Genomic DNA, 72,089 nt, shown 5'->3' with positions numbered 1-72,089 from the left:
CTCTGCTGTGAAATCCACTGCAGTTGATGAGATTATGCATCTGGTCAGCTCTGAATCAAGGCCTGAGACTCTTCGTTAGACAGACATGTACTTGCCACTACTGCTCACAATAGAGCTCTTGCTTAGGCACTAGCCTTAGCACTGGCAGGTTTACTTCATATTTCCATCAGATTTTAAAAAATATTGCTGAAGTGCAAGTGCCAAAGTAGCTATTATAGTGATGGATTACCATGTCTGACATGGTAAATTTGTTTTTACTAAAGCCACACATATGCTTTGCATCTGTATCAGCAAAACATATAGACTAAGCTTTACAGAGCAGAAGGTATGATTCTTCTCTTTTAATAAAGCAGTTTATTCCTACTGTGTGTTATTCAGTTGAGCAAACAGTGCGCACAGCACTGAACCTGTTGTTGAGCCTGATGGGCTTAAAGGTCCAAACAGTGTGCATTTATAGGAAAACCACCTTAAAACATTGAGAACACAGCTATGCTTGCAGCTTCTTGTGCACAGAATCACTTAATGAAAAATTGCCATTTTACATTGTCATTGTTATCATGAGCTACGTGGAGCAGAGGTAACTCAGTTGCATCTGTCACGTACATTTATGTTTGTGCCAAGACCAGTTTCCTTACAGACCATTGCACAAAGAGGCCTTCCACCATAGTAAAACTTAGTTAAAGACAACTGTTAGGGAAAACTTATCCTCACAGCAATGGAGACATTCTGTATTCAATCCCCCTGGAAATACCTTTGGACAGTGTTCAAAGACTGTTCCTGAATAGAAGAAGTCTCTTACGCTCTTTCCTTACACAGCTAAGCATGCTCTCTGGTGTAGTCAGATAGTGACACCTTCGCTTACATATTACAAGTTCATTCATGAACCTGTGCTGGCAGTCCCATCCCTTCTGACTGTTTAGGAATGCACACAAGGTCAAAGAGCTGGATAGCAAGTGGGTGTTCAGACAAGTGCAATACTGCTAGCAAGAAACATGCATGCTTTTAAAGCAAGGGATGTTATTTCTTACTATCAATGAGATAGTAAGATGAAAAATCTCTCTTGGTAGTCATGTTTCTACCTGTAGCTTGTTTGTGTAATCCCTACCCTCAGCTGGAAAAGCTTTGCTTTGGATGATGCTTACAATGAGGAGTAAGACAGAACAGGAGCAGTGTGCTTTTCGTGGGAGACTCTCTCTTGTGGGGGCAGCTATGTTGGGGGAAGGTTACTACCACAGTAGCTGAAAGGACCTCCTGACCTTTATGCTATCTGGAAAATAACTTTTTTTTCTTTTATAACAAATAACAAATTTTTGTGGATAGTATACAGATGAAAGCAAGTAGAATAAAATCCAAATAAATTTAACTGGCTATTAGCTCTTTATTATTTGCTCAGGAGTACCATGTTTGTAGAGCATTCAGCTGTCTGCCACCTGATTACTCCCAAGTCACTTGTCCACAATTTCTAACCTTTTTCTTGTGGCAACTGGCACAACATGTGATTGCACCCTGAGCCCACTGGGTAGCAATAGCTTCTATAGCTGCTGAAGAAAAGAGAAAATCACTTGGAAATTTCATGAGAGATAACCCAGAAATAATAGTGACTTGATGATTCATGTCTTCAAACATAGGGAAATGTAGAAAACCAGCAGAGAGCCTCAAGAAATGTTGAGAATTCCTGTTCCAAAAAACAATAAGGTTGTGTGATAATCATCTCAATACATCAGCAGAAACAGCTCTCCATGTCCATAAAATAAATTAGTCTGAGACAATGCAAACAAAATATTAATGAAGGCTGCATTTGAGATGCTTCATTCAGTCCCCAGCATCTCACTTTATCTGACCCATCTAAATCTTTTCAGGGATCCTTTTTCTCTCCTCTTTCTTTCTAATTACCCGCTCCATCTTTTCCCCTCCTGATTCTCAGCCTAGTCAGCTCCTTCTATGTGGACACTTTCCCTCATAGCTGCCTGACTGCCAGTGTCCAGGAAGGATCTGCTCCCCTTTGTGCTGTGACACCACAGTCCTTTCCCTGCCCGACTTACAACTTCCCTGGCACATCAGGGGCATTTCAGTCGCATCACATCTCCTGAAAACCTGAGGAGATCTTACAGTTTTTAGAACAGACATGGTGTCTTTTTTTTGATTTTTTTTAACCAATCAGCTGACTATCTAATGCTGCTTGGGAGGAAAGGTAAGGTGAATAGGTTGAAATTTTCTTCAAAGAAATATAAGTATGTATTGAAGGAAAACCAGGTACTCGTGTAAGAACAATGTTTGAGATGAATGTCTGTCCAGTCCTATATCCATCCCCATGATATGCACATCTGCTGGCCACACTTTGGCCCTTTCAGTACAGAAGCATCTCCAGTCACTCTGGTCCACCATACTGACATTAAACTAACAAGGAACTGCAGGATATTTTTTCTTGGTAAGAAAGCAAAATCAGATGAATTTGTATCACATGGGAGGAACAATGATGGGACCATGGTTCCATGGAATCAAAATTACCTGGCAGAGAGTGGTAAACCCCTTTGTTTTACCTGAATTAAATAAAACACGTGCTTTTTTTGCATGAGCATTTGCCTCATCACCATGTGTCAGTGTACTTGGGAGGAATTTTATAATAGATGACCTGAGCTTTGGACAGCTGTGGCAGATTACATTTAACTCAGATTGTGGTAAGGTAAACAGATCTAGGTATAGAAAAACTTGTTTATCCCTACTGATAGGATCATCTGAGGCCAGTAACTTGGAAGATATCACAAACTGCTCAGTAAAGAGGCTTGCCTCATGCAGAGCATCGGGTTCAAGAACAGGAGAGTCTATATCCCTAGTGGGCTTCTCATGGATCCCTGAGCTTATACCCTGACATCCATAGGCATCCTCTGCCTTCCTGTGTGAGAGACACATGGAGCAGACTGCTGTGGTTCCCAAATCATTCCCTGATTTGCAGTCCTGGGCAGGAACCTCCCAGGTGACAACAGATCAGCAGTTTGGTGCCCTGAGGAAAGCATGAGATCACTAACTGAAAGAAAAATATTTTGAAGTAGAACATAACCTGAAAACATTAAAAAGCTGTCAAAAAATAACATTTGCAAGATATACTTTTCCCCTCCACTGAGAGGTCCCTTTTCTCTCTTGTTCTATTAATGTCTTCTTTAGACAGCTTTGGTCAGTCCACTTTCACTATTCCATCTCTTTTCTCACAGAGTTTAACTTGCTGTTTCCCCTCACTTGACAGTCATAAACTGATGAAATACGCTTGAAATTTCTTTGGGGACATATCTTTACACCTGATGATTTTACCAATTGCTTCTAGTCTGGGAGCTGTTGCATCACTTCTTTGTTCTTCTCTCTCCAGCTCCAACAGAATCTTACTGAATAACCTCCTGCCCTGGTGTTGCCCCCGCCTAAAACCATTGCATCACCATATTCATAAGGCTGTTACAGATCAGCTGCATTCCCATCACACTGTGGCTCTGCTGCATTGCTCACTGTGATGAGCTGCCACTGTGAGTAACAGCAGAGCCATACATTCCTGTCTATGACAGGGGTCACAGAAATACAAATTGCTATTGATTTCTTCCTCTCTCTACTGCAAAACACAGAGGAGTTGTCTCTTACCAGCACAAGGATAGTGCTGGCACACTGGGTCTTCTGGCTTAACTCAGATTGCTCAGAGCTCAGCCTCTGAGACCTGCTCTCCTGCATGTGTTCCTCAGGCAGCTGTTTTCATTTCTTGTGGTCAGGAGCCAGTGGGTAAAGTCCTACACCACAGCAGGCAAGAGAAAACTATCAACTCACTTTAGCACCTCTCTAACTGGATTTTTATTATATCAAAACCTCTAAGAACTCTTTTAAGAGTGAATATACAAAATAAAGCAGTGACAAACAGCTGCATATAGCACTTTTGAGCAGAATGATAGTTTAGCCAGACTGGATCACAGCAAATACACTGATACTTTTACAGTGATTGTAGAATTCACTTCCTGAATAATTGCACAATGTATGATGGTAACTGAACTTGTTCATACTACAAGCCTTATTGATCCCAACAGGCAACCAAAACACACAAGCAATGTTCTTTTACTTTGGGAACTGTTACTCAGGTTATCAAATCTTATGATGACGAGAGCTATACAAGTACTGGGACATGCATAAAGCACAAGCACAAGCATTCTCCTTGTGCAATTAGTCCAGGCACATGTAGCATCAAAGGCTGCTGCAAATTCTCTCAAAACAGAAAAAGATGCCAAAGCTGCCATTTCTTAAGTGAGAGTGAATTGTAGCATTAAACCTGCATTATATGGGAAAACTGTGGTTTAAACAGGTTTTAAAATGGCTTTTGGTGGTGTCTTTGCAAACACATGCTTCTTCTTCCCAGCACCCCCCATGTTATCTATGCAGGAATGTCCTGGGAAGGTGTCCTGAGCCCTTCCTGTGATTGGGTGTTCCTGTAAACCCCTTGAGACTTCTAATTGGTTACTCTGTGAATCCTCCTAAACCCTATAAATGTAACATCCCCAACAATAAACGCTCTCTTGCCTCCTCTCCACGCCCGTGTTCTGTGACCTGTCTCCCTGCCGGCCATGGGGCCACGTGCTGGGGGGGAGGGGGGAGCACCTCTCCCCTCCAGGCTCAGGGCCTGAAAAAACCCCTGAGATACCCCTGGAGTTTCCTTTCCCCATCCCTCAAAGCGTCGCAATGGTTCTTCAGATGGAAACGGAACTAGAACTGGGCCAGCCCTACGCCGTGGATGGGGAAGGGATCCAGAGTGAATTTATTTGGATCATCTCCCAGGACACATAAATGTTGATATCTCCCTGAAAATAGGATTGTCATCTTTGTTTCAGTACATACCATTGCTCCCAGAACACATATACTGGATATTGTCTATCTGAGAGCATGAAGGTCCCACCAAGATGCAATCAGAATGCTCCTGCTTTCAAACACTGATTGAAACAAGAGGAAGAGGTATTGTGTCTCTCAGAGGGAAAATTTGGGGACATTGGCTACAGAATTGTTGGAGATTTGGTCTTTTTCTCTCCCCACATTGTTTCCTCTACCAGATTTTATGGAAGCTCACCAATGAAGTCTCTTTCTGAGACAGACAAATCTCTGTGAATCCCAAAGATGGCCTTAAGCTATGCATATCTACTCTTCCTGCTCTTTAAACTGTCTAGGCACAAGATGGCCTGATGTGGAGACCATGTAGCTGCACTAGGGTGATACATTTGCTGAGCTACTAAACCCTGGAGAGATTGGAATGGATTAACAGGAGCACAGGGAATTGCTTTAAGACTTCAGCCAACTTTAAGGCTCTGAAGAGGTGGCACAAATACAGAGCTGGGGCCAGCAGTGCCAGCCACAACTGCATCTAGCAAGCATAAATTGCTCCTGCTGCTTTGCTGCTGCAGTCAAGGCTTTTCTCAGTATTTACAAGTCTTGTTGATTTTAGAAAAATAGGACATGTATCATAAGGCTAAAAACTAAGCCAAAGTCCTGACACACAGTGTGTACCTACAGTGACAAGAATGACTAAGCTTTTGGTGGAGTCTCTCTCTACATGCTCACATATTCAAGTCAGCTGCAGCCTAAATGGGGGACTATAACATCCATGGCTGTATCAGCAATGGGAACATGTGCTGGTGTCAATGTTGAAGCATTTTCAGTCCATCCAGTAGATGTATATTTCTGCACATGTGTGCAGACACATGCCTGCACACACCCCCAGGCACACCAATCAAGCCAGTAAGGAATGCAGCCACTACCCAAGTGTTTCTTGGCAGGGCTCTACGCATTGTGCCAGCCAAGAAAAAAATTCACATTTATAGGAAAACTAACTGCTGTTCTCACCCTGTTACACAGCAAACAAGAGTGTTGCACAACAAATGTTGACACAGCAACTCTCAGAGGAATTTCACAGACAAAATAACCATGAATTCACAAATGCGAATGCAATAACCTGGGATTTCACATGTATTTATTAAGAAATTATTCTCTAGGGGATGAAACCAAGGATATGAGGCGATTATCATAAATTATCTAATATGATCAGGTACTGTACTGTGCAAGTTTAACTTAAAATAACTCGAAGGAACATATAGAGTTTTGCTTGAGGTTTTGTTCAATACTAAAAAGAGATCTTGGTTTCTTAAAATTTCCCAACCCCATTTAGAGATCTCAGATGACTGAAACACTATGGTCAAGTTTCATTTATACTTCAAAAATTGGAACATTTCTGTGGCCTTGAACACTGCCCCTTTGGACTGTTGCCTGTCCCTAATGGACTGTTGACTGTCCCTAATGCATGTTAGAGAATTTCAAAACAGATATGGGCATGTGAATAAAGTAAATCAAGTCTAAGAATTCCTGGGAAAGAGCAAATAATCAGTAAATAAAACTGGACAGGCCTTATTTTACAGTCCCAGAGGCAAAAGGATGTAGCTCAGTTAATTTCCAGTACCATCCCCCCCAAAAAACTGTTGTTGTGCTGGTAACAGTCCATGGCCCATGTGAGTAGTTCAGCTGTGCCCAAATGCTCTTTTAGGGAAGGCCTAGCTAGCACAGACCAAAAGCACATAAAACAATTCAACAGGAAAGATAGTCATGTGCCCCTTTCTAAAGCCCACAGCTTGGTCCTCTTTCATTTTAGCAGCACAGATACCACCAGGCTGCTGGACAGAGCACAGAAATGGTGACCTGTTGGATTCCAAATTTTAGATATCAGAAAAGAAACTGCTCAGCTTAAATAGAAAGCCTTGAGTCAAAGAAGCTGAGGAAAACACCTTTTTAGTAAGTTCATCACTGTAGATTCTTCCTGCCTCCTCAAGCACAATGGAAGAGATTCCTTGCATGATGTTATCAAATGCCCTGCCCAAGCCAAAGAGATCATACGCTGATTTGATCAACACATAGGAAGACTCATTGTGTTTTATCTCTCCTTTTGTGTTACCCATCCCCCCTGTAAAATCATTGCCCAAGTTAAAGTGGTTTTTTCCCATGAGGTAATTCCTAAGACCCCAAAAATGTTAACCTGGGTTTTTTCCCTTACCTCATCCTTGTGAAATCCCCCAATTTTAATACCATAAATATGCAGAACCCCCTGTTGAATATGCAAACTGTGACTCTTTAAATATGAAGTTGTATGTCCAGTAAAGGATTCCAGTTCCTTGCCTCCCCTGAGATCGTGATAGGTCATTGACCTCCACAGTGACCCTCCCTCTGCTCCTTCTGGGGACAAAGAATGTAAATCACTCCTCTCAAAAAATATCCTGAACTTACACAAGAAATTAAATCTTAAAAGGAATTGCTTTATAAAGGAACAGTTCTGAAATAATTCCAGAAAATTAGCCCATTGCTAAAGTCCAACTCTGAAGTGCTATTTATTTGCAAAATGATTTTTTTTCAAGAATGATCACTGGTAATAACAGTAGATCCCAAAATGATTTCTTGAGAGGTACTGGCTTGCCAGGCTTATTTCTACCTTTCAAACTTTTGCAAATGAAATCAGTAGGTCCTTACATGCAGTATAAAGCTTTGTAACCAGAAGTCACAGAACTTTTGTGAATCCAAGGACTGACCATCAAATTTAGCACTGAAAATGTGAGACATAAATCAAGGCATTTGAAGAATGCATTTCCCAGTGGTAGCAGGTCTCCTTCCAATATTCACTAAGATTTTATCTTTTCAGTAGCCAGATTCATGTCAATGTCACAATTACAGGGACCAAGACACAGAAAGAGGGGTTACTAGACATTGAGACATTTTCAATCAAGTGCTGGAAATTTGGTTTCATTCTCTTCTATTCTGCAGCTTTGACAAGGACACAAATATCTCCAGAGATGTCACTATCAAAGGAGAAAAAACTTAAACAGAAAAGATCCTTACTCCCCAGATTTGATAAAAGGCCAGTTTATTTTTGCCTTCTGAAATCTGAAGCATGCTTGTCAAATCCAGCAGCCTGGCTGGTGTGCGTCATGGTTCTTTGTCCATGCAGTTCTTAGACAAGTTGTTTTTTCACAACATCATTCCAAGATGACCACCTTAATGCAATTTAGCTGTGCTAGGGAAGCACTGATAGGCTTCAGTGCAGTCAGGGGTCAGTCCTGCACCCCTCAAAGAGGCTGGTGGCATGTTCAGTGAGTCGTTTTTGGAAAGAGGCTGTGGCAGTGGAACCTATGCCATCTTCTTGATATAACCTGCATCACCTTGGTTAGGTGTGTATTATAAACACCAGGTGTGTATTATAAACAAAATATTAAGTGCTTTAAACCAGTCATGGTTTATTCTGCTATAAGTTTAAGTTGTCTCTAGCTGAGCTGATTTCCAGGAACAGATCTTATTTCTTCTCTGCTGTTTATTGCAGCTCTCTCTTGGGACTAGTAATATGAAGCTATAGATAGGCTGCTTTACAGTGCTGTGTCAGAAAACCTTCCTCAGACACGTAAACAGCCAGCGAGCTGAGGAAACAGCAGATAATCAGCTTTATTTTCTCCCCGAGTGGGTTTTAATACATGGGTCACATTGACCAGAACCTGCAGTGTTTGAGACAGCATTTGACAAGACCTGCTTGTTCAGTAGGGACCTGAAATTCCCACTTGGTGCACAGTTACCTACAGTCACTCAAGTGTGATAGATTTTGTAGTTGATTTGTCTGAAAAATAAGATATCATCACACAAAAGCTAATGCTCTCCTATCAGCTGCACAATTACACTATGCTCACAGAAGAATCTAATAAAAGAAGACGACTGATTTTATTATTTAGCTAGGTCTCAGCAGCAGAGAACAGTAGAGGGAGAAAGTCTCGGTAACCAGGTTATATGCCCAGTAAAGAAAATATTGTTAGAAGTTTGCACTTTCTGACATGTTTTTAATTTCCAGATAAATATGAACTTCACCTCCTTGTCAGGGTGCCACAAGGGCTTTGGTCTCCCTAGGGACCCTCAGAGCAGCAGGCAGCACTTGGCAGTTCAAACCTATCATGGAATCATAGAATGCTTTGGGTTGGAAGGGACTTTAAAGATCTCCTAATCCAACCTGCATGCCATGGGCAGGGACACCTTCCACTATACTAGATTACTCAAAGCCCCATCCAATCTGGGCTGTCCACAACTTCTCTGGACAAGCTGTTCCAGTGCCTCACCACTGTAACACTAAACAATTTATTCCTAATATCTAATATAAAACTACCCTCTTTCAGTTCAAAGCCATTTCCCCTTGTCCTATCACTACACGTTCTTGTAAGACACCCCTCTCTAGCTTACTTGGGGGCCCATATTGGGTACTGGAAGGTGATACAAGGTCTCCCAGCAGCCTTTTCTTCTCCAGGCTGAATGGCCCCAACTCTCTCAGTCTTTCCCCTTAGGAGAGGTGTTCCAGCTCTCTGGTCATATTCATGGTGCTCCTCTGGACTCATTCCAACAGATCCTCTTCCTACTCTATCCCCAGAGAGCCAGGCAACTCTAGCCCTGTGCACCTTCCTGGAAATGGGGACAGGCCAAGGCCAGCAGGGGATATTGTTTCATAAGCAGGGATCCCAACCAATGAGGTCCATGGCCAGGAAGGGCAGGGCCTGATGGCCTTGAGGGGCTGAAATGGATAGGGTAGGGAATTCCATGGGAAGATGGTCTGGGCCGTACATGTGCATATGACCCTCATGCCCTGATGCTTGACATTCTGTATGTGCTCCAGGTAGATGATTTCTCCAGGTAAGGATGATGCTGGATGAAAGACTCTGTTACCCTGCAAGTTATGGAAGTAACAGCTTCCAAAGAGAAAATGGGGATTTTAGCAATCAGTCTTTATCTAAAAGGCAACAATCAGTTCAGCTAAAATAAAGTCTTGTCTGCTCTGGGTTTGGTTATTGCAGGTCCTGGAACAACTGGGCTCACTGGGTCATGAGCAAGGCAGAACCCTGTTTTGTTGGTGGCTGGCTGTGTCTCATACAAATACCACTGTTTCTTCCACCCACATGTGAACAACTCTGGATGGTTTCTAGCTGACAGAGCATGCAGTGGGAAGGAGGCACAGGCACCTCATTTGGTCCTTAACACCCCTCTGGGAGCCAGTCTCTAACCATGAGTTATCACAGTGCTAAATCCCACAGCAGCTTTGGTCCCTTGTGGGTGGAGCCAGTTATTCCCTGAAAAAAGCGGCAATACAAACAACGCTGATCTGGAAGACAATCTGATGCTGGAAATCATATGTTAGGAGTAGATACACTTATCTATTTCAAATACATATATATATTAATTTTTAAAAAATAAAAGAAGTAGGATTAGTGTAATCCAATTTTAGATATCCATAGCGTAAGCATGCGTATTTTTCCTAGTTCCACACTCCCCCCCCCCCCCCCCCCCCGGCTCCCCCCGGCTCCCTTCACAGTCAACAGAGGAAGACAGGCACCTTAAGGGCATGACTCACCCAAACTGTTTTGAGACGTCTACCTAACAAGACAGAAATTCTGTCCTCCAAGGGACAGTTTCTCTCCTCAACTGATTAAAAGGACAGTGAAACATGCTTACCTTGGGTGCAGCCATACACCTTTAGGGGCAATCTCACTCCCAGTAATCAAGGAAGAAAGATTATATTGCCAAAATCCTTCTGCATAGGAAATCTTCACACCTACTCACATATGAATACACAGCCTTGGGAGCCTGTCGAAAGACCCCTTACAGTAATTGAGATCTCTGAACAGGAGGGTTATTATTTTGGTTAAGTTTTGGTTTATAAACCATGTTTCTTGTGGCATCTCTATCCCATAACCCTTCATCAGTGAAGTTAATTCGCTTCTGTTACAGATACAGCTGAAGCACCCCTTTTCTGAAGAAAATAGTCAAAGCCTACTGATCAAGGACTTCTGCGTGACAAGAAACATGATGGACTTCTTCCCCTGAATACACATCTGAATGCACTGAGCTTGAGCTGTCATGAATGCCACAACTTATACTGCTGCTGCAGATGCATTCCTGCCCTGCCTGGAGTGTAAACCCAAGAATACATCAGAGAGCAATGAGCTCTGCAGGAACCCAGTGGGAAAAACCTGGATGATGATCTCTTTTATCACTCACTGGTGAATTGTTACTAGCAAATGCACTGGTACCTATTTTCTACTGTGCTTACTGCATCTAGCAATTTTGCATTTAATAGTCATAGTCTCGTTTTACATCAAAATCTTAAATCAATAGACAATTACCACTCACAGCATTTTAAATAAAGATATCGGGACTCAAACATTGAATACAAGATGTTTTCATAGCTGTAACAAGAAACAGTAATTACTATACCTAAGCAGTGGCTCATCAGCAAAAGTTTGGCTGTTGATATTTAAACCTGTGTATGAGACTTTACTTCAAACTCATGGTGAAAACTCTAGATTACTTACTCCTTTCTGAGGCTGCAGAAGGATAATCACTATAACAGACACTACAGATATATATGCTCAATTCTCTATTTGCTCAAATTTTACATTCTACATTACAATAACTATTTATACAAAAGCCATGCTGAGAAACTCACAAGAGTAGCTGCTGATTGTCCAGCCATTGAGTCATGCCTCAGCTGTCTCAATGTGGAAAGTGTATTCTATACACATTTCACATAGTCTTGTGCCAGTGAAAAATTAGATATGCTGGACTGTTGTATGGATGTTTACATCAATGGAAAGGCTCATGATATTTGTTTTGGATAATGCCTCCTCTCTAATGACAAGAACAAATAGATGGGGGTTTTTTTCTGTGCTGTAGTGAAGCTGCATTACCAAGAAAGCTGTCCCTTGAGAACTGGTAAGGTCTCTGTGACCTTGCTTATCCTGACAGATTCCTTCAGGTTTGCTTTATCTTTCCCAATTATAATTTATCACCCAAGGCAATGATCCATCAAGCCAGGTAGTTGCTTGGAGCTTACAATGGCAAAGGAGGGATGGCATTCCTTGCCCACAGTGAACAAGAAAACTATTATTACCTAATATAAATTATCATATCTAATGAAAAGATAGTTGTTGCAGGAAATATTACAGAACTGCAGTCTTTGATGTGAGGGTTGGGGACCCCTGTGATAGAGCACAGGAGCAAACCCAAAGTCCTTGCAAGTGCAGTCCAAACACTACTGAAGCCAATAGTAAAACTCCCACTAATTTCAGCATGTTGAAGATCTCCTCTGGATTCAGTTTATGACATAATCACAACCTTTTCAGTGAGTGGCAGATGATGTCTCCATTCTGTGCCATAATGCTCAACTGTAAAACAGAAAACTACAGGAGTTACCCCCACCAGCAAGAGAGAACAATGGAAGTTAATGCCAGTGCTAGCACAGCACACAACCACTCTGAAACTGGAGGTGCTGGAGAAATGGGGACAGTCAGAGAGCACTTGGCTGCCTTCTGTTTACCAGGAAGTAACTTTATCTGGCAATTTAGTATGGTGAGAAGTGTCAAGAGAAAAAAATTCCTTTTAGCAGAAACACTGCTAGGCAGTCACACTGGAATCAGAGTCTGGAATGAAAAGCTAGTATTAAGGTTAGAGGGTTGGGAGCAAGAAAACTTCATTGTTTTTCGCTGGAGCAGAAAAGCATACACAACCATTCTGAGTGATTCTTCCCCCACAGAATGCAGCCAGGAAGAAGAAATAAGGGCACTAAAAAAAGAGAAAACAAAACTAAAGACAAACAAATTTACAACCCCCTCCTAGACCACCACTAGCATATTATTATAGATCTTCAGTTGGAGGAGAGAGCTATAGAACTACAAAGGAAAATGTATGCAGGTTTTGGTAAAAATTTTTACTATACATTTTAAACAAGAAAGCATAATGCTTTATTGTATTTAGTTGCAGGATTAATTTCTTCTTTTTCTTGAGCTCCACCCAGTTGAGACTAGCTGCTGTTCTGGGGAGCTTGATAACATTCCAAATGTGTTTCTTTGGACAGAAAAATAACCATTTGACATCCAGCTCGCTACCAGCTCCCAGGTGACTCTGCCCAGCCTCTGACAAGGTGCGACACTTACACATGTGGGGCAGGTTGTTCACCAGTGGACATTTCTCATGCATCATGACATGGGTGAGCAAACAACTGATGCATCAGGCATAAAGGGTTATAATGAATGGGGTCACATCAGGCTGGAAACCTGTCACTAGTAGGGTTCTGCAGGGCTCCGTCTTAGGCCCTGTGCTCTTCAATATCTTCATAAATGACTTGGATGCAGGACTCAAACGGATACTAAATTTGCAGATGATACAGAACCGGGAGGAGCTTTTGATTCCCTCAAAAACAGAGAGACTCTGCAGAGAGACCTTGACAGATCAAAGCACCAGGCAGTCACCAACTGTATGAAGTTTAACTAGGGCAAATGCTGGATTCTACACTGAAGACAGGGCAGCCCTGGATGTGTGTATAAATTAGGGAATGAGATGCTGGGAGAGCAGCACTGTGGAAAGGGTCCTGGGAGTCCTGGTCAACGGCAAGTTGAACATGAGTCAGCAGTGCCCTGGCAGCCAGGAGGGCCAACCGTGTCCTGGGAGGCATCAGGCAAAGCATCACCAGCTGGGCTAGGAAGGGGATTGTCCCACTCTGCTCTGCACTACGGTAGCCCCACCTCAAGTCCTGTATGCAGTTTGGGGCACAACAATATAAGAAAGATATTAAGATATTAGAGAATATCCAAAGGGGGGCAATGAAGATGGTGAAGGGGCTTGAGGGGAAGCTGTATGAGGAGCAGCTGAGGGCACTTCGTCAGTTCAGCCTGGAGGAGACTGAGGGGAGACTTCATTGTGGTCTACAATTTTGTCTCAAAGGGCAGAGGAGGGGCAGGTACTAATCTCTTCTCAGTGGTGACAAGTGACAGGACCACAGGAACAGCATGAAGCTGTGTCAGGGGAGGTTTAGATATCAGGAAAAGGTTCTTCACCCAGAGGATGGTTGGGTGTTGGAACAGGCTCCCCAGGGAATTTGTCACAGCACCAAGCCTGACAGAGTTCAAGAAGCATTTGTACAGTGTTCTCAGGCATATAGTATGATTCTTGGGGTGTTCTGTACAGGACCAGGAGTTGGACTGCAATGATCCTTGTGGGTCCCTTCCAACTCAGGAAATTCTATAATTCTCTGATTCGATTTTATGCTCTTTTTGCCTGATTTTCATTATTTCGATGACTGCTGATGAAAAAAAGAAAGCGACTTCCTGGTTTCTCCTTTTCAGAAAGCAAGTTTACATTCCTTAGCTTTGTAAAATTGCTAGTGTGGAAGGGAAAATTCTGATTGTAACTGCTCAGCAGTTATGATCTGTGATCAAGGAACGATGGGGGAATGGACCTACGGTTGAGCTGAGGTGCTCCATACAGGTGCTCTCAGGACTGGTGCTGGTGCAAGTGTATACAGGGAACCTGCTTGAGATGCATCTTTGCAGACTCCAAGTAGAACCCCTTCAAGTAGAACCTAGTATTGCAGTGCATCTGCCCAATGCATTGTTCATTAAATGCTTCTTTTATATTTAAGTACAAACACATGCTTAATTCACCTCAAAGGATACCATAAAAATTCCCCAGTAGTGTCTAAAGCTCAAACCCATTAAACAAGCACAAAAAGCAAACACCCCTTCCCTTCAATTAAAAATCACATAGTTTTGAAGACTTCACTCAGTTATTGCATAATTGTGTTTTTTTAGTATTTTGTATTTCTCCTTGAGTTTGTACCATGAGTGCCTGTACAGGTAGCCTCCTGCTACCCCCTCCTCATTTGGCATCAGAAGGAATGTGCACTGGTGCTGAAATGCCTGGTCTGCCTGCCTGGATGGTACAGCAGGTACTCAGCCACTGAGACAGCCAGAATGCACAGCAGTCACAAGCACAAGGACAAAGAAACAAACAGCTGAGGAAAGGAAACGTTTCACACTGGACTAAGGGAGACTAGAGGCAATGTTTCTTTTTCTCCCTTCCCATCTGGTCCCCTCCCTCCCTCTGCACATCCGCAGAATTGCCAGCAGTGGCAGCAGTCCCTATATCCCGCACCCTAGATCGTTTTCAGATAGGAAAAAGCCCACTGCCACCCTTCAACCAAAAATCTGATAAAGTGAGCTCTATTTTTTTTCTCATCCTTTGTTTTTATCTCCTTGTTGCTTCATATTTGGTTTTTTCCCTTGGCTCAACCTGTGCTTGACATGGTGATCATGGTGTCTTGCAGAGAGTCGAAAAGTCATGCCAGGCAGTTCCTATGTTCTAGCACCTTCAGTTTGACGCCTGCACATTTCATGGCTGCCAGCACGCAATGACTGACTGTCCTCCTCCTTCCTGTCGACTCCATTTGGATGCAATGAGGGTGGCTGTCTTCTTTGGGGCACTGGTAAGGTATCAGGCAGGAGCACTGGGTCTGTGTCTCTGGGAATGAATGTGTGGAAATTTAGCAAAAACTGTGATGACTAAAATCAAATTTTATAGTTTGATGACATTTCAAAGTCCAACAGGGAAAAACATCATTGGATGTTTGTGGTATATTAGTCACAAAAAGCCTGTACTGCATACACTAGATGGTAGGATATTAAGAATAATCAGCTTTAAATAGCAGGTTTTGCAGTAATGGCCCATACAGAAGCAGAATTGATCTAACTATTTTTTTCCATTGGCTTTCCCTTACCTTTCTTCCAAACAAAAAGATATTAAGTTGACTTTCTGTTCCCAATTATCCTTGAACACAGTCTTGCTATGAAATGGAGTCTTAAGGTCCATATTGTGTCAGTTCCTATTTCATTAAAGCTCTTTATGAATGCTAAGCTACTTGCTGCTGGCCTGTGGTAAAGCTCTGTCCTGGCAGTTATTTCATTACCCATTTCTGATCTAATCAGGTTCTGACTCTTTATATTCTTTCCCAGAAATTCCCTAGACAGGAAACTAAGTTTCTGCCTTCACTTTCTTAAAACATGAGAAATGTGTCCTTTCCTCCATTTAGCTGTTTTCAAGGCACTGCAGTATCTTCTGCCTCTGTGTTGATACCTACTACTCACTCTCAGGAAAACCGGAACTTTCATTTCCTAAACATTTGTGCATATTCGTGAAAAGTAGACTTCTGTGGAGATGGTGAGAAGTCCAATTCAAATCTCTTGAGTATTACAATGAACACTAATTTTATTTAATGTATTTTTCTCCCCTCTTATTTTTTTTTTTTTTTTGTACAGGGCTCCTCTGTAGGCTTTTGAGAGAAAAATACTGAAGTGCTGGCACAGGATCTAGCCTTAAGACACTGGCACAGTGGGAGCACAGCTAGTCTTCTTACACAGCCTGGAATAAATAAGCCCAATGTTTTCTTAAAATTATAACCACTTTCCCAGGAGCAAAAGGTGCCTAGAGACTCCACCAGAGCATGTCTCCCAACAGACACACCTGGTCATGCCCTCTGCTCAAGCACTGCACGGAACAACATCTCATGCAGTAATTTTACAGCCTCCTGCTTCAAATCCTATGATGCAGAAATCTTTCATCTTTAAACCAGGGTTTTAGGATTGCTGCATGCTGCTGTTGCTTTATTTGTCGTTAAGGAGACTGGTGTGATAAGGATCATGGTTGTCTCTGGAAGCAAGTGCAGGAGTGAGGGTGTTTGCCACTCAGCCTTTTCCTAACAAGCGCTTGATGTGCAGAGCCAGCCAGCACCTCAGACATTTACAGGAAAACCTACTGCTCTTATCATCTGGTTACAAGGTAAATAGACAAATTGCACAGCAGTGTTTATAAAATAATCCTCTTAGGGATTTGACCTGCTTAGCTAGTTCATTAAAACTCTTAAGCAGTGTTTTCACATATGGGTATTTGCAAATTTTACCATTAAAATCCCATTAAGCCTGGTGGCCCCAGTCTTGCTTTTGAAGTAGTATCATGATCTAATTTCACAATTTAATTATATGCTATAGAGGGTGTGGCCCAAATTAATTCCTGAAGAACAAACTAGTGGTTAGTGTCTCACAGGGAATGGGTGATAATATTACCAACTACATTCTTGTGATTAAAGGTTCAACTGTTAATTCTCCTGGAAAAGTTCCCTTAATATCCAAGTTCCTCTTATGCCTTTCTCATGGGAAGTAAAAACGATAGAGTAGTTGTGGGTGAAGGGAAAAAGCACATATTTAAGTGTAACACTTGATAAGAGGGACTCAGGACTTACTGCATTTCCACACTCCTTGTGCCCAAAGGGACCACAACATCTATAAATACCATTCTTGGAGCAGTGAAAGAGTCAGCACATTTCACTTTCAGATCCAAAGGGCTGGATAAATCTCACCATTCAGAAGTCATACCTGGACAATCCTCCCAGTCATAGCAGGTGTCATAGCCACAGGGCACTTTCTTCAAGCTATTTGTAGAGAGCTTTGCCCTTTCAATAGCCCAGTCTAGGTTGGAATCACCATGACAAGGGCCAGCATGCATGAAATGAAATGACTGCTCTCCAAGGCACATTTCAGCTGAATACTGACAGCTGGGCTTGGTTACATTCTGTTCAGAAACAGCATGTAGCACACAGATCTCTTCTGAGTAGTAGCTGCCCAAAGGAAGTAAAGAAAAATTATTTTAGCAGTCTGTGGAACAAGTCCGTGGTTCCAAGTTCTCCACCAGCATCGGATGAAACACAGCAAAGCCATGGCCAGGCCGGATACTGGTCTAAAGACCTAAGGCTGTCCCAGCTGCTGCAGGACTTGGACCTGTAGTGGTTTGAATCAGGTTTTTCCCCTGCAGTTGAAAATGGTAAAACCCCAGGGGGTGGTGGCCCTGGAAGTTTTGAAGTTTTCTCCAATGAGTGATTCTGCAAAATATAAGCATATCACAACTAAATGGAAGAGTTGTAGTTTTGGGTTGAAGAAGAAGTAGCCATGTTCTGAAGCCATGAGCTGAAGGGGAAAGAGCCCCTCTGGGGGGCCACGGCCCCCCCAGCCCCTGGCTGGGGTCATAGAAACTCAGAAACAGTGTTAAGCTGGACTATGTATCTGTAGCTATGAAGGCTGGGAGTTTTCTCTCCACCGTGGGCAGCGGCAGGAGTAGCGGTAGCCGGCACTGACTGGAGAAATGGTGGCACAGAGCCAGAAGAGATAAGACGAAGCAGCAAAGGCATTACAGCCAAGCAGGAGAGAACTACTGGAAGGAAAGCCGAGAGAAAGTCAGCAGCTGAGAGACAGAGTTTTGGGGGTAAGAACTGAACCAGACCCCCCAAAAACCCTTGGAGACCCCTCCTAGAGAGAGGAGGAGGAGATGGACTCCTATTTGAGAGGAGTCTTGGAGTATAGCAGTACCTGAGAGAGAGGAGCTAAGAAGCTCAAAGACGTCCCGGAGCTGGACCGGGACGGCCGGATGGAATGCAGAGGGGGGTGACCTTGCTCCCCCCGCTGCTGCTGCCACGTTGGCAGTTGAGACAGAGCACAGGAGCTCTGGTGGAACGCTTGAGGCAAAGACTTTCAACTGAAAGCTGCCCAAGATGTTCTGACTCAGGGGTGAATCCCCTGAGGAAGGGACTTTCATGAAGATGCCCCTGCATTTCGTGATATGCCTGTGGTGAAGCGAGTTTTGTCCCTGCTGGCAGTCCACAGGTGAGGCCTTCGCTTGGAGTTGAAGGAGAGCGGAGGGGCTTGGAAACCCCCTTGTGTGTATTGAAAAGAGATCCAGCTACAACAATCCAGTTGCAACTGCTGCATGGAAGACAGAAGAGGAGCTGCTGCCCTAAATGTGGAAGGGATCTGTCCTTCTTCCCTCCTGGACTTTTATTTGGAGGGGAGAAGAGATCTGATCCATTGTAAATACTTATGTCATCTAGAGATAGTTGAGATTGTGTGTATAATGTATTATAATATTTATTTGTACAGTCATTGTAATATATTCCCTTTTCCCCATTTTGAGTCTGGTGTTTTGTCTAGAGAAAATCATCCAACATTAGGTTGAGATGTGGGAGGGGGGATGGAGCTAGGGAATTAGATTTTGGGAATCTCAAACCATGACAGGACCTGATACAAGTACTGTGAGATGAGGAAGCTGTGGTCCCATCCAACAGATAGGAGGTAAAGGACATGTGCCTGTAGAAGAAAAAGGATGTGAAATTTCCGCAGGCTCTGGTATGGCTTTTCTGAGTTAATGTGTTCCTGCAAGTCTGCCTCTAATGCACAGTTATCTTGGGGCCAAAAGCAGGCAAAACCAGTCGAACTACTTGTAATTTCTTTCTTTACATATTGCTCTTGGTTACTGAGTGGATTCATTCCTAGAAAGTGCATGCACTTCCAAGCAACATAATTTTGTGGAGCTTAGTCTCTTCCCAAAGAGAGAATCATAAAATCATAGAATGGCTTGGGTTGGAAGGGACCTTAGAGGTCATCTAGTTTCACCCTTGCATGCTCTTTGTGCAAAATGATGACAGTGTGAATTTAGAAATTGGAGAAATGAAGAAAATAAAAGAAAGAGTTGCGAACTTCAGTAGCAGATGGCAATGTAGATTGAAAGGATGGGTTATGGTGTGTTGTTTCCTTAATGTAATTAGGTACATTAAGTATGCATTAGGAACAGCATTGCCAGTAGGTCATGGGACATGATCCTGCCCCTCTACTGAGACCTGGTGAGGGCACATCAGGAGTGCTGTGCCCAGTTCTGGGCCACTCAGTTTAAGAGAGACATGGAGCTCCTGGACCAGGTTCAGAGGAGGGCAACAAAGATGATTAAGGTACAGGAACATCTCTCTTATGAGGAAAGACTCTCTTATGAGGGAGCTGAACGTACTCAGCCTCAAGAAGAGACAATTTTGAGGGGATGTCATCAATGTCTATCAGTATCTAAAGGGAGAGCCCCAAGAGGATGCATCCAGGCTCTTCTTGGTGGTGCCCAGCAATAGGACAAGAGGTAATGGGCAGAAACTGATGCACAGGAAATTCCATCTGAATATGAGAAAGAATTTTTTACTGTGCAGGTAATTGTGCACTGGAATGGGTTGCCCTGAGAGGTTGTAGAGTTTCCTTCACTGGAGATATTCAAGAATCATCTGGATGCAATCCTGTGCCATATGCTCTGGGATGGCCCTGCTTGAGCAGGGAGGTTGGACTGGATGACCCACTGTGGTCCCTTCCAACCTGACCCGTTCTGTGATTCTGTGATTGTTCATTTATTTCATAGATTATAAATGGGGTTGTAATTTGCACACAGAGGAATAGCTAGCTAGTGTCTGAACAGAGAGCTGTCTTGATTTGCAGTTATCTTTTGCTGCTCTTCCTGTTCTATGTCATAATGGCCTCTTGGTCTATCATTACAGAAACTTCGACTTTTCTTCTGAATGTGCTTAACTTACCCACAGTCTTCTTCTGGAGACATACAAACACACTGAGATCCAACCTGCTTTTGTCCTAGACTGCAAACACCTCTAATTTTAGATTGTACATCTGAAACAAAAGAGTGAGAATTATTGTAACTAGTAAAAATGAACAGAAACATCTTACACTCCTGGCCTTAAAAGCTAAAATGGATTTATTTCTATTCATCCCACATTTATCTCTTCAGAAGCTCCCATGGTTGGGATGCTACATGTATTTCCATCAGTTTTTTTGCAAAAATCACTGGAAAATTCTGTCCAAGAAGAGAAGCTGAAGTGTCAATAGATTGCATTTTCCTACTTCGCTTTCATAAAACCTTCTTATTACAGTGTGGTTTGATTTGGTTTTTAAGAAAACAGTTGCAGTGTCTCAATTTCATTATTAAAGTTTACAGCATATTGCACCCAAAAATTATAAATTTGATGCAGGAGTTTGGGGATGAAATTATATGTCACCATAGTAGGCACAAAGTAAAACAGCCACTCTGTGTCTTAAACCCCTCCTAGTTCCAGCTAGCTAAAATAAACAGTGCTGTTCATACCAGCAATATAGAAACAGTGAAGTATCTGCAGGCATACTGACCTTTCTTACATGTAATAGACCTCGAAATAGGAGGTATCCAGGACAGATCTTTCCCACAGGTATACTTTGTGTGACCACTGACTATAAACCCAGCTTGGCAGCTCAGCTTCATGGTGTCACCGATATTGTACTGTTGCTTAAATGGGGAAATTGTGACACTGTCAGATATTGGTGGCCTGAGGCATACTGAGGCTGCAAGAAACAATAAAAAAAACATAGTTCTTGTTGTGTTTATGGTGTGTGGAATATTTACAGCAAGTCATAATGCTTTATCTGAAGAGCCATATAAAGACATTCAGTAACACTGAACATTTGATTGACGTTCAAAACCAATAAAAAATTATCACAATTAAGTCTAGAAATTTTCAGTGCATTGCCATAGCCTGTAAAATATTTTTAAAATAATAACTAAATAATTACAATAATGTTTCTAATGTATGCCAGTGTGAGTAATTTAATTTTGCACTTTAAAAATAGTAGGAATGGCATTAAAAACACATTTTAATTTTTCTTTTGTAAATTAAACAAAATGAATGACAATAGAAAGCTCCTAAGTATATTCAAGTAACTTTTTTTTATGTTAAAATGAACACTAAGTCAATGAAATCACACCAAGTTCTAGAAAACTACTGAAATCTCTCCTGCAAGCAAACGCAGGCCAATTCTGATCTCTAAATCTTAACTGCACTATAAATACTTCAAGGCATTGATTTATGGTGGAGATTCTCAAGGCAGCCTGGGAGGTCATGGTTAAAGACACATCATCCATTTAATACAAAAAATAGTAGACAAATTTCTATACAAAGAGTTTCTTCATCATAATTGTATCAACCTAAAGATATCTGAAGTCTGAAAACAAAAGGTGAGTCCTTTTGCAAACGGTATTCAAAACTAGACAAGAGAAGTACCTCGTAGCATCCATCTGAGAGTTCTCTAATGCACTGGATATTACAATACCCTTACAAAGAGCATAATAGTAACACTTCTGAATTGAAAGAGGAGCAATGTAGTGACTCAGTATATTTTTGCCATCTCTACATGCAATACCCTCTTAAAATGCAATCTTTTCAGATGTCATTACAGATTCTTTTGTTAAAACCTTTATTAAAATCTTTTTCACGTCTTTTTCTTTCACTTCTATTTTGTTGCCGGGCTAAATTAGTTTCCTTTCTTACGTTGGCATTCAACATGTTGCTGTGTCCAGGTTTGATCTGGCAGACACCAAAGGTATTGATAGCCAGTGAGGCTATAACCACTCACACAGGCAATTTCAACTTCTTCCCCCACAGCATACTGGTTCTTTTCATTCTACAAATAAAAAAAAAAAAGAAAAAAGAAAAAAGAAATCAAAAAGTCCCTCAAAATTCTATGGTAATGAGACTGGAAATTGTCAAAGGAAACAGTGGCAAAACGCTGATAAGATGTAATGAATTCATGCTTTTCCTGCCCTGGAATAGGAGTCATCCACTCACCAGTATAATGATAAGTTTGCCCAGTTGCACTAACTGATGTCATGATTACAAAACAAGAATTCAGAGACCACTTGAAATGGGTTTTACCCTGACTTTTCTTCAGTTGCTGATGTACTGTGGTGGATTAGAGTCCCACAGAACACCACGTACATAGCAACACACTCACAAGCATAGTAGCTAGCTTGGATATCAGGCAAAGAAGGTGTAAAATTTCCCATGTCTGCAACTATACACTTTGCTTCTGTATCATTTTTCATGCTCACCCTGATAAAGCCGTATTCTGGTGGGTCTGGCCTGGAACATCCAGACTCAGGTTCACCAGTCAAGACATTCTCTTCTTTTCTGGCTCCATCATCATTTATACAAGGAGCACCTCTGAAAAGGGAAAATTTGCTGTAAGGATGTATCTGAAGCATTGGTGTCACCAAATAACAATGGCAAAATGTCAGGAATGTTCATCAGGAGAGCTGCAAGTGTGTCCTGTCCCCCCTCCCCGACAGTGAGAAAACTTTATTCTGTCAAATAAAAGACTGTAGACAAAAAACTGCAGGTGTTGATAGGAGGAAGAATGTGAGAGCAATAAAAAAGTACTAAATACATCTATCAACATAATTAAATACATATTTTTATAGAGTAGGAAAAAGAGTCAAAGAACAGGATAACAGGAAGTCTCTAAGCAGTCCCTGTAATTCTGTTGCCACCAGGCAGTGGTTAAAGGAGGCTGGTCTCTGTCAGCATGGAGCTGTACAGCCCACAGGGTCTAACTGAGATGAATTACAAAGAACCATGGAACCCAGTGCTTGTAATCCTCTCCCGTTCTCTCTGGAATCTCTTCTGCAGCCACTACAGCAGGGATAGTGAAAATCTTGCTTCAGCTCTTGGTCCCAGCAGAAAGACTGAAGCCTTGCACTTGAAAATGAAAAAACTTGAGCCAGTTTGGGGCTAGAATTTGAAGTTGAAACTATGCAAAACAGGTAAATCAGACATACTTAAAGTGGGAATACGAAAAGCTTGGTAGCTTCATTGAAATTCTGAGTCTGTGTTCAGATATAAATTGCTAAGAGAAGAGGATGCGATAGTAAAAAAATGGAAATTGTGAACTCCCATGAACTAAAGCAGATGATTTTGGACAAAAAGCTGTGCAAAGCAGCATACGAGAACTACAGGCATGGAATTCATCAGCAATTTTCTAGGAATAAACAATTAATAAAACCAAGTTTGCATCAAGTTGCAGAGATTTTCAGACTTTTCCTTCTCTCTGATCCACCACAAGAGTTCAGAGAGTAGTGTTGTCTGCTATTTCTCCTTGATAGTCACAGAGCTACTCTGGAGGGCATCTTAGTTGTCCCATGACTACGGAGTTCTTTTAATCTACTATTTTCTTACCTGTCTGTGAACACAGAGACATAACAGTCCTCCACTTCTTCCCTCTCTCCTTCACATGGCTTCCCACCGTTCATTGGGGAGGGGTTGTTACATTCTCGTGTCCTTCTCGTTTTGAAGGAAGCATCGCATGAAGTCCACTCAGACCAGCAACCCCATCTGCCATCTACAGCAACTGCAAGAAACAAAAGAAACATCATCTTTTGGTAGATCTGTACGATACACAATATTTCTTTTAAGGCCACATATGAGAGGGATGATGGTAAATTCATAATAGCCTTTTCAAAGGATTTAAAATTGTTACGGTTAAGAGAGTAGATTGTATCTAAAGTGCCAAGTTTTCCAAAAGGTGGCCACCCAAATTCCAAACTGCTTCATGAAAACCTAAAATATATCTACTTTTCTAGTTTTGATTGCAAGTAACATCCAAACCCAGCAGCAGCTTATTTTTTATTTTTATTGCACATACAGGTGTATGAGTTTTCATAATGCTGACAACATTCTGAGATAGGTCAGTATTTAATGAGTTTTTAAATAAATATGAGCTCTAACACCATGTTTAAATCCCAAATCTACATCTCACGCCAGTTAAATTAAAACGTTACTACTACTGACTTCTCTTAACCCCTGGCATATGTTATCTGTACACACCCTTTCTTTACAGCATACAATATACTTTCTACATCCATTTCTAACTGTGTATCTTCAGCTGTTTATTTCTTTCAAAATATTTCTTTATTGGGATCAGATAATGAGACCTGTAGCTACATAAGTGACTTTCTATTCTGTCCACTTTTGGTCCTGGAATATAAATATATGTTTCCCATGAGTATGGCACTAGTGCCAATTTCATTAAAAAATGATTTTGCATTAAACTGTTCTTTAAATTCTCCAGAACAATGATTATGTTCCCTCTCCTTATGACAACTGTGTTTTCCTTCTATACTATAATCAACAGGTTTTATCTTCATTAGCCATTTGGTCTTAAGCATAATACACTATAGGGAAAACTAAGGAATGGTTTCTTAATTTTTGCATCAATAATCTTTGATCTCAACTTCACTCTTATCGTTGAACAACTCATTCATTATTATCTTAATCACGTAGGTAAGGAATCTTTCGTCTTATAATATCTTTTGAGATGTGTTTATTCAGTTTGATTCTTTTATCTTTAATCCTACCTTTATTCCTATACTTTGTGGACATTGGCATGTGGTAAGAAGTGCTATGGATTTAGTAAGGGAAGGTTATGTGAAATTAATCACTGACAAATGGACGCCAGAAGGACCATGTTTACATTATGACATTGTCACCCCAAATACCTGACTTGTAGCCTGGAGCTCGTGTCTCACAGGTTTTGCCGTAGGTGCCAGCCTGGCACAGGCAAAGGCACTCTGTCCCAGAGAGTACAGGCCTGGCATTGTTTGGGCATGGGGCACACTGGCAAGGGTCAAACCTGCCCGCATATTCCCTCAGGGCTCTCCTCAGGTTACGGCGTTTGGTCACAGCACATGGCACGTTCCTCACCAGATCCACAATGGGCGACACCTGGTAGACAAGTTCAGTAAGCAGCTACCTTAACATGGCAGGGTCCTTCTGGGTGTAGCAGAAGGATTTTAAAGGCACTAGAGCTTACATATGAAGCTATATCACACAGGAGTTGGATATGTTGAAAGTTATGGATACTTTAAAGGAGCATGACAGTGCTATACATCTATATTATCCCATTCATACTGCTTTTATTTCCCCAGTTTAGGGCTCTGTGAGCCAGGGGAAAATCAACCAAGTGGGATGTGGCTGGAGTCACCTGGTCTGTTCAGCCTGGAGGAGACTGAGCGGAGACCTCATTGCAGTGACAACTTCCTCATGAGGGGAAGGGGGGGAAGACACTCATATCTTCTTTGTTCTGAGCAGTGACAGAACCCAAAGGAATGACCTGAAATTGAGTCAGGAGAGGTTTAGGTTGGGTAATAGAAAAAGGTGTTTCACCCAGAGGGTGGTTGGGCAATGGAACAGGCTCTCCAGGGAAGTAGTCCCAGCACCAAACCTGACAGAGTTCAAGAAGCATTTGAACGATACTCTCAGGTAGATGGTGTGACTCTTTGGGATGGTCCCGTGCATGACTCGATGATCCTTCTGGGTGCCTTCCAACTCAGCATATTCTGTGATATTATTTCTTAAAATTGAGGACACTATAGATGATATGGGGTTTGCTTACACCCAGAGTCTGCCATGTCAGACTTCCCTACACTGCTTTCAGGAGCACAGCAGATGCAGCGGGAGAAACCTCACTGCATACTGCATTCAGGCAGGTTTTGCTTTTTGCCTCAAATGCTTTGCTTCTGCTACTGAGGAGCTGCTGTGCCAGCCAGGGAGGGAGACAGCTCAGTGCACTCACAGCAGCAGTGGCATACTGGGTTGAATGAGCGGGACAGAGACACGGGGGATTGCTGGCTTTTTTCAGTTCACCTATTTGACATACTCTGCAAGATATGCCTTACAAGAGAATGATTACAGGGGAAAAAAGCATTTCCAGCATCATGCACTGTTTTACTGCAGAGTAACTAACCCCTGCCCATGCCAGCCTGCTGGTGCCAGAGCAGTCAATTCATACTCCTCAGTCTTACTCCCACTGTCCACAGACCATGCAAACCTGGTGTGGTTTATAAACCCAAACAAGTAGTCCTAAAAAATATTTTGTATATTTATGTTAATCCTGTATGTATGTGCATTCATATCACACACAGCATCATCTCTATTTACATGAAAGAGCACCTGCAGAGCTCTCTGAAGAGCTGCTAACTCATGAGTCTGTGCTATCTCAGTGTTTTTCTTATTGTTCTCTTACCTCATAGTCAATCACCACAGGATTGTCCTTTGCTGATTCCAGCCAGTTTGTGAAGACTGTGTGTCCTGGAAAAGCTCCCTTTTTCTCCCAGGCCAGAGCTGCTGCATACTCTGACCTGCCACCTTTTACTAGGGAGACTGACCGTTCTGATGACTCCAAAATGGAACCTGAAATGGGATTTAATCATAGTATTTTCAAACGATGGCCTCCAAAGACAGTGGATGTAACAACAGAGTTCTAACAAAAAGTGTAAAAGGATATAAAAGAATACATTAAGATTTATTTTTTGAAGCTACCCTTGGAAAAATGAAGTCTAAGCTCAGAAAAACAATCCCCACTATGACACTATGACAGCAGCCTGCCATAAGATTCCATATGTGTTTGAGACATGAGCCATGGAGATATGCAGAACTGCATAAGACAGTCGTGGAAAATGCCTCCTCTAGAACACACTGCAAGGCAGGATATTTAGTCCTAGCTGTAAACACCTAAGTAACAGAAATTGATCGACTAATGAGGACAAAAATATGGTGGACAGAATGAAATTCCTATTCTTAGTGATGAAGAACATAACTCTTACCATTCTTGTGGAAAATGCACCAGCTTTCTGCAGTTTCTGAGACACATTTCTGGCACTCCTATACCTAGATGTCTGCTTGGCATAAGGAAGGTGGGAGGGGAAGGTCAGGTAGTGTGTTATTGCTGCCCAACTCTCTCAATGAGCCCTGATCAACCCTTAAAGAAGATCCAGGGCTCAACTATGAATACCTATTTCTACTTGTGCTTATCTTCCATTTTAGGATGCCTGGTCCTGGACTCAAGGCCATGGGGAATGTTTGTCAGATCCATGACTGATTGGAGAGCCAGTGCCATGGGATACCCAATGATGGTGTTCCAGAGCAGAGGAAGACTGCTCTTACACCATAATTTCATTTACAAGTAAGGTGATGATTTCAATGCTTGCATCAGATGCAGACAATGGCTCCTCTGACAGTGGTGGAAGAGCATCCATAGCTCAACAAAGCTGAGAGGTCATCTGGAGCAGCTGAGAGGAATGGTATCTCTCAGGGTAAGTAACAGGACATGGTCCTTGTTCTCATCATGGTCACCTTCATGTCTCACAGTCATCCTGTTTGTGGTGCATCTGGTACTGACTTTCTTTTTCTTCCGGAAGAACACACGCTTGGTGGTTTCTGTTCGGACACACTCTGTTGATTCATCAATTGACAGGCCTAGAAATAACACAGAACAGCAGCTTCATCACCATAACATGATACATGGCAGGCACCCTGCCCCCAGGTTCCTACATTGAGGTGACCCAGCAAGTTTCCCTGCTCCTCACCCATCACTGGAAACTTCACTTCTGCAGGCAACTGCTTCCCCAGATACAAAGAGTGTTGGACTGATTTCCATTTCTGTGGTATTGCTTTTTCATTTTGACAGTCTGGCAGTCATAAGAAAATTTTAGAGTAATTTCTAATCCATACCATAAACTTTATTAACTGTATCTCAAAAAGTACCACTTAGACCTCTGAGTCCCACACAACTCTATGTTGGAATACCTTTTTCTGGTGACCCGTGGTCTTGATCTGAATGTCTTAAGTGGCTTCCCTGAACACAGTGACATTTATCAAATAAAGAATCTCTTGAACTTTTCAAATTAAGACAGCATAGAGCAAAATTTTTTCTTGCTCTGTATGTAGGTAAGGTGAGTAATTCCTATGTCTGTGAGAGTCTAAAGAATTTCTTGCTGTTGAAGAATGTGGTGTAAGACCTAAAAGCAGTGATAAGAAAAACTGGTAAACAAATATTTTCTTGTTAAAGATTACGTACCCGAGTTCTGCAGTTCCTCAGAGCTGTACTGGTAAAGAATGTCATAGGAACCACCCATCTTCCCAGAGGTGTAGTAATGAGTGCCAAAGTCATCAAATATTCTGCTGTATAAAGCATAGTTGTACTCCAGGGGCAGGTGGTTAAGTGCTTTCAGAAAGACGTCTGAGAGATGCAGATCTGACTCTTTCATTGTGAAGTTTGCAACAGAAATTACTTTATGGACTCTAATAAAGTTGGAATTCTAGAAATAAGAAAAGGGCAGTCTTAGCACCTTCAGAGGGAGTTAAGTGCAGAAAGTAGAGGAACCAAGAGTATATCCTGATATACGTTGCAAGAACTAAATAATCCTGTATATCATGACGCTTTAACCATGAACAAACTAGCTCTGGGTTTTCCAAGAGTTCTGTGAGGTTCTTGAAGGCTTCCTTACATATTCGGAGTATATAGCCAATATTCCAATATTTGTATTCCAATAAAAAAATAGGACTCATCAGGCACCTACCAATCCGAAAGGATTCTTGGCATAAAAAATGCACCAGCAGCTGATCAGACAACCACAAGTTTCAGAGGAAAAGCTTCACCTTATAATGATCTATGGGTTGTTTGCAACTAATCTGGAAGTGAGTATTTTGGATCCTAACTCACTGTTATAAAGTTCCACAATTTATCAATCTAGTAAAACTAAAATGAAACTGTAGGGTTAAAGACCTTATCGAGTTCAGGTGTCACGCTGTTAATGAGAGGTAAAAAGAGAATGTTCAAACACTGGGAACATGGAATCATAGGATATCCTGAGTTGGAAGGAACATCTCTTACATGTAGGGAAAAATATATGCTTTTGAAAGAGCTTGTTGTGTTTTTTCAATGCTAGAGGCTGTTTATGTGGGAGTTGAACTAAATAGAAAGGAAAGGAATAGCAAATACTGAAAAAAGGGATTTCTAAAGTGAAAAAGGAAACTGATAGCCCAAGGCCAAAGCAAAAAGATCAAGAGAAAAAGGAGGGGCATGAAACAGGAGCAAATGACCAAACAGCAGATAGGAAAGATTCATTATAAAGCACTTTATACAATTACTTATTTATACATGGCTTCTTCTGTTGGATTATGATACTCTTCTCCGCCACACTTTCTGAATTTTCAGCAGTGCCAGATAACATTTCAGTTATGACACAAAATTCTAGGTCACTTTGGCAAATATCGATTCTAAATCCTTAGTTGGTTTTATCATGCACTTGCATGCAAGCTGGGCAATCCCAGGCATGAGTACAGACTGGGAGAAGAACCCATCGAGAGCAGCCCTGGCAAGAAGGACTTGGGGGTGCTGGTGCATGAAAGGCTGGACATGAGCTGGGAATGTGCAGTCACAGCCCAGAAAGCCAAATGTGTTCTGAGCTGCATCCAAAGCAGTGTGGCCAGAAAGTCAAGAGTGGTGATTCTGCCCCTCTACTCTGCCCTTGTGTGACCCCACCTGGAGTTCTGCTTTCAGGTCTGGGGTCTTTAGCACAGGAAAGACATGGACCTGTTGGAGTGGGTCCAGAGAAGAGCCAGAAAAAAGATTAGAAGGCTGGAGCACTTCTCCTATGAGCACAGAATGAAAGAGTTGTGGTTATTCAGTTTGGAGGCCTTCAGGGAGACCTCACTGTGAGCTTTTGGTGCTCAAGGGAGGTTTATAAAAAAGATGGGGACAGACCTTTGAGTAGGGCCTGCAGTGGTAGGACAAGGGGTAATGGTTTCAAGAGGGTAGATTCAGACTAGATATAAAGATGAAATTTCTTAGGATAAGGATGAAACTTTGGTTCAGATTGCCTTGAGAGATGGTGGATGCCCCATCCCTGAAAACATCCAAGGCAAGGTTGGACAGGGCTCTTATCAGCCTGGGCTAGTTGAAGGTGTCCCTGCTGACTGCAGGGTGGTTGGACTAGATGGCCTTTAAAGGTGTCTTTCAAACCAAACTATTCTATCATTTTATGATTCTGTGGTTAAAGGACCAGAAATCAGGAAGACATACTGGAGGACCAGACAACTTAGCTATAGAAAGTTTCTGGTACAAAACCATAAACTTAAAAACCATCAAGTTTTCATATTTCTTCCATGTCAGTATGGAAAAAGGCATAAGTGGCTAGGGCCTTCTAAAGACCCTGGAATGTTCAGGTGAAACTTTTAGGTACACAGTTTAACATATAGGTCTGAATGTGACCTCATAAAGCCCAGGTAAGTTCCCTCTCCTTTTAAGTCATCAATATAAGCTCCTATTTGCACTATTTAGGAAAGTATTAAAAATTCCTTTTTAGATCTCTCAAACATACATAAGTACATACCTATCTACACACCCATTAATAAAATTTATACAAATATTATTTATTTACATACACACACATGCATACACACACACACACATACAGATAAAAATGAGGCTTACTGTATGATACAACAGAGAACATGAGGAAGACTCAAAACTCCTGCTATGGATCCACTAAGAAAGGATTTTAACTTGTGTTGTCTTTAGCCAATACCAGATGAAATTATTGGTGGGTTTATGTTATTTTATAGAATCATGGAATGGTTTGGGTTGGAAGGGACCTTAAAGATCATCTAGTTCCTCCCCCCTCCCCCCTTCCATTCTAGTTGCATTAGAACTTCTGGGTTTCAACAGTCCTTAGATTTGTTCAGTCCTGTGGCCTTTCCCATAGCCCATCCTTTATTACTGTTAAACTATAAAAGTACATAATTTTATACACCGTAGTATTCACTTGCATTAGAAGTGCAGAACCTTAAGGAAAAATGTTTTCTGTTGAGAGAAACTTTTCTGTGGATGTGTTATTTCTGAAATTATCTTTATGAGCAAGTGTGTCTTGGCAAACACAAGACTCCAATATGCAAGTTAGTTACCAGATAAAGAGCTAATGTAGATTAATGCTTAATACATGCATATGTATATCATTAATGAGTGAAGTTCCTTTATTTTTAGAGTTGTCTGCTACTGTTAGGTATCGTACCCTCTTAATCTATGATTAGGATAGGAAAAGGAGTGGCTTACCCAATCTGATAATGTCAAATCTATGTTTTTTTCAAGATGGAATAAGCCTATGATTTCTGTACTAAACCCAGAAAACCATATTGCATTATAGAAGGCATGTTGCAACCAAGAACATCTTGTAGTATCAGAAGAGGAATTTTTTAATGTATAATTCTAGTGGGCCAATGCCTTGATAAGGAAAGTAGCCTTTGGTAGCTCAGTTCTGAAATGACCAGACAGAAATCAATTGAAAGAGAGAAACTAAAGACAAGATTTAATTACCTTTTCATATGAGGCTTTAATAGCTTTCTTGAAGGAGGAAGATGATGTAACTTGAACCCGCGTCTTTTTTGAGAATAAAAATGGTATACCAGAAGATCTTCGAGCACCATGACTGGATGAACTACTTTGAGAAACACTATCACCCAGGGGAGTTAAATCCTTGTAGAAGTCTGATGTGACATCATCCTCTTCATCTACTACCTGGAGATTCAGCAAAGCAAAATACATTTGCCCAAATAATAGTCTGAAGCATAAGCCTATTAAGAAATGAATTTTTGATTTCTTTTTGTTTTTCTATTAATGGCAAAAACATGTCTGATTATATGAGACCTGGAAGTAAGCTATGAAACTGTTCTGAAAATAAAAGATGAGGCTGAGAAAGGCTAATAGGCAAGATGAACACAAGAAGCAGACATTCTAATAGGCATTTGTATAACAACAACAACAACAAAACATGAACACTTTCTTGTAAATTTCCCCACCCCCATGCCCCAAAGTTTAGGAATAATTTCCGACAAGTGTTTCAACATACTTTTGAAAGAATTTCAGACATTCATGTTATGTCCACACTATGACTACTTTCCAGTCCTGTGGCTTCTAGATTGATGTTTTCTGACCTTTCCTCTTAATTCCCAGCTAGAAGAATGAACACGTTTCCAGAGGAGAGTCTTAGAGTATATTTGGAGTGTTTCACCCATACTACATGATGGTCTAAGTGCAGGTGACGAGGAACTGTGAGCAAACCTGCCTAATCAAGTTGGTAAACCTTAGTGGGAGTGTTGGGCAAAGCACCAAGACAACTTTAGCATCAGATTAGAAATTACTTATTTTCCAAAATTCAGGCATATCCCTATGGAATTTTGAAAGATGTGATTTTTTTTTCCCCTCCTCTAGACTTGTTTAATTAATAGGGCTCCTAAGGACCTTTGGAGGTGAGGTGGTCCATTCTCCCAATACACTTCTGTTTTACAAGTCGTACACTTTTGCATGAAAATACACCAGAGTTCCAAGAAGAAGGTCGGCTCCTTCTATTAGGACACTGTTATACCAAAAGCTGCTCTAAATGTTAGAAGATATAGATGCATTCTCAAAGGTGAGATTCAAAAACCCTTAACTGTCCTGCAAATTGACATAAGTAACTTAATGAACCTCACAGCTATAAAGAGACCCGGGCAAACCAAGGATTGGTTTACCCCTCTGAATATTTCTGCCCACGGTAATTTTTCTCCATTATTGACAAAGTCTACATGTCATGGCTGATTTAACTGCAGTTTCCATTGAGCATAGTAAGGTATCCTTTGTTCAGTTGCTCCTGTTAAAGTAATTCTAACACCACACAATTGTGACAAAACCCAGTAGTTCAGTTTTCATCCATTAGTTGAGCTTTTTTCCTCAACCTGCACTCTCTCCTCAGTGCAAAACACCTATTGGCTTCAGACAGGGCCTCCCCATACGTATACAGCCAGATGTTGTGCCCCAAATGTATTATTCAAAGTGTTTTCTAAATATCAATGTGTAACAAAAAATGACAAATCAGTAGTTCCCAGATTTTTTATGATATACAAACCAGGTTCATTTTGCCTTTGACCTGTCCTGCAAGCCTCCTCTCCAGACTGTGTATGTTTTGTCCTCCTGCCTCCCAAACTTGATGTCTGCCTTCTTTCTTTGCTGCTCTGTGGAAGGGCTCAGCAGGGAACAGGTGGGACTGAGGAGCTGAAATGGCTCAGGGAGAAACTCTGTCCCAAGGCTGACAGGAAGGAAGCTGGAGTTAGGAGCTGCAGCCTTTTGTAGTTCAAGGATACAGTAGTGATGCTAGAATAAGCTTTGGACTTGAACAAGCCTCTGGCTAGATGGTGTCCTTGGTACCAAGTCAGAACAAAGACGCATCCACAGCCACAGGGAAGCAGGAGAAGCTCAAATCAATCATGTTGACTCTGATATATGATTCAGTGAGCCACAAAACATATCCCACTTCCACACATCAACTGAGGCATGTTCAAGACTCACCAGGTTGAGAAATCTTGTCCTAAAACACAGTACTACCTAAGACTTGAGCACATAATTTGAATTGGGGTTACAGCAAGGGCTTTTCAGCTAGGAGCTGCTGTTTGAGAGTACCTGAAAGCTGACAGCCTTCAGATTCGCTGGGACACGATACGATTTCCTCGTCTCATTGTGCTTCACTGTTGTGCATTGTCCTCCATTGAATGAGTTGCCAAGGACTTCCCCTCGGCTCTCTCCTGCCAGAATGTGAAACCTAACAAAAAATTATTTCCAGAGATTAAACAACCCCAGAAGGACATATGGACTTGAAACATTTAGTGATATGTGGATATATTGAAGCTTTTGTAGGAGTATAAGCATCTGGGTTGTGTTACTGCCTTGAAAGAAACTCCTCTACAAGAACTTCTCATTCACATTGAATTCACCTGAAAAACGCAGTAGCATCAATGCAGTTTCCTACCTCCAGCACTTTCTCACCCTATTGATAATCCCAATGTCAGCATGAGACAGTCAGTCTTAAACAGAGAAAGACCTAAAAACGGTCTGGGAAAAAGAACAAGCAGTTGTTGATTTCTACCATAAATGATATTACTGGAGCACACTGAGATGAAAATTCAATTAAAAATGCAAGACTCCGTGGGACAGGCATCCCATGTTTAGAGTTTATACTGCTTAAATTAGTAACCTGGAAGGGGTTGGTATCATGTGAAATATAACACAGAGAAACAACAGCTTTAGAGGAACATCCTCAAAATTTCTGAAGCACTTGGCACGGTGCATGGGCAAGTATTTCCAAGAGCTGGAAGTTTCCCATACATGATATTTTGGCTGCTATGAGACAGGACAGGTTGCTCAGAGGCAGTGCTCCCTGACAGGTCTTCATCTGCTACACCAGCAGTGCCAGAGCAACACTGGAAAATGCAGCGGGCAAGTCCTAGTCTGATGGTTTTATTGTATTTTTATAATTCCTTGATAATTTTAATTTGAGAGATTACATGTTTGAATGAATACTCTCACATGCTAGCTGGGATTTATCTTCTTTATGTAAATTAGTGAGATAACAATCTTAAGTTTATGAAAAAATAAACAAACTTGGCTTACCCACTGCCAATTAACTGCACACCAGGGATGCTCTCATACTTTCGGTTACACACAGTCTTTTTCCTTCCACAGTTTCTTTCATCGGAGTTGTCCCCACAGTCATTTTCTCCATTACATTCGAGGGTTTTTGAAATACAGCGACCTGCACCAGAGAAACAGCAACAGCAAGGATTCATCATGTCTGAATGCAGAAAAGGGTAGTCTTGTCTTTTCCCGTAGTAAAAGTGTGAACTTGCCATAGATGTCAGCAGTGAGGCAGTATAATGCCTGGATTATTCCAATTTAGAAATGGTTGTTTCAATTCTGCCAGTTTTGCCTTGTTTTGAAGCCCGCAAAGGCTTAATTTTAAGTTTGGTAAAAGAATGTGTGGATAAAGTTTCTTTGGGGCTAATCAGGTATATTTAAATTGAAGCAAACAAGAAATTGCCACAAGCCTAATAAAAATAGTGAGAATCTGTGTTCAGAGAAACTCTATAGGCATGTTTGTACATGAAAAATTTGTGCAAAGAAACTGCATAACTTCTACCAAGCCATATAAAATCCTTACACAGGCTTTTCTCCCTGGTCCCTCTTCCCTGGAATTTATGCACGGAATGTGCAAGATCTGGATCATTTGGATCTTTTTTGTCTCAGTGTCCAACCTTTTGACTAGTAATGCAGCAGTTAAACAATGAAGATTATCATTACCACTTTCACACTGAAATTTATTCTTGCAATCAACTTCCACTATGTTGCAAAGCTTAGTTGGGAAGCATGGGCGGGAATCCACCAGCGGCTCGGTACAGGCCTGACCCCCAAACTGGGATGGTCGCAGGAGTGTCCGGGTACGAAACTGCAAGGCAGAAGAAATAACCCAGGGTTGTTCGTGTGAGCAGGTTTTGTAGCTCCAGGCAGAGCCACACGCCTCAGTGCTGCTGAAGATCAGTCAAAACCCCTGAAGGAAATAATCAGTTATTCTTGTCCTTATATTCTACCATTCCAGGTAAGGCAGGCAGGGAATTGACATCCAAGAGCATCAATAGCCCTGATGGAGCATACATGATTAAACAGTAGATAACCTGGTCTTCAGCACTGAAGGAATCAAAAGTTCAGTCTCTGTATCTTCAGTTTTAAATGTACAGGAGGAAAGTGTGTGTGAACAAGCTTACAGAGATTTTTCCTGTCCTTTACCATCTTTATTGAAATAGAAATAGTCTGAACAGTGCCATGTATCCCCTAACCAGCTGACTTTGTTCCCACATGTGGGCCCCCTTGTCCAAAGAGCACTGGATGACTGGGGAGGACAAAAATTATTTTCCTGAAAATTTCTGTTACTAAAAAAGATCTGGAAGCAAAATCTGCAGCTCACTGGGTTTTCTTTCCCCAAATCAGTACCCTCCATGCAGAACAATAAAGCCAAAGGATTCTAGACAAAGCACTTCAGATATGTTTTCCACTCTACTTCAGGGGACTTCTGGTGAGACCTGTCTGCATGTGACTGAACAGTTCCATCTGTAAGAATTCTTTCCGTTGGAAAAGCATGGTCCCTTGCAGACTTCTGTCACTTCCCTCCCTGGAGACAAAAAATGGAGGAAGATTCTAGAACCAGTAACCAAGTGACTATAAAGGGAGAGTGTGTGGAACACCACCAGAAGGCTTTCAGGCCTCAGAGGATGCTTCTTTGTACTCCATGTCAGATCCATAACACTGACTATACTATCTGTGTGAGCTCCCATTTCTTCATCCCTCTCCCTCAGTGGGAATTTGCTTGCACTAGTCTTCACTCTTCCCTTGTAAATCACATCCTCCATTCTGTTGGTTGTTAAGGATCACAAGCAATGATCTTTATAGTTTGGAGGGGAAAACGGATTATAGTCCAAAAAAGCACCTTTTGCTTGAAGAAGCATATATGTTGCATCAATACTTAAAATTAGTAAAAATTAATGCTTTTATATATGGATGCAAGGTAAGACCCTCAGACTTTTAAGGGAATATTGAAATCAGTTCAATTGAGAAAAATGCTCCCTTCCAGCTCTTGAAACTTCCTGTCTCCCAGACTCTCACTGTTTCTCCTACTCTGCCCTCACACTGTCCATCTCAGCTGCAAGACAGGAAGTCGTGAGTGGCTCACATCTCTCATCTAGAACAGCTTTCTCACTCTGTATGGGCATCGGAAAGCAATATATGTATGTAAGATACACTTACGATGTCTGACAGGTGTTTCAGGATTGGTTTTCAAGAATTGATTTCTGAAGCTGTGGAGTACATTCAGAGAGCTGTAGGCTGTGTCTGCAAAGGACCTCAGAGCTGCTGTCATGGTCAGCTTCAAACTTCAGACCCACCAGACATATAACTACCCCAAACAATCTGTACTCCACTCCCCTCTACCCTCTACAACCTTAGATTTGACAGGGCTTGCTTGGTTTCTATAGGTCAAATTCACTTGAACATGACTTTTCACTTCTTCCCTCTCTACTGTCTCACCTCTAAGTCTACCATCAGTCAACAGACAAAAGCCCAAAAGGAAAAAACACTGTCTAGGACTTTGTCCCACAGAGACTAAACATTTGCACCTGTGGGGTTTTTGTGTATGCTGTGAAGGTTGGGGGAATGGTGCTCTGTATTTCTTAATAGCAACCTCAAACTGATCCTGACTATAACTGTAAGATACAGCCTGAGCATTTCTAGCCAGTGGGGCTTAGGATTTGTTGGCTAACTGTTTTCAACAGATGATTCAATTCTATTTTTGTTGCTTTAGAATATACAGAATGATATGGTTAAGCTGAGATGCCATGACTTGCTCCTGCTTAAACAGACATGCAAAGTTTACAGCTTAGTTTATTCGTTATGTGAAAAACTCACCTTTAATTATGGTAGGGGAAATTTTGAAGCAAGTTCTCATAAATGGATTTGCTCTACTCAATCACCCCTTTCTGATTTGGTCTGCTTATTTTAACTTGTTCCCTCCATCTTCTATTGTATAATTCATAACCAATTTCCCTTCTTAAATTAAACTGCCATTTTACTGATCAATTGTCATAAAGTTGAAACAAGGAGATCTCTTAAGCATAATTTCTTGCATTTAATGCATATAATACATTTTCTACCTACTTGTTTTTTAATGCATGGGTCACATTCTGACCAAGGGCCAAAGTCTCCAAGCTGACACTTGATAGGACATGTTTGCTGGTTACATGCACGAGATTCCTGCTTTTTGCACACCTGGTCACAGAAGTTTTGGCTATAATATTCATCCATTCTTATTTGCCTAAAAAAAAAATTTAACAAGTTATCCTAGGAAAGAATACACAGATTGTGGGTGTTCTTTAACTGTGGGTGAAGGCTGACAAAGTTATTTGAGCCCAGCTAAAAATGTTGAGACATAATATGCAGTTGCAGAATGTTGATTACAAGAAAAATCCAAATATGTCTGAAGTTTAAAGAGCAATTCTTTTTGATTCATGTCACTTCAGATATCCCAAAGGACAGGTACAGACAGAGTCAGGAGGAAAAGAGGGGATTTATCACAAGTTTAGGTTATACCACAGAGCTGCATCCAATCTGATGCTGCTGAATATTTTTTTGACTTTAACTGTTGTCATAAAACTAATGGTACAGGGAGGAAGTTTCTGTAGGCTTGCCATGCAGGAGGTCACCCCTCCCATGGCAGCGTTCTGTGCTGGACAGAGCTCCCACCACAGGGGAGCCGTGCATGCTTGCAGGGGCTGAATTCAAGGACCTGGCCGTACTAACTACATATATTTGCAGATGTTGGTTTTTTTGGAAGCACTGTACCACAGAATCATGGAATGGCCTGGGTTGGAAGGAGTCTTAAAGATAATCTAGTTCCAATCCCCCCACCATGGGCAGTAATGTTCTACATACATAATTTTGTAATTTTAAAGTCTTGCAATTAAAAGATGATTATTTATCTGGTAAACACTTGAACATGACATTTTTTCTCAGTTTACTGTGGAAAGCAGAGCTTCAGACACAGTTCCCCCTTCCCAGAACCGGTATTTTCACAGAGAATAAACAGAAACATAGAAGTACTGAGATAGCTTGGCCCTACCTGTGCCTGGTCTGTGTGCCATAATTGCAGGTTTGTGAACAGGCAGACCACGGCCCCCACGGGTAATGTTCACAGTAGCACCCCTGGCTGCGCCCAATCAGCAGGCTCAGCAGGACCAAGTGCATTAGCAGAGTCTTGACAATGGTGAAGGTGTCCATCTACAGCACATGGACAGGTAACAAACACTCAAAAAGCTATCACAGTCATACCAGTATCCTTACAGAAATGTCTTTTCCAATATGCATATAAATCTGCTTCACAACACAAAGGCACTAAAGAGTGCATGTAGAAAGGGGCAATTACACATTTAGCAGTAATTCAGTTCATAACTTTGAGAACCAGAAGTCACAATGGTTTTTTTGGCCACTTATTTATCAAGAGTACTAACCATGATTGTGTATGGTGTCTGTTTTAGAAGTTGCTCATAAATCATTTTGAATGTGACAAATAAAGATCTGCTATTGTTTTTCACTGCTTAGAAGTATTCTCCAAAATATTTTCTAGATATAAAAACATGAAAGAACTCTTCCTATAGAGCATCTAAAACAACAAACAAGATCATAAGAGTAAGTAGCCCCATCTATTAGCCTGTAACCAATTCATTTTCACATGCCTTTAAGCCCCCTTCATATAAGTGTTTTAGTGCAGTGAATCCTCTCTTCTTAAAGTTTTGATTAGCCTGTTGAAACTGCAGACCATCAATATTCAAAGCTCATCTGAATTTTCTACCTGCAGTAGAAACAGAACATCTAACCTATTTCTCACTCCATCAGTCAATCAAACTTTATTTGATGAGACAGAAGGTTATAGGCAGTCTTTAGGAAGTAATAACGCTTAGTAAATTTAAAAAAAAAATTGGCAGACAAAATATTTATCCCCTCTTGTCATGAGATTGAATTAACACTAAATTTGATAGGTTGTTGCAGTAGAACATTATAATTTTGGTTTACCTCAAAAAAACCCCAAAACTTGATAGGAAGTTTCAAAACCAAGGTATTTATTTTAAAACAATACTCAAAAATATTTAACTTTGAAAAGTCTGAAATTAATTTTGAAATTGTTTTCTATTTTAGGTTTTTGGGCACATATACTATTATGATTTTGACACCTTCCTGAGAAAAAACAACATTTCATCAAGTCAAAACATTGCTTCTTCCCTTAGTAAAGAAAGGCAGTAAGTCTTCACACAGCTGCCATAGTGAGAAGCACTTTTTGCACAAAAAACTCACCAATGAACAAGTCTTTCAGAGAGATTTAAGTATAATTAAATCCAAAATATGGTAAAATTGAAGACAAAGAAAGGCACAGTCCTACTAGAGGACCAAGAAGAGAATAGATATTACCTTTTTTTCCCTTACCTGAGTTCTGGCTTCTTGCACCAACAATGCCAGTTTAGAAAAGAGATGAAGTCCTATAGAACAATTGCTTTCTTCATTCCTTCACTGTGCATGTAGAAAAACACTGTTTATCCCCATGAGTGAGTAAAACACCAAACAGCACATCAGAAGTGTATCGACAGCCATAAAAACACATGAGAAAGGTAATTCAAAATCTTAAAGAAAAAGCAAAACAAAACCCACTAAAGACTTCTCCATATGCCTTGTAACCTGTGTGCATTGAAGCCAACAAAAAAACTCCAAACAACCCCTACATTATTGACTTACCATAAGACAGTCAGTTGCAAAGTCAGCCTACTTTGCAGACTGGTGCGACCTTGGTGTGGTTTGCTGCAGTCTTTGAAATGAAAGGCTGGAGAGTTTGTTTGATTTGGTTATTATTTAATGAAAGCAGATCGATCTGGTGGCAGGAATGGTCAAAAAAACAGCCTCTTCACCTGCACCCCTGGAGGTATGTTCTAAAGAATTGTGGAGGAACAGCTCTTCATACAAACGCAGCTGCCTAACACGAGCTGAGGAATCAAAACATATTTGCATTAGGTCATAGTGGCTCAGTGAACTTTAGGTCTCCTTGTGCTGTCTGATAAAGCTGCACAACCCTTCTGCTCTCAGTTTGAAGGCAAGAGAGTGAGAATTTGATAAAAAAGCTCATGCTCACAATTCATTACTGCTTTCACCAGGAAATGTCCTGGCCAAGGCAAAATACCTGCCTGCTCTTGCACCATCTCTGCAAAAGTCAGGCTCCCAGAGAAAGGAAAACTCCAAATATAGTTGGGGTTATTTACAGCTCTTCGGCTTTTGCCCTCGGTGGTGAGCTCTGGGCACTGACCCTGGGGAAGTGCTGCCAGCAGACAAGGACTGCTTAGAGCCTCTGTCCTGCAACATGGGCTCGACCCCATGACTGAGGTGCCAAGGTAGGAATTAAAATGGAAAATGAGAGGATACACCAATGCAGAAAAGTAACAACAATGAAAAGCACAAAACAAGGAACAAGTTCACCCTAAAAAAAATAACCAAAGTATGGAACAGAACTCAAAAGCTCCCAAATACCCAGCATGCATCCCATCCAGAGGGCAATGTTGCACTGAATCCCTCTTCTCTCTGTTATACTGGCAGAAACACGTCAAGACATCAGAGTCCTCAAAACATATTTTCCAATTTGTTGGGATCTAAGGTCATATATATCCTTGAAAAAGAAAAACAACTCAAGAGCTTCCTGCATAGTTTCATGTCCAATTACTTTTGCAAGTTTTTTTTTGATTCTGAGTTTGGCCAAGAACTGTTGTTACACAACTTGAGCATACAATTAGCAAACCAGTTTCTGCCAGATCCTTATTACATTGTGTAAACTTGTCATGGGAAATCAAAATAGTCATCACTGGCTCCATCATTACTGCTGGGTGGGATTTTTAAAGTTATTTGAAAAATACTGCGTTCTACCCTTCAGGAGGCATCTTCTAAGCCTCAGCACTGCCAGCTCACTAAGGGCAGCTTCTCCAGCCCCACTGGGACCCCAAAGAGTAGATGCCTGGTTTCTTTGAGCCTTGTAGAAACAAACCACATCTGTGAGCTGCAAGTCAGTGTTCACAGTAGTGTAAGGCAGACAGCTAGAAGCTTCTAGCTGAGAGACATACTTTTACACTTTTTATTATCAGGAAAACAAGGAGTCACTAAAGAGTTTTTAAATTTTAAAAGGATTACAAAGGAAAGGCACACCACACAGTGCACAAGTAGACTGTGCCATTTGTAATTAGAGAACAAGCTGGCAGGCAAGCACCACAGCTAGCATTATCAGAAATATTAAGTGGATACAGGCACTGATAGACTTCTCACCAAAGCCAGGGCTTGAGGACAGCATGAGTACACCCATACATGGGAGTTCATGTGAACTTAACTCAGCTGCCTGAAACTGATGGGTCACCACAGTAAAGAGCACTGCTCGGGCTCACATTTTGGCAGAACTACATGTAGCTGCTGATGTGCCCCAGGAAGCTGTCTGCTCACCTGCAAACAGGTCAGATGATGAGAGTAATGAAGGGCCTGGACCAGAACAACAAAATGGGCACTCTGGTACCCAGGGGGACTAGAGAAAGCAGTTTTTCCCAAGCATGGCAGCTCACTACCTGTCACTGCAGGACTGCACTTCATTTTTTACCTGTTTCTCACAAGTTTTGTCTACAAGATATCCTCAAAGCAATCTCACTCTCTCTGCATTGGCTGGAGGTCCACATTTGCATGTGTACACCTTTCTGTTATACCACAGGATATGTTAGAGCATCTTGAACAGCAGGCAATACCCTAGTTTTCATGGTCACCTTCTGTTCTTACAGTCAGCTACTCACAAGGTTTCCTCTTGACCTTTTAAAAGTATGAGAAATCAAATAAGTCTGCTTAGAGATACAAGCTCTCAGAAATTCAGTCAGCATTATGGTAAATGATGGTTCATGCAAACAAGGTTGTCATCTAGGACTGATTTTCACATGGAAAAGTGTCAGCACCAAAAGATGTTCTTCCTCTGGACTGTGGTCCTTCAGGCTTTCATACCCATATGATGCTGCACCTTACCAAGTCTCTGGTCTCAACCTCTGGTGCAGTATTCCCCGAAGACCAAAGCACTTGAATCAAATTAGGAGCAGCCTAAAGAGGTCAGTGTATAGATGCATGCCATTTTACAACACTCAAACTTTGAAATGTCTGTGCACATATTCATGGCCTCAATTTCATTATTTCTACAAGAAATATTTATCCAGCAAAACAAACATAGCATCCCTTGTCTCTGCTGCAATGTGTTTATAAAAGATCATTCTTCAAAGGATGTGGAAATGTTATCTCCAAGGGAGCAGAGAAATCCAACAAGTATTCTGCCTGACATAGTAGCATTTCTAGCTGGGTTTCACAAGGTCATGTCTCATCTATTTCTATCTAATTCCTCATACTGAGAAAAACTCTGTTATCTTCCCAAGTCAACCTCTAACTCCCCTCTTAGAGCAGCCCACATTTTCACCACAAACCACTGCTCAAGGGAGAAACTCTTGAACTATAAATGGGAAAGAACAGAAGGAAGGGGGCAAACACCACAACATTTTCTGAGAGGTAAGCAAAACAGAAGTCTAGCAGCTCTTAAATTTTAAGTGACATCCCCTGGTGTTTTCCAGATCCCCTAGGTGCAGAGATGGGAAAAGCTGTTCATCCTGTCTCATAAAATTCACAACTGTGGACTGCTACCAACCTACCTCCAGTCCTTTGGATGATGAATAGCAAGAGTTTACTGCACTGCATCCTTCGTGTCACACAGATCTTACAGACATGGCTTCAGGTGTTTGCTTTCTGACAAAATCTGGATTTTTAAGAGCATGAAATGATACTATTCACCAGACAGTTTTTCACCCCCCCCCAAAATCTTCCTGAAAACATATCAGAAGAGAAATCTCTTGTCCTTACATGGCAGATAAAAATTTCCTATCAGGATGGAGTGGAAAAAAAATACACCCTGTACTTAGATTTAAGAATTCAGTGAGTTGCTTTTCCTCCTTCTATACCCCCTGTGAGAAGGGATATTAAAACAAACAAACAAAAAAAAAGAAGATTCCTTTAAGTACAAAAGGTCATCTGAATGACTTCAATACTTAGCTTTTTTGACACATCCTGTGGAAATAAGAAAAATTAACCATGAAATATCTTATATATTCTATCCATCACTGGGCTGTCTGACAGGGGTGGCAGTGCCGTTGGCATGGCACGGTGGTGGCAGGCAACCCTGCTGGCAGCCAGAGGTGCCCGTCACTTGTGCTCTGCTTCACCAGGAAGTCCACGCTGCTGCCTCCTCCCTGCTGCCATTCCAGATCTGAAGGAGATATGGGATTGAAGAGCAGAACCAAACTATTTGAGAAGAGGGGTTGTATCAGCACAGAGGATTCTGTGAAACAGCAGCACCTGTGGAGAAAAATTATTTCTGTCCAAGGACTGGATATGCAGATTCAGACTTTATGAGGCAGGATTTGGAATTTGCTTCCTTCTCCGGGTGCTTTGTTGAATGAAGTCAGGAATTCTCTCTCTTATACAGAATTTCCTGCTTCACCGAGTTTAATTGGTAAGCTGGAAGTATTTGGTGCATCAGTAGTAGCCCAGGACTAAGCACTGAAGCACGACCACAGGACTGCCCCAGTACAACCACAGCACAGGTACATTCCCCTAAACCAAAAAAACCCACCCCTTCTGCCAGAGGCTGAAATGCTTAAACAGAGGGTTTAATCTACCACACAGTGGAAAAACAAAATTATGGAGAATTTAAATCCCAGGCTCCATGCTTGTAAGGGGCACCTTACCGGCACAGGAGAGGACAGGGAACCAACACTGCGTAACAGGCATTCTTCACTCAGTACTCAGCCACCCTCATGGAGGGTGGGTGGAAAGTCAGCCACCCTTTGCACAGCAGCCTGCTTTTCAAACGAGCCACCAAGGGAGGAGGAAAGCAGAATCAGAAGGAAGGAAGGAAGGAAGCAAAGAAGGAAGGAAGGGAGGAAGGAAAGGAAGGAAGGGAGGAAGGAAAGGAAAGAAAGGAAGGAAAGAAAGAAAGGAAAGAAAGGAAGGAAATGAAGGAAGTAAGGAAAGGAAGGAAAGGAAGGAAAGGAAGAAAGGAAGAAAGGAAGAAAAGACAGAAAGAGGAAAGGAGGAAAGGAAGGAAGAAAAGGAAGGAAGGAGGTCAGAAGCACCCGGCTTTAGATAGGGATTTGAGTGCACAGCTGGAAGGAGGATGCATGAGTTGGGCTGCTTGACCCACATCTTGTATTAGCCCAGGCGAACATCATCTTACTTTACTACACTTTCAGAATGAATAAAAGCTATCATTAAGTAGCTACTATTCAAACTGCTTGTGGGTTGAGGAATTTGCATCTAAAGCATGCCTACTATGCGGAACAAGTGATTCACTTAACTGTTTTGTTTCTTGATTAACACTTCACAAGTACTAATGAATGACATCATTAATGACCAGTAAAACATGTTCTGATCATTATATTTATGAGAGATCAATTTAAATCTATGTCAAAGCTGTAGTGAAAATTGCCTTTTTAACATTTTATAGAAAATACCTACTTCCCCCATTTTTTTTTAATGCGAAAAGTTGCATTTATGATGACTGATATTTTTAAACGGGGAAGGGTTTTTCCTGTCTTTTTTTTTCCTTCTCAAGAAAAACTAGAAATTTTCATTTGAAAAATGTTTGATATTAATTTCAAAAATATGGACGTTTTTTCTTTGCCTTGCATCGCCCTCCCACCAAGTTTTTTCTGCTAAATAGATCTAATCTGTGCTGTACTCAGGAAAACCTGAATCACATATGTACAAAGTTGCCTTCCTACAACCCTATGAGTACTCAAATTAAGGTGATTAAGCTTGACAGGAACAAATCAGAGTAAAATTTCCTCAACACAGTTATCATTGAGTTTTTCATGTATCCAGATAAGGTAAGACAGAACAAACCTGATTGAGAAAAAAAAAAACCTCCTAAAAGATGTACCAGGAAAGGTCTCTTCTTGACTTGAAGGGGTTGGAAATCAGTTGAAACTACCAGAATTTAAAACCATTAGCCTCTCCCGATGTCAGAAACATGCCCCTTCTTCATACTGGTTGTAATAGTTGTAATAGCTGGAGCTCCCTGCTACTGGGCCAGGCAGTCTCCAATGCTGCTTTCCCCTTCTGCAGTCAGAAATCTATACACATACCCTGAGGCCTGTCCATGGAGAAAACAGCATTTTCCATTCCTGGTATTCCTATTTTATGTGCAGAGCAGGCAGCCCATAGCCGGGGTCCACAGACACAGACAGCATCTTGGGGCAGTCCCTTTGCATCACTCCTGCATAGGTTGTCTAGACTAATCTGTAATTCATAAAATTTATAATTTAATTTGTAATTATATTAAATTATATTACAGGTATAATATAGAATAAACATTTGGTATGATTTCTGAATTCTGTAAAAACACAATTTACCATGGTGGATTCCTCCGAGGAGGAAAACTCAAAGAGGGGATCATGTGTCAGGACATAGCAAAAATTACAACTGTGTACCCTGATTCAGCATGGAGGAGCTATAAAGGGCAAGTTTCTCCTGTGCAATCCATCGAGATACATGACTTCCACGTTCACAAAAATGAATGTTTTTTGTTCCATCAAGGCTTTTAAGGACCACCCAGATTAACACAAGAGTCCCCAGCCACAGAGGAGTGAATGCAGCAGAGGGATGGCAGGTTTTTTGGTACATGCTCTTGTTCTGCTTCATCAACCTGGCCCATGGTTCATACTGGACCATGAGTATCAGCACACATAAGCTGGCACCATCACTTCATCCTACACCATTGTCTGTCATATGGCAGTGATTGCACAAGTCATTAAACAAATTCACTTTCTTTTGGTACTCATAGGCACTGGAGCACTGGAGTGAGAGATGGTTGCTGAGGTCTGAGACAGTGAATAGGACTCGAGATCAGGAATCCCTAAGACTTCACCCAGCAGCCATGATGGAAGCTGTGAAATGATACTTCTGGAGTGCAAAAATAGAAGGGACAACAGAGTTGTGAGGCACTTGTGCCCCATAGCTGAGCAGGTATTTTAAATAAAAGAGAGAAGAAAATACCTGTATTTTCATGCAACAACTAACTCTACAGTTGTGTCACTGCTCGATTCAGATGGTGGCATCATGAGTACCTGTGAGCACACCTACAGTCCAGGAGACAGCATCTTCTGTCACAGCTGACTTCCCCGCTATTACCAGCAACTACTCCCTGTCTGCAATGAGGCAGCCAGGATGTGTATCACCTGCCTGCAGGCTATGGATGCTGCCTAGGGAACACCTCTCAGAAGCTGCCCCAAATTATGGAAAGTATGTGGGGAGAAGGCTCTGCTCCAGGCCACTGGAAGTACACTTGGCAACTGCAAGAGCCATCTGCTATACTGGGCTTTCTTGCATGGGGAGGGAAGGTCTAGTAATGTGTGTACATAAGGCAACTACTAGAAGGTGAAATTTCCCTTTACAGGTTCCACAGATTTATTTCAATTTGCTTCCAGCCAGTTTACTGGTAGATCTCACCTTCCTGAAAGAGGTAGCGTGGTGCTGGAAACATTGAAGGTAGGAAGATAATATCCTGTCTGGCAGGAAAAAAAAGGATAGAGAAAGCTTCAAAAGAAACAGTATGAAGCAAAAAGGATCCCTGATAAACAATGATAATTACTATCAAACAAGTTTGATAATCATCTATCAAAGCATCTGGTAAGTGACCTTGTTTGATTAAAACAGCATCTGAAAGCCACCCCACCCGTAAAAGGTGAAGGGAACTGGGTGTATTCCTAACCACTGCTCCTGTGTGCCCATTCCCTGCCCAGGCTCACTTCCTCTGGGTAAAAAGCAGTGATGCTCTGGCTCCACTGCTTTCTCCAGGGGCCTTTCAAAGTCCTTGGACAATTTTCCTTTCTCTGCAGAATCTAAACAGTCAGCCTTGTCCTGGACCAGGATTAGTGGTAGTTTCCCTGGAGCAGGGAGCTGTGGCATGTGGCAGCTGTTTTGCAGGCAAGGATTGACCTGTGCTGTGGGATTTCCTCCACTCTCAGATGTTCCTCAAGTTCATAAAGTTCAGCCCACAAGTGAGGTCAGTTAGGCATTTATCAAAGTCCTTTCCACAAATGCTTTGTCTCCAGCCTGGCACATTTATGGGGAGGGAGCCATGGAGCCAAACGCACTGCATTTAGCCTAGCTTTCTGTCGGACACAGAATGAGAAAAAGAACAAGAATGGCATATCTCACGCTATTTAGGACTGTTCATGTTGCACATTAATGCTAAGGACAGTACCGAGAAAAGCTTGGGAAGGAAAAAGGATTTTTGCTTCAGTGTCCATTTTTCACATCATAAAGGCCCTGTGCTACACGAAAGCACAATCCTGAAAGCCTGCAACGTGTGAATGACTTTATACCCCCAAAAAGGTTTTCTGAGCAACGTAAAGCAATTAAGATACCGAACTGGACAATCACTAGCAAAATTCCTGCAGCTTCACTGAAGGCAAATTTCACCACTAGGGAGCACCAACAGACAAAAGTTTTTTTAGAGCTTCTCTGTTGAAATCAAACTCCAAACATAAAATACAGAATGCATTTAACACTGACACAATAAATATTTTGAATTGCGATTTTTTTATAACTACCCACCGAGAAACTAGATGAATCAGAAGTAATGGGGCAAGTGAATTTAATTTATTTGATCACTAGTCAAGGCCTGTAAATTGATACCAATCGAGCTCCGCTGATTCATCTCTGCAACTCATTTTTTTCCAAGTTTCTGTATGATTGGTAACTTTATCACAACAAAAAATAAAAATACCAGGCAATGAAGCATTCTTTCTCCACCAGATATGAACTTTCTAGGTCAAACCCAAAGTACATTACAGAGCCAAGAGAACAAACAGCTTGTTTTTTAATGTGCCAAATCAAGATCAGGGGTTCTTGTCAGTGTTTGGCAATGACTCAGAGGCAGACAAAGAAAATTCAGAGCTGTAGCTCAAATTCCAGTCTGCACAGCAGAACTGACTGACCAGAGATGATTGCTAACAGCTCACCCTGTACAACTTCGGTTCTTTTTCTTGCTGGAATCACAGTTATAAGTCCTCCTTATCTTCCCTTTCTCTCTGAGTTTGACACAAAACATCAGTATTGCTGTGAACATCTGTGCAGGGTGGGGTGACATTAAGCACGGTGTCAGACTGTGCTCTGGCTATTCTGGTTTTAGCTGTATACTCCATCAGTCAGGTCCCACTGGGGTGTTCAGGAGCCTCACAACAATGAAACGAAAGCAAGGCTGAAGTCGACAGAACCTTGACTCCAATAAACTGGTGATTAACATAATATTTCACGTCCTTTCTTCTGTTTCTAACACTAGAAGATGGGATTGTTCAGTGAACTTGATTGTTCAGTGGCTCAGGAACCACTCAAGTTGTAGATCTTCCTAGTCTTCATTGTCCCCAACAACCAGGATGTGCACTCATGACAGTGCCCTCCACTTGGCAAGCAGCCCTAGCATATCTCACACCGATTCCCACAAAACAAAGGTGGTTCAAATGGAGATTAGTCTATAGCCACTCTTCAAGGGGGGTTTCCTCCATATTTAAGGAATGACTTCAAGGATGTTCTCCAAACATATTTGTGCCATAACTGTCAAAAGATGCACTATGTGAAGGTCTACAGACCTGATGCACTGAATGATTGCACACTGAGCACTCTTCTTAAAGCCATTTTGGTTATTGTAAGGAAACTAAACTGTATTCATCTATCCTGCCATGGTAGCCCATTTCCAGTTGGATTAAGCTCTCTCCTTCACCAATGGTATGTTATTTCTTACCTCGTTCCTTCCAGTAGTCACTTCACTGTAGTGAACGTGCTCTAAATTTCAAAAGAAGGTGTAGTTGAATTCAGTAGGAAAACTCCTGCTCACTTGTACATTGCAATGACACTTAAGGTGACATTCCTGACCACACTTAGAGGGATGGCTTCTGCGCTGTGGTACTCCTGGGCTGGCCAGGGATTCCAATGCCTAGCCAGGTACTCCTTAGTCCACCTGGGCACTGTGTGTTTGAGGGCAATGGGAATGGGAGCTGAAGCGGAGCAGCTGAAATGAGATGGAGCTGAGAGCACTAGGTACATACCTGGTTTATGCTTGATACACTCTGCCAAAATGGATAAGAGAAACCATATAGAGGGTGAAAGTCTTGGGAGTTGTTGGGTATTATATGGCTGTACAATGTAGCAATGGAACAATGTCCTATGTTGGTAGCAGTAGTTTTAGTATTAGAAATACTAAATTCCACATTAAAGACCTGGGTTTTGACCTCCCTTTATAGCCAGATCACCCATCTAAATGTCTGCTCTCCAAAGTGCTTGTGAACCACACACAGGGGAACAAGCAAAATTTGGTGTCAGGCAGGAGTGCATGAAAGGGGTCTCAAGCTGTGAGGGGTCCCAAAGTCTCTGCTGCAACTCTACCATCCTTTACCAGTGGTATTTCTGAGCAGAACTAAAAATCAAACCATGGCTCTTTTCAGCTGAGATGCAAATACTTGACATTAGGGCTCATGAACACTGTCAGTCTGGAAAGCCTTATCTCTGGATGGTACATACATGACATAGTTTCTTTGCCTGTACATTGCAGTGAAGATCAGCTTCAGCTTTGCAGAGAGCCCAGTTGTGTCTGATAGGACTGCTTGCCCTTCAAGGTCCCAGACCCAGCAAACACAGCTTCAGTAAACAGGGGAATGAACTGCAAGGTGCACATCCAGGCCAGCTGACCTCTGCTTATTTGCACTTGTGTCCTGAAATACCCAAGTATGCACTAACACATCTGCTGGCAGTGACTCTGACCATCAGCTACCAGCGCCTGCTCATAGTCAGCCTTCTCTGAAGGAAACATTGTATGGATCCAGCTGTGTTTCTCCAAGGACATAGAATCCCCTTTACTGCAACCACACTCATGGAAAGGAATGAGACGGGTTAAGCCCTCCCTGCCAAAGCTTTTGGCTTACCTGGACCACCCCATGTCCCTGTCCCAACAGCAGCAGGAGCAGGAGCTGGCCCTGGAGGTAGGCTGTACTTGAAGACAGCAGCTGCAACAGGATAATGCTGTTTGCCCAGCCTCCAGCACTGCTGAGCCTGCATTTTGGGAAAGGCCCAGGAGAACAGGAGGCAGCCCTGACCTGGTGCTAATGAACTCCGTCACAACTGCATTGCTATAAAACTGTTTCAAAACCATTCAGCTCAGATGAGATATTTTTGCTTCATGCTGCTGCAAGTGGGAAATATTGAACTTTAATGTGTTTGCAGTGATTGACAGGCTCACAAGGGGATCCAAAGATATCCCACTATCTATCTAAGACAGCTTTTAAAACTGAGCTTAGAGTAGTCAATCCTTCTGTAGAGACTTAATGAGATTAATGATCATCCCAGTAGACCAACACTCACTTTACAAAAATAAACTCAGAGGGCAGGGAGTGAATTCAGGTAGGTTTCAGCCACTTAAGTGAACCCCACTGAAGATGAAAGATGACGTACGTTTTACCTGCAGATAAGCAGGAGACTTGAGGTACTTCTGTAATTATGTGTGTGCCATTCTAGGGAAGCAGTGGCTATTTTCATACCCCAGCCCAAAAAAGTAAATGTGAGAGGCATCTGTGCTTTGTTTATAGCTCCATTAGCCTTTCTTGAACTGTAAATTACTTGGCAGTGGCTGAGACAAAAGGGAAATGAAGGTATGAATTGCAAATGAAAAGTTTGAAGTTCACAGCTAATTCAAGTCTTTCAGATTTTACTGCCTAAACTTATAGTCCCTTTGAAAAGCTACTCCATAATTGTAAAATGCATTAGTAGAAATAAACAGATTTAGTATACTTTAATTGTAAAACAGACTACTGTAAAACATATTTTTATATTTTTTTAATAACCTTTCGAGTGTGACCATTTTCTGTGGCAATCTCCACCCTTCTCTCTTTCTTATTCTTCCTCAGTCAGTGAGTAAACAAAGAGAGAGGGGAGTTACAAGCAATAAATTGTACTCCCATTTTCAGCCCCCTGGTTTAACCACAATAACAACACCAGGAGAACATAAAGGCCGGGCTGTGAGGACCAGCAGCAGGAGGCACAGTGTTGTAATGGCATCTGGAGCATTATCAGTAGCACAGTTGTGAGTAATTGCATTAATTGCCTTTAATTACACTCTGTGACCTGAAGCAGGCTGCTTCCAAGAAACGTCACACAATATCAGTCACGAGGGGTTTAGAAAGTAACTTGAACAAGTATGGGGTTAGATCTTTCTAATCAGAACTGCAGCTGGAACGACAGACGTGTGCATGCCTATTTGTGTGCTTGTTTTACAGGTCATCCACAACAGAAGTAGAGAAGAAAGCAGCAGATTTTTCTTCTTAGAGTGAACCCTATACAAAGGCCAAATTTGGAAATTACACTTTGCTTTGCTTTTCCTGAGATTAAACATGACCTTTTTTTTCTGCCATCAGTGTCCCTACCCTTATAGAAAAGCTTTAGACATGGTAGGTTTCACCACAGTTCCTGCTGGACAGTAACATCTTTGCCACTGACACCATGTGAATTTTAAGTTACCACAGCTTTCCGCAAATCCTGAAAGGAATTTTTTCTCAAAATCAGCTCTGTCCCCTTTTTAGTTGCAGTTCTGAAAACATGAATAAATGTTTACATGTATGCATTTTTGTGGTGAAGCAATTCTGTTCAATACTGGATGGAATTTCCTGATGAAATCCAAAAGTCAGTGGAGGAGTTTGTTGCATTAGAAAGGTATTTTCTCAGCTCTCCACCCAGGCCTTGGGATGGATCTAAACTCCCAGTCCAAAACCCCAGCAGAGCCAGGATAGTTGCAGGTGCACATGTGCCTCAGTGCAGGCAGACAGGCTGCTGAGATAGCTCTGCTGATGGAACCAACATGACTTTTTCTCTGTCACTGCCTGTGTCCTTGGGATGGAGCTGGTGGTGTTGCCATGTCATCTTTACATCACTCACCTGCAACTACAGGAGCTGCTCTCCTCCATGACTCAGAATGTCTTATTCATGATCCATTTATGGTAAGACAAAGCACAGGAAACTCTAATGATACTGGAACTCCTTTGCATGCTAATGGCTAGGGTTTCAGCTGTGGCTCTCTAATTCTCATGCTTTACACTAACATTGCGTGTTTGAGGGAGAGCTGCATTCTGAATTTGCTGCATTTATCTGCATGTGACCTGCATGCACAGTGCAGCTGCTGTGTAATGTAAATGTAATGTGAATACCTCGGCATCCAAGGATAACTGCATGCATGGCTCCTTGAACAAATGTATGAAGATGGGAGAGAAATTACATGCTATGATGTATGGCTCAGGCAGCCATTCTGCCTGACACTCTCTTTCTCACTCTTCCCACTGAGTTTCTTCAGGTGTGTGATGAGACCCTCAGGCTCATCCAATTCCCAGCTTGACTACATCTGGCAGCCTCTGAGCTGCACGATAAATCATTGCATACCCAGGAGAATAAAGGGGGATCTATGTTATCCATGCATGATCTACTCACATTAATTCCTCTGTAACAGATGATAGGTGGAAACCCACACAGTTAGAGTGATGAAGAAGGTAAATCATCTCCTTACTTGAGCACATTTCATACATCCATGCAGTCACAGGCTATCCTTTCCTCTGCTCAAGGTGTCAATAGGTCCTCAGTGAGTAATTTTTGAGTTTATGATCTTTAGCCTTATTGTATTAACACATTTTGAGGTGTTGAAGAAGTGGATCCAGTAGGTTATACTGTGATTTTGTTGTAAATCTACCTGTCTCACAATTCTTAGTTTTATATTTATTTTTAATTTTCTTAAAAATGTACTGTAGAAAGTATATGCATATACTATTGAAGGAACTCAGAAGTTACGTGCAATGGCCGACAAACACAGCAATCAACCGACAGCTCTACCAGGGTCCACATAATTCTTCTGACCTCCTGCTTAGCAAGAAGGAGGTGAATAAAGGAACTTCAAATCCCCTAAGCTACCATTTACAAGTAACTGAAATCTTGATATTCCAATAGGTTTCAAACCCAACAAAATCACTCTAGAAACCAGCCATAAGTATCTGACTCCCTCAACTGTCCTTTAAAATCCCAGCCTAAGGTCTTGCTCCTACTCCCATTGAAGTAATTAAATTAATGAAATTCAAGATAGGACACAGAGGAAAGCGTTGTCCAGACAACCAAACACAAGGTTAGGAACTCAACATTACAACACCCAGTCTCATAGCTCCTTTTTTATGGATTGTGCCAAGTCACTCACTTTTCTTGCTCGTTTCCTCAGCTGTTTTTAGACTCAGGGACTTTTTTCATCCACTTAAAAAAAGATCTATTCACTTCTATATCCCCTATTGTTCATCTCTATATCCCCCTACACAGTCTTCAAGTCATTAATTTTCCTGGATAAAGACATCACTGACAGCCAGGTCTGCTTCTCATCATACATTGCCGAACAGCCTGGACTCCCCTCTTTGCTCCCTGCAGCTGTACAAACTTGCACTGGGGAGAGAGAATTCAGAGCTGTGCAGAAGCAGGGAATATACCAGGAGGGGTTTCATTCTGCGCTTGTGAGCTGCAGAGATGCAGAATGAGAGGAGGCTGCTGATGAAGGCAGCTGGTGAAGGTGCCAGCCCACAGCACACTCCAGGATTTAACTGCACAGGAAGGAGGTCTCATGACTAACAGCACACTCGGACCCCTAGTGCATCAACATTGCTAACTGCAGGCACTTTGAGGCTTGCTTTTCCACCCACACTTCCTCCACAAAATCCATGTATTCCCAGTTCTTGAGCATGGACAGCCCTGCTCCCAGCTGCTGTATACATTCCTGGTACATAACCACCACAGCCGTGACACTCATCTTTCCTTGTCAATTTATAGTGCTGCAATGACTGGTTACCACTGTCCTTCATGGGTCTCCTTCTCTCCATCCAAGCATCCATCCATCCATCCGTCCATCCGTCCGTCCATCCATCCAACCATCTATCCATTCATCCATCCATCCATGCCCATATCCACTCACCCATCCTCTTTGCACAGAAGTTTGGCAGCACTCTAGAGTGCCCTGGTTAAGGTTTCTCCTCCACAGACTGCTCCAGACTGCCATCATATCCCTTTCCACTGGGGCACCACAAGCTGCAAGTAAGCCTTGTGGTGACTATGAAAGGGATCTTCCAAGATCATGGTTTTGGTTATATAGATTCCCATTTCAATGTTTGAAGCCAGTCTTCATGAAAGAACATAGAATAAGCTGAACACTTACTGCAGCATCAGCATATTGCAATTGCCAGGTACCAGGTATATTACATTAACACTTGCTCAGTACCACCTTTGCCCCGTAAAGATAACCATAATGAGAGGTTTCGCAGCACTCCTAATGATGATGAAGAAAGCTTATTGCATCACTGGAATAATTTAGCCTAAGGGAACCTGTAGAAAAAAATGGGTCAACATATATCACACATTTGCCTTCTTTTTTCTGCTATTCACCCTGAGCAAGAAGGTCATGCAAAATACCTTTAGTTTCATTAAAAGCAATTTAAGTCAATAATGTCTAACTGACACTGTAGTGTTAAACTTGCTCTGCAGAGGTAAGAAAATGGCTAGCGATCTGAATTTTGCATAGAAACAGTGCAATTGCAATGCTATAGCCATGGTTAGCTCCATCTCTAGGTATAAACAGACTATTGCTTCAGACAAAAATTAGAAAAGGTCATACATACAAGCGAGGTCATAAAAAGACCCTGGGAAGAACATAAAGGACTCTTCATTTTGAAATGATTGATATATTTCGTTATCATGGCTGGATATTTTTTTAAATTATTAAAAAAATTAAAAACAAATCAGGTGAGAAGCTTCTCTGTCAGATTCAATGAGTGTAACAGAAGGTGAGTATGCAGAGGAGGGATTAGTAGAGCAAGTAGAACTGGAAGTTTGGAGAAGGGCATGATAACAAAGAGGATCATGTTCTGTATGACCAAGGCAGTCTAATTGTTTTTGAACAAAATACCTAAATAAAGGGGGTTTGTATCATCACATTACCTCAGTTCCATTCTTCTTATGAATGAACAAGGTGATATTCAGCTTTACTGACAGGAATATGACTATAAAAGCCTGGTAGGAGAATTAGAACCATTGAGGAAAGGAAGGATCCATTGTCTCAAGAAAAATAAACTAATTACCCAGAGTGTGCACTATCTAATTAAACATGAACCAGCCAATATCTCACAGCAGACTGCCCATTTCTAGAATCCTCACAATCTGCCTAAAACAAAAGATGGTGTAATCCAGAAGCAGTTTTAGGACTAGTAAATTAAATAAAGCATAATAGTAGCAAAGCTATGTGTAGTGGATTTGTAGGACACGTTCAGCACAACACTGTACAAGAGGGAGCTAGTGCTGAATGTTCTCCCAAAAGAAATCACAACTTACTTAATACAAATATTGCCTTGAGCAGGCGCCCCTGTTTATTATAGCCAGGCTTACTGTTTTCTGCCTAACACAAGACAAGAATGCTGAAGAGGCGCTACTATAATAGTGAATTAATTTTTTAAATATCACTTGAAGTCTCACTGCACTATTCATGTGAGAATTTACAAATATGAGCAATAACTGATCTTTTTCAAGTCCTCGGGGATAACCATGAAAGTCAGGTCTGTAATAAGTCACACCAGAACCTTGTTATCTGTATTCAGGAGTGTGATTTGCAGCCTCAACATCACTCCTTTTGAGCAGAAGAAACACCACTATTCAGTGCTTTACTATTCAGTGCTAAGTCCAGAACTAACATACAATTGGAATGTATGGATTAGTGTAAGAACTACTGTGTTTTGTACATCATGGCAATATAACTCTTAGGTCACAACACTGCTGAATCAAGCAGCAGAGACTTACAAGACAAGTCATGCCATCCTTAACAGTGGTTGGCATTGGAAATAATACAGTGAGTATTTGCAGGGCAACACGTAAGGACTTCAGGACAAAGCAAGCATGTCTTGTGTTTGGCTCCTTAATGTAGGATTTTATAGGTTGCTACACTGCTGTAAAGCAGCAACTTATCTTGATTTAAGTCTTGATTTGTTCAAAGTACCACACAAACACGTTTTCAATGTTTGGCTGGTGGCACTAAGGTAAATTGTGCCCATAGCCTCACAGTTGCCCACATTGCACATTCTTTGTTTTTCAAAAGCCCTTTTTCACCTGATTTGATCCTTGAGCAACACTCTGAAAGGAATTATCACAGACTGATGCAATCCAGATCCTTTAAATCCTATCAAAATTCAGTGTATTTAGATTTTACAAACACATTTTCTGACAGGGAGGGGATGGGGAAGGAGAGGACACTGCCCTGAAAGTAGATGTTTCCTTTTCCTTCCCCCTACTAAAAAAAAGTCCATGCTAGGCTTTCAGTTGAAAAGAGAAGAACCAGTAGGTTCTTAGTTCACAATTAGCCACTGCAAAATTCCTGTAAAACTCTCTATACCAGTGCAACAGTCTTTCCCTGGGTTTTTAAGGTCAGTTTGCCTGGAAGTATTTTGAACCATTGATGATGCCTAGGAGGATGGATTCAGTGTGATTAAACATAAGTGAGACATAAGCATAGATGAGACCCAGGCAATAAGCTAGTACATATTCTGCTTTAGGAACTGCAACAGAACCACATAGATTTATAATAACCAAGAACTGGGTCCTTAAAGCCTGAGACTTACCCAAGCCCCATGTCTGGTCTGGAGAACGAGCTCATTTTGGAGTCAGATGTCTCTCCTGAATTTCCTGAAAATTCTTCTTTCTTTCAGCAACACACAAATATGCTTGGAATTGTGCAGTTCATCACCTTCAAAGCAACAGGATTAGTGTAGCTTGGAGACAGTGTTTTAAAGAAAATATTCTATCTGCCATCTGGACACACAGCTGCAACACAAAGATACCTGGACTTGTTATGGAGCCATGCTTATATCCTGACGTGCCAGGGAACTATCAGGAAGGTGTTAGCCAGACAGGAGAGCCAGCTGCACCTTTGAAGACAAACTTTGACATACAGTGAAGAAATTAAAGAGCCATCTCCATCTAGCATAAAAGTGTAGTTAATAGGATCTCAAATAACACAGCTTAGATACAAGTCAGGCAAAGAAAATGCTGTTTTTTCAGAACAGCTTGAAGGTATAGAAACTGGCAGTCATATTGTACTTTAAAATGGAATATCCTTTGCAACATAATGTAGCAGATGTTGCCTTCCCCAGCACATGGAAAGGCTGTTCCTTCTCTCCCTTGGGCAGCTGGGCACATGCCAGACTCCAAGCCTCCACCACTGCTGTCCTTAGCTGCCTGCAAGATCTACAGAGAAGCTCCCATTCCCAAGGCTTTACACTTCTGCCATGTAAATATGAAATACTTGCAAATTAGAGCACCCATCTTACCTATCCATGAAATATAAATGTCGGGCACGCTCCAAGGTAGAGGAGCAAATACAGTGAGAAAAAGATAAAAGAGAGCAAAACCAGGGCACATTCCTACACCAGAAATACTGTAAGAGGCAAGCACAAGACAATTACATGTTAAAAGATGGCACCTGACCCCCAAATGGCTCCACATATGCAGCTACACATAACACAGGCAGAATCTACATCTACTTTTACTCAGAAAGAGGGTTTTCTGTTTGGAACGTCAATGTGTTCTGAACCACCTGCCACACAGATTTTGTATGGCAATTCAAGAAAAGATGCATGAGAAAAAACAGGAGACAAACATGTTTTGTCCTCTCCTTTACTCCTCTGAAGCTACCTGTTCCCTTCATAATCACAAAAACAGCAAGAGAAAGGTTCCCAAACCATTTTGTTCTCTTCCATCTTATCCAGTTATTAGGGGAGTATGGACTTGAATCAAGATACTTTATTTTCCACATCTACTGGTATTTAAGCATTCTATGCAGCATAAAAGAGTGACATGAGGATAGAATGGAAGAGCTTCAGACCAGTTGACACATACAGCTGTTCCTGGGGAACTGCCTGGGGCTGAAGTCTAGTCATCTTGCACCACAAAAATATTGGTCTAACATGACAGAGAACAGCAACTTCGTGTTGAAAAAACTTGTTTCTGAAAACAAACTTCAAAAAGGAAAAAAGCCCAATCCCAAATCAATAGATAACTTGTACATTATAACAACACAGGACAGTTCCTCTTTGGAGAGGTCATCTCTCCCTTTTAAGTGTATACTCACATGAAAGTGCTCACACTTATGAATGCACTACGTTTACAGGGCAGAATCACTGTTTCTTTTCTTCTTAGAGAATAAAAACACATACAAAATTAAAATACATAGATGTATGACAGATCTTTGTTAATATAGTTTGGTTCAGCTCCTTTACATGGTTATTCTAAAAAATTGACAAAGTTCTTGCAACTCAGTATGATAAATTCTCAATGCATCAAAATAGCACTCAGATCATCAAAGTTACAGTATTTACCACTTACCTTTAAGAAAGAGAGACCTTGTGGAAATCTGTAAATAAATGCTGTTTGTATTTATTAACAAACTGTTTATGAGTATACACTGGGTCCCACAAGACACAGGAGAACTAAAGTTACCACTGATATTTTGCCACCATGAAATTCCATTGAACCACTTCCTTTCACTCACCTTATCTAACTGATGCTCAAAGGCTGTAACAGGAGCTGCTGGACATTGCCATTAAACACCACTCGTTAACAGCATAAGGGTTTTGTCCTGTTTTGTCCACCATGCCCAAGAAACAGAAAAAAGCACCTTATAGCAGTAGCAGCTCAAGCACTTGTTTTGATATGAAAAGTGAGACATTCCAGTCCAATCCTCTATTATTGTACTCAATGCTATGGGACTAAAAGCTGTCACAAAAATTGTCTAAGCATAATTCTCTAAGCTATTTATTTAATTCTACTCAAAGGTCAAGAGATTTTTTTCTGAATGTCTGGAAAAAGGGGCAAATTAAAAAAAAAATAGCAGTAGGTTCACTGAATAATTTTGTAATGTATATACAAGTTTTCAGTATCAATAACTTGGTCTTTTCAATTAGGCTTCTTTTTTACTTTAAAAGTTGCATTTATTTAATCAAATAATGAAATCTTGATTGCAGAAAGAGAACTTCAGAGGAAAAGCTCCTCAGAGCTCTACTGTGTCACACTTTATGATTACAGACAAATTAACACACTTTACACATATTTGTTAACTGCAGCCTTTGCACAACTGAAGTTTTCGATGTACAGAAAGAACAGCCTTGAAAGCTGAAAAGCAGCTTCATCATAAATTGTTGATTTACATTTCTTTTTGTCAAGTCCTCTTAGCAAACCCTAATTTAGAACTAAGGCCTAATTTAAAAAAAAAAAAAAAAGGCAGAAGGAAAATGACAGATATTTGACAGCAGCAGCAGCAGCCGTGTTTATTCACGGCAAACAGCCGTAAATAAACAGTTTATTCACCAGCAAACAGCCCAGGAAGGGTGGGGTTGCATTTGCTTTCAACTGCTCCTATTTCTGGTTTTAAATCACCAATTTGTCCTAATCAGGCTAAACTGCAGCCAAATTTCATAAAAACAGAACCGTTTAGTTGAACCTTCAGAAATGTGAGATCCTGCTTGATGTACTTTCCTCTGGACAGAGTGGGAATTAAGGGCATCAGCTCTTAATTAATTATTGCCAATAAGACCCAAAAGCCTAAATTTCTTTTATCTTAAGTACTCTGTAATGGCTGGCTGGGTGGTTCATGCTCCTCTTCTGCAATAAACGCAATAAGCCTTAGTCCTTGCTGAAACAGCAAGTGTACTTCAGTACTTGCTGGCAACATGTGGTACAATAGCCCCCATTAATTTTCGCTAACCTTGATATACACAAGCTTGGCCTTGATGCTTTTCAAAGAGGGGACAGCTGATGGCCCTACCCCTTATCTCCCTTTCAAGTTTGAGTTTGCAAGCTAAAATCTCAATGTTCAGATTTTGTGGTCAGTTTCTTACAGTGGTGCTGTCAGATTTTGCAAGAAGCTTTTCGAAAGCTTCCTCATCGCTTCCCAGCTACACACAGTCTAATTATGCAGATGTACAAAAAGGTTCAGTCAAGTTTAGCTTGCACATTTAACTGTTGTAGTAAGGAGAATACAGATTACCTGATTTTCTTGCAGACTATGTTGTCTGCACAGACAGATGTACAGAGTAATAATCCTCATATTACAAAAAAGCTCCTGATCTGACCATATTAGAGCTTTAGCAATGCAGTAATTCAAGTAGACGACAAACTCATCTCTGAAAGGTTTCATTAATTGCAGCGCTGCTATTTTGTGCAAGTCCATGAATCGTGGGTATGATTACCTGTTTATATAACTCTATAGTTAATCATCCCAAAGCACTCAATGTGGAAGCTTGCTTTTCATCTGGAAAAGACTGTTGTGTTCCTTATTTCATTGAACATGGAGAATGAAGACACAAAAATAGTTTCTCAGATTGGACTGTGGAGAAAAGGCATGCAGGTCAGTTTGGTACCAGGCCCTGTGGCAAGCTGTGACTACAGCTAATAAAGTGCTTGTGGCTCTCCACTCTGCCCTAAATGACATGCTCAGATCTTTAAACCACAAAACTACTGTTACACGAATGTGAAGTACGTGAATCTCCAGAGAGTCTTATGAAAATCAGTACATCAAATAGATGAATGAAGACACAGCAAGATCTTCTCCAAGAAAATATTTTCAGTACCTAATAGTCCTGTCTAGCCAAGGGTATTGAGAAGGATTAAATATGGAAATAAATGAACCTGAATTATTCTGTGACCCTATGATAACAAATTAGCAGAGTGCTCAAGGGGGAGCTATCCAAGCAGAGCTTACCTGCACATCCACATAACTTGAACTAGCTTTTTTCTTACGCATCACTAGACAAGTGCTATCAGATTTTGATTTGTGTGAAAGATTATCCTTTATTTACCATCAAAAGTAATAATTTTTTCTTTCTGTTATGAAACAACTGCTTCTAAGCACTCTCCCAGCACCAAATTATTCACAGTTTAGTAATTCCCTGAGATGAGTCCACTGTCTGTGTAGCTAGCAACCTTTAATAAATTTAGTTTTCATGAACTTGCCTAATCTTCCTCTAGGCTGATGGAACCATTCAACGCCCATCCCAGCACCCCAGGGCAAGGAGTGTTGTAACTACACAGCAGGTGAAATCCCCTCCTTATGTTTGCTCTGAACATGCCTCTGCAAAGATTCAGCTGATGCCTCCTTCCACTGCTTGTGGACCACCACTTGTAGCCATGATACTCATGTTTTCATAGCCATCTATCACACCTCCTCATATCAGCCTCTTCTCCAGTCCCAAGAGTCCTGACCTTGTCTTTCCCGAGGTCAAAGTTTGCCACAGCTTTGTTCATCCTTGTTGACCTTACTGAGTCTTTTTCACGTCTGCCTCATGTTCCCTAATACTACCTAACCAAACTGCACTCAGTATTGAAATGAGGATGCTGCCCAAATTAACTCATAATGATGTGCTCTGGTTTCTTCCCATGTCTTTCCTCATGATCCATTTTTCACCACCAAAACAAATGAATTTTATTGCTCCATTATTTACAATTTGTTTCAGTGCTGATGGTAACAGTCAGTAGAGATTCAAAAGGTAGACAAATGACAAATACACATTTCTCAATAGCCTGGAAAATAGACTACAGACATTCACTGTCTGTGTTCTCTGTTAATTGCATATTTAATTTCAATTAAAATATAAAACCAGATACTTATTCTTGAAGCAATCCCAATGGGATTATTAAAATATATTGGCCACTTTGGGAGCTTCCAGCAAGTCTATATCAGCTACAAGGCTTAATGCATGTAAAAGTACACTCAGTATGTCTTATTTATGAAAACTTTTCACGCTTTCTATTTTTCAATACTGTAATTGGAGGAAAAGAAGAGGTGAATTTTATGGGGTTGCAGGTAGATGACACAGTGAAAAAGGAGTTTGCTCAGATTTTGGGCCAAGTGTTTAATGAACATGGGCAAATCTTACCATTACTGCAGGGAAACAATGTGCTGATTTGTTATCAAGAAACCAACCCTCTAAAACCTTCTGCAAGATCTTCGATGCCTCTGGTCAGAAGACTACCAGGGTCATGAGTATAGCAAGATGAAAGCGCTAAACCCTGACTGATGTCTGTGCTCTTGGCTGCAGCAGGTCAGATCTGCATCAGGCAGGCAGGGCTTGGATGCTCAGAAATAAGCAACTCACTCAGGTATTACTCAGTAAGTCTGTCCTCCTGGATTGGAATGCAAGCTGATAGATGGTTTCCATGTTCCTGAGTTACTAGAAAAGCAAAGCCAGAAGACTTAGATCATTAACTAGTAAGGGGCTTTTGTACTCCAAGGTAAAATCTATTCTGGTTGTTTCATCCATGTGGTACCTGACACATCTAACCTACATCCTAGCTCATGCCCTCCAATTCTTCCATGAAAACTATACAGGTTTCAGAAATGTGATGGTTACCCAGGGAATGGAAGTGGTTTGCTCAGTGATTTTGCTAATGAGGATGATGCTTCCTCACCCATGCAAACTACAGAGGAACCAGAAAGAGAAGGTGTCTGCATAGATGAAAAGGCTTAATGAGGACAGTGTGCATCATGTAAATCAAGCAGGAGTCTTTTAAAGCTCTCTTCCTTTTAGTCAGAATACTGTGAGGAAGCAATGGCTCTGCAGAAGCCCTGAAAACTCCTACCTGCCTGGAGATCATTGTTTTCTAGCCTTCAAGTTTTTCTGTTTCTGTGGCTTCATCTGGCTCAGATGTTCTTATTTGGAGGTACAGGTGCTCATGTATGTCTTTCAGACCATACTTTCAGGCTGACCTGAATCTGTGTGACTGCGGTAGAGGCGAAAGATAGTCATATCTTCAAGTGTATCCTCCCCTCCCCTAACATACTCCCTCTCCCTTCCCAATATCTCTCATATTCAATGTGTTTTGTCTAAGATAGAAACACCAGGAGGGTATTGCAGGAGGAACTGACTGGATGATTGCACAGTTAATTTATTCCAGAGATGGGGAAGTTGTTTCCATTGACATTGGTGCACACTGGCTTGTAAAAGGCTATGAAATGCTGAGGGAGACTGGAACAACTGGGTCTCCCAAGACTGCAGGAAGCTTATGTGTGCATATGTTCCTGCTGACCTCCCCCTACCCCTTCCTGCCCCTTCCAGCCTGAACACTCAGTTTTGGATGCATGAGTAAAAGCACTAACAGCCATCCTGTTAAATTCAGCCCCGTGTTTGGGTACCTTGCAGCTAATCAGCTCCTGCTGCAATTCGTGCCACCTCCGACATGCTCCATTCCACCAGCACTAGAGTTAAATTCTCCCCCTCTCCCAAGAGCTGCGGATTTTATTCCAGCTGCCCTCCTTTCTGGGCAGGTTTGCTAGCTATTACTGACTACATGACAATTTGGTATGACTTCCAACATTTTAAAGGAGAGATGGAAGCTTTGTTGATTGATACTGATCCAAACTAAAGATTACATTTACTGCTCAGTAACCACTTAGCAACAATGTAAATTCATGCTGTGTACAGAGCAGGTCACACGCTCCTATTGGTAAGTACCTGTGAGGTAGGAAGAAGTGGGGAGGGATTTCAAGAGATGGCAAATTTAATTCATGGGTTTCTGCAGGGAGTCATTGAGACTCTTGCTCATCTTTTGTGTCATCTTCTTCTGCAACCCTGGTAGCCTGTGCCTGGCTCCTTGGCTTCACCTGGGCCAAGTGAGAGGCCACAGAGTGTAGGAAGGCAGTGCACTTGGGCCAGGTTTGCCATGATGCAGTAGGAGAGGAGAGCAAAAGAGGTCTGTCCTGGAAAACAACATTTACAGCCTCACTAGGAAGATAAAGCAATACAAACCTTAAACTTTGAGTTGTTGCCATTCAGAAAGGTTTTTTGTTTGTAACATACCACAGTTCACTCTTGCAGGACACTGCAAAGCCACGCCTTGCTGGCCATGCTCCTGGGTGCAGAGCACTCTTGGAGGGTAGTTGCCTGTGTCGCCCTCTGAGGGAAGTCCCTGAATGCGCAAGAGACACCAGGGAGATGATGGGAGGGACTCACTCGCTGGCATGTCCTGGAGCCAGACTTGGCGCAGCAGGCAGTCTCCACCTGCACCTGCAGGAAAGCAAGTTTTGTTTTGCTTCAGTGGTGGTCAGTGCTCACTGTGCCTACACTGGCTGCAGGCGGCAGTGCTGGGAAGGCCCAGGGGAACAACAGCACAGACTGGTACTTCAGAGGTGCAATCCCTGTGTTCTGTCTCCTTCCTTCTCACAAGATACCAGCAATGGCAGGAGTCAGCAGCCTGGGTTCGATCAGGCTACACAGCTGGGTCCCTTGGTGCTTGAGGCAAATTGAAGCTGGAGAACCCCACTGGGGAAAGAGGCAGCCAAGAGCCTGCTGTGTCCTCGGCAGTGTGAACAGCACATTACGATCTTGTGGTATGGAAGGGTCCCACAGAAACCAAGGAGAAACGACACTCTCACTGCAATGCCTTCATGGGGCAGTCCATGCACGCCCCTAACATAAGAGCACAGCCTGAGTCTAACATACAACTCCACCCCATAACCGAAAAGTGTGCTTAAAAAGCCTCCTGCTTATAAAGTCTTAAATGAAGCAATGAAGCCATAAACCACAAATACAGGTACCAGAGCTTTATTAGATGTTTCACTGCGTACAAAGAAACTGGATTTTATATTACTTTTTTTAACTCTAAATACACATTCTTGTCATAAAAATTCACATTTGCTATAGAGAACTGTAGGCATCTTTTACACAACATTTATTAAAGTACCATTGAACAGATCCTAAAACGAGAAGGTGCAGCTCTGTGAACCTTTCTGGGCACAACACACAGGGAGCTCCATGTCCTCAGTGTTACTCAATCATCTTTCCCACCAAAATGGAGAAAAGTCATTCGAATGCATTAATGCTCATTGGGAATAATAAGGCTTCTGTACAGAGACCCTGAACAGTGTCAGGAGGCAGTGTGGCAATAACATCCTAATAATCATCACCCAGATGATCCTAAAGTTACTGCTGACTGAGGCAGTCAAAAACTTAACAACTGTCCTGGCAAACCCAGATAATTTTTCTTTTTCTTTTTAAAACTGTGGTTTTAACCATAGATTTTTATTTTCAGTAATAGTTATTACACATAACCTTAGGATTCTGCTTTAAGGTTCTCAGCTTCACAGCAAAACTAATTGCAGCTACTCAAGGAATCTCTCCCAGTCAAACTGACATTTTTAGGACCCAGGGTTGAAGGAAGAAGCTAGTACTTGCCATCTCACTGCAGAAAAAAACCCTGTAAGTGTACCTCCATCTTAGGAGATATGCTTTGGCCAAGCTGAGGCCCATCTAAGAGGATGCACGTGCCCAACTTATAGTGTGGAGATAAATTATCCTGGGACATCAGATGAGGTCCACTGCCATCTTTTAGCCCCACACTTAGCATCTTATAAGAGCATGTGGACTGCTACGGGGTCCTAAGGTTGACGAATTTCTAATGTTCACAGCTGGCAGGTAGAGGGATGTGTATGCAGAAGTTCAGATAAGGAGCACTGAGAAGAGGCAAAGGAGAGAAGTGGAAAGATGCTGCATTTTAACTAGACAAAGATAACAGAAGAGGGTCTAAAATTAGACTTCTGCTTTCCCTCAGTAACTGTTCACATGGGTCTGACTGAAGCTGATTGCACACCAAATGTGCTGCTGTAGGGCAAGCACCCTTTGTCTACTCCGACCAGCCAGACACAAGGTGGACCCTCTGTGTGTTTAGTTAGTACATCTTTCATAATTACCCTTGGCTTCATGCAGAGGCATCTTAGAAAGAAATCATGAAGCGACAGCTAGACCTGGTTGTGGGAATGGTAGAGGAGTCATACCTGTAGGCAACATAGAGATTCCTAAGTAGGTTCTGCCAGCCACAGGGAAATTATTATAGCTTGGTTTTTTTTAAAGCTGCCATGACTCCTGAAAGCTGAATGCTGTACATGGGCAGGCCAGGCTGATCAGGCTATCACACTTATGATTTTCACATAAGGATTTTTGCAGTCCAACCTACACTGGAGCAGTGTTCAAAGCTCTTCCTTCAAATTTAAAGCTATGTTCCAACACAGGACATGAGCAGTATTGCATAGCATCCAGGCACTTCCTTAAAGCCAGGATATCCCCATCCTCCTATCATGACTGTATTCCAGAAGATGAATTTTAGGCCACTCAATTACATGATTACAATTCCCACTGACTTCAGCAGGAGTTGTGTGTGCGCAGAAGTGATTTAGTCTGTAACACACTGGAAACCATGTCTTTGCCACCTTGTACAATCAAGGTAGTTGATCAGGCAAACATTCTATTCTTAATGTACAAATATGTAAGTGAGCTCCAAGTTACTTCAAGTTTAACTCCTTAGTGCCAAAAAGAGGGAGTCAGCTCTATGGACAACCCTTGGTAACATCTGAAACAGAACTGATAATTATGAGATTTAACAATATTATACTAATGCATTAAGGCAGGTTACATAACTGCCCTTTTCCTTTAGGATTAATTATTATTTCCTTGTACACTGTAGACGATTCATAATTCCATACACACATATACCTACGAAACAGCAGCACAGTAAAAACTAAATAGACCACTGAACTCCAACATACTTGTAATCAATACATTGCACATACTATACAGCATATTTTAAACCTCATCATTGAGTAAACATATACAATTCAGAACAACATTGACTGTATGTAACACAGAAGCTACCACTGAGATATGGCAATACATTATACACTATTAGCTTTTACTTCACTGAAAAAAAGTTTAGAACTTTAAAATGGTGTTACCTGACCTCTTGAAATCACCAAATAGCCTAATCAGTTGCTAATAAGTAGTGCTTCATATATTAAATTCAGGATAGACAGCACTGGAACTCTGTTTTCAGGGCACTCTGCCTTTTTTATTTTGTGGAATGAACCTCCACAATTTTAAATTTCCTTTGCAACACAGCATATACTTACTACACACTGACTATCTGCTCCCTCTCATCTCAGGGTAAAGGCTTAATAGCTACTTTGAAGTTAGCAGAAATGGTCTAGATTTGTATCAGTAATGACTTAGCCTAGCATACAGGATCATACGTTCCCTCTCACGCATGTATGCATATACATTTATATATACATACATGTGTACGTTTAAAAGAATGGTTCGTAGATTTGAAACCTACAAAACCAGTAAAGTATCCAACAGCCAAAAAAATGCAAATAACCCACTAATTTTAAAACCAGGCTCCTGTGGTCTCATTCTGATTTACCCCTCACCAAACCAGGCAGGAACTAGACTCCAGGAATCACCTCCTGTTTGGTCCAGACTGCAACAGGTTAGATCAGTACTGAACAAAGATGTCTCAGCATATGTAAACTGAAAAATGGAGCCAGGGGGGTCTACACCAGCTGAGACACTCTGTGTGTGTAGCACAGTCACCATTTTTCATGTGTGGTTGAAAAGAAAGGATCAAGTAATCACACAAAAATGTCAGAAAACAACAGTACTTGATGTGTATATCATGAACATAGCAGGGGGGAAAATGAGCATAGGAAGCAAAAAAATGTTCTGGCAGTCAATGATGTGACAGTTTGAGTAAATAGATGCTTATGCAGATGAATAGTATAGACAGGTCTTTCTCCTTGATGGGCTGATTACAGTCATCTCATTGCCCATTCAAGATTCCTCATAATACATATGAAGAAACCTTCCACATTAATAAGGTCAGAATAACACATCTGACCCAGCCCAGCAAGCACGTTTCTGGTTGAAATCAAAGAGAGCTTTTAGCTGCATATGGGTGGCAAAACTGGGCTCTTGAATGGTCCAGTTGTGCTGCATAGTACTTTCTGGCTTGTTCTTTTTTGGCAAGATCCCCAAACAATATCAACAGGGAGTGCATCTCTATCAGGACTTAGAGTTTTGGGCCCTCACAGATGAAATCTTCAGAAGAGCATGGATAGCATATCCCCAAATGCACTTTTTTCTTTTAGTAATTAAGGCAAGATTGTTTACCTGTTCCTACCATAAAGTGCTGTGCTTCTCCAATAGAAAGATCGACAGCTAAACAAAAACATACTTTTCTGACCAGAATTTAACATTTTGCTAGTATTTTTCCCCATTAATGGAGAAACTATATGATTTGTCTATTATTGTTTCTTGTCAGAGGATTTTTTTTGCTTTGCTTTTTCTTTTTCATTTATTTCCAAATGACAATTAGAATAAAACTGACACTAAGCAAATATTTCATAACAATGCTAACAAACTCTAGATAGCTCTATACTTATTCATATATACAGGCACACACACATACACACTTTATTAAAATACAGCAGAGCATTTGCATTGAGTACACCTCTGCATAAGCGAAAAGCCTAGTGTAGCTGGTGTGTGATGCCCTGATTTGAGCAGGGGGTACCAGCAGGAACCCGGTGTTGATGCTCTCAGATGCAACAGAATTTCAACCAGAATCCAAAAAAAGAAACCTAATTTTTACTCCACCCAAAGATTCAGATCACTTTACTATGTTAGAAGGATAGATTAACTCTTTTGACTATATTTAAGCAGCTGAAGGATCACAGGAAGAGTGTGGAAGCAACTAAATCCAGCTAAACAGAAAATTGAAAAAAGCATTTCACACCACACTGCCAATAAATAAGCAAAGATTTTCACATTTCTGTATAGGACACCCACACAGGTGTGGGTTCAAAAATATATTTTCATGTTTCATTTTATGCGTCTGTTACATAAATTTTACTAGGAGAGCTTGTGGAAACCCAAAACAAAGTGTATCAACCACCCCACATCTTGCTTAGTTGTACGTGAAAGCATTCAAGTCCTATCCCTTTTTCCAATGAAAAGATAAACTGGAACTCTTAGGTAAATTTTTGGGGCAGTCTGGATAACATTTAAATGCTGTAAAAAACCTAACTGGCTTAGATCACAGATTTCGCTGAGGATGACTCTAACAGTCCTAACATATGCAGAAGAAAAGGCTACTGAAGGAGGCATCATGACTTTATAACAGCTATATGGTTTTTTTCAAACAAATTTATAATATTCCTGTCCGGAACCACCAATATCATTATGCAAGTGTGCACGGATGTCTTTGTGTCACATACATACATTTAAAGTGTCATTATACTACACACTTAACATTTTTCTTTACAGTACACACATACGTGCACACACATTTTTCCAAGGCATCCTCTCAGCATATAATATCAGCAAGTGTCCTTTTTATTCCACTTCCTAAACTAAAACCAACAAAAATTCTATAATACCCCTGTAGCCCAACCGTTCAATAAACCATTTTGGATTTTCTAAACTCTGATGGGAGATGGTAGCCATTATCATCTGACAGAAAATAGCAAAGGATTGTATGATGCCATTCTCCTCACTCAACCAAAAGTTCTAGTAATATCAACGTAAACTTGACCCTAGTTCTATCCCATAAATCCCTGCAATATCTCAAAAAGCGTATTCCTCTTAAAATGTAATAGCATCTGTTGTTTTGCACAAATGAAATGTTTTGCTTTCCAAAGTTGTGTACCAATGTATTGATGTGTGCAGGAGATATGACTGATTGCATTTTATCCAGTTAGGTGTCATACAGTTCCAATGCTCTCAGTATATAAATCACTAAGTTTTTAATATATTTTTTATATGTGTTTCATTAAAAGTAGGATGATCAGTGATTCTGTTGCTAGAATAGTGCCATTCAGTAGACTTTCAACCTTGCGTTATGCAGTATTATATCTGACAATTTAAAGACTATAAAGTACTGCTATTTGCTAGAATTGAACTACGACATTCTTTACCGCAGAAGTTTTTCACTGATGAAACTGGTACTGATTTTTGTAATCAGTGAAGTGTTCTGTTCATAGCTGCCTTAAAGAGAGGCTTAGACTGTACCTATCTTTTTTTAAGTGCAGTTTCAGTCCTGCAGCAATGAGGTTTCCCTTTGGGGTCCATATTATGACTACTGTTATTTAGTATCTTCATTAATGACATAGATGAAGGGATTGAGTGCACCCTCAGCAAGTCTGCAGATGACACCAAGATGAGTGGTGTTGTTGACACACCTAAAGGACAGGACGTCATTCAGAGTGACCTGGACAAGCTCGAGAAGGGGGCCCATGGGAACCTCATGAGGTTCAACAAGACCATGTGCAAAGTGCTGTACCTGGGTCGGGGCAACACCCAGTATCAACACAGGCTGGGGTATGAGCAGATTGAGAGCAGTCCTACTGAGAAGGACTTGGGGATGCTGATGGATGAGAGGCTGGATATGAACTGACCATATGCACTCACAGCCCAGAAAGCCAAATGTGTCCTGGGCTGCATCCAAAGCAGTGTGGGCAGCAGGTTGAGAGAAGTGATTTTGCCCCTCTATTCTGCTCTGCTGAGACCCCATCTGGAGCACTGCATCCAGCTCTGGGGTCCCCAGCACAGGAGGAACATTGACCTGTTGGAGCAAGTCCAGAAGAGGCCACCAAGCTGATCGGAGGGATGGAGAATCTCTCCTATAAGGAAAGGCTGAGAGAGCTGGGTTTGTTTAGCCTGGCGAAGAGGAGGACTAAGTGTGACCTAATGGCGGCCTTCCAGTACCTGAAGGGAGCCTACAAGAAAGATGGAGAGGGACTTTTTACAAAGGCATGTAGGGACAGGATAAAGAGGTTTCAAACTGACAGCAGGTTTAGATTAGATATTAGGAAAAAGTTCTTTACTGTGAGGGTGATGAGGCACAGGAACATGTTGCCGGGAGAAGCTGTGGATGCCCCATCTCTGAAGTGTTTAAAGCCATGCTGGAGGGTGCTCTGAGCCCTGGTCTAGTGAAAATTGTCCTGCCCATGGCCGGGGTGTTGGAACTAGATGATCTTTAAGGTCCATTCCAACTCAGGCCATTCTATGATTCTGTGATTACAGAGTTAGGCCAGTATCACATTATCTGCTGGCTTGACCTGAGGCAGAGACATTGGAAAACCCTATTTTAAGAATGAAAAGCAAGCAAGATTTAGTCTGTGCTCTGTGCAAGCTACACAGTACATCATGTTTACTGTCCACTTATTATGGTACATAACACATCATGTTTACTGTCCACTGATTATGGTATGTAACACATCATGTTTACTGTCCACTGATTATG

At 41.5% G+C, this 72,089-nt stretch overlaps 3 protein-coding genes across 4 annotated transcripts in view; 1 reads left to right on the top strand and 2 right to left on the bottom strand.

Annotated features, from left to right (window-relative positions):
* The window catches only part of C7 (complement C7), a 25,691-nt gene extending 24,876 nt beyond the window's left edge, over positions 1–815 (top strand). Inside the window, exon 18 of the mRNA XM_027635211.1 lies at positions 1–815. This exon is cut by the window's left edge and continues 287 nt beyond it. The gene's annotated coding sequence lies outside the window, so the exon portion shown is untranslated.
* Positions 816–14,145: 13,330 nt separating this feature from the next.
* On the bottom strand, positions 14,146–40,975 carry C6 (complement C6). 2 transcript variants are annotated; one of them, XM_027634953.1, is made up of 19 exons: positions 40,551–40,975; positions 40,245–40,347; positions 38,887–39,044; positions 37,926–38,082; positions 35,523–35,667; positions 34,836–34,977; positions 33,849–33,987; positions 31,731–31,931; positions 28,434–28,674; positions 27,710–27,832; positions 26,601–26,767; positions 25,075–25,300; positions 23,756–23,927; positions 22,633–22,744; positions 22,073–22,205; positions 20,898–21,089; positions 20,294–20,384; positions 17,277–17,518; positions 14,146–15,369 (listed from the first exon to the last, which is right to left on the bottom strand). In XM_027634953.1, exons 3-19 carry the CDS (start codon positions 39,042–39,044, stop codon positions 15,188–15,190), a joined length of 2,823 nt encoding a protein of 940 aa, XP_027490754.1. In that variant the 5' UTR covers positions 40,245–40,347; positions 40,551–40,975; the 3' UTR covers positions 14,146–15,187. The 2 variants fall into 2 exon arrangements, with proteins under 2 accessions (XP_027490754.1, XP_027490753.1); XM_027634952.1 differs by having other exon boundaries at positions 40,245–40,336; positions 40,554–40,593.
* Positions 40,976–71,643: 30,668 nt separating this feature from the next.
* Positions 71,644–72,089, bottom strand: part of PLCXD3 (phosphatidylinositol specific phospholipase C X domain containing 3) — a 76,721-nt gene continuing 76,275 nt past the window's right edge. Inside the window, exon 3 of the mRNA XM_027635321.1 lies at positions 71,644–72,089. This exon is cut by the window's right edge and continues 677 nt beyond it. The gene's annotated coding sequence lies outside the window, so the exon portion shown is untranslated.

The sequence above is a fragment of the Corapipo altera genome, unplaced genomic scaffold (assembly GCF_003945725.1).
Source record: "Corapipo altera isolate COAL_440 unplaced genomic scaffold, ASM394572v1 61411, whole genome shotgun sequence".
Classification (NCBI taxonomy): Eukaryota; Metazoa; Chordata; class Aves; order Passeriformes; family Pipridae; genus Corapipo; species Corapipo altera.
This window is presented reverse-complemented; position numbering and strand designations above follow the sequence as displayed.

Coding starts and splice junctions, on each gene's coding strand:
- C6 (XM_027634953.1), bottom strand. CDS start 39,044: ATGGACACCTTCACCATTGTCAAGACTCTGCTAATGCACTTGGTCCTG. Junction 22,745..23,755: donor GTCTCTGTGTTCACAGACAG/GTAAGAAAATAG, acceptor TTCCCTTTTCAG/AGGTGCTCCTTGTATAAATG. Junction 15,370..17,276: donor TGACTGGGAGGATTGTCCAG/GTATGACTTCTG, acceptor ATTCATTCCCAG/AGACACAGACCCAGTGCTCC.